This window comes from Panthera tigris, chromosome A1, assembly GCF_018350195.1.
Source record: "Panthera tigris isolate Pti1 chromosome A1, P.tigris_Pti1_mat1.1, whole genome shotgun sequence".
Taxonomy (NCBI): domain Eukaryota; kingdom Metazoa; phylum Chordata; class Mammalia; order Carnivora; family Felidae; genus Panthera; species Panthera tigris.
In genome coordinates, this window is record NC_056660.1 from 36,867,591 (window position 1) to 36,939,679 (window position 72,089).

Consider the following 72,089-nt stretch of genomic DNA (forward strand, 5'->3'; position numbering starts at 1 on the left):
TCAACATTCTCATTTTTATTTAATGGTATATTTTTCATTCTGATTTAAGTTGTAACCCACCCACAAGTTTTAATATGTGCTATTTTCATTAACAAGCATTCAAAATACTTTAAAAAAACTAAATCATAGCTTTTTTCTTTAATCAATGAGTTAAAGTTTCCAAACACATTGAGATTTCTTCATCTTTTCTCATTCATTTCTAGTTTAATTGTGATCAGAGAAATACTTTATACGATTTCCATCTCTTCACCTTAATTGCCAAGAATAGTGAAGTCATATAATAAATGTGCTTTATGTAGAAACAGGTATATTGTAGTTAAAGTAGGGGAAATGGCCTGCATGCACATTCTTATAAGATCAACTTACTAATCTTTTTGTTCAGTATAATATATCAAGTGGTGTGGAAAACTCAAGCCAACTTTCCTGAACCTAATGTGCGTATCTTTTCCCACCTCAGGATTCATGACAGATGTTGGGAGCTTGAAATCTGCTGTGGTGAGAGAATTAACACCACAAATTCAGTAAATATTATAAACCAGGGCTTTTGTTATTGAGAGCCAGTTATTAAACATTTACCAGGACACCATTGACTATATTCTTTTTTTTTTTAAGTTTATTTATTTTTGAGAGAGAGAGAGAGGCAGGGACGGAAAGAGGGGGGACAGAGGATATGAAATGGGCTCTGCACTGTCATCACAGAGCCCAATGTGGGACTTGAACTCAGAAACCATAAGATCATGACCTGAGCCAAAGCCAGCTGCTTAACCAACTGAGCCACCATTGGCTATATTTTTTTGTGTATGTATGTGCATACGCACTACCAGTCACTGAGAATAAGTATGTTAAAATTTCCCACCAAGATCATGTATAGATACTTTCCTATAGGTAGGTTTATCAATTGTTATTTATTTTGAAGCTTACATTATTCTAAATTTAAGATTGTTACATCTGATTGCTGAATTGAACCTTTTATAACAATGAAATGTCCCTCTTTACCTCTAGTGATAATTTTGTACTTTATACTCTACTTTGAAATTAACAGAAGTGTATGAGTTATTTTTATTAGATTTTCCATGGAATATATCTTTACATAATTGAATAATTATGTTTAGATAGGTCTCTTATAAACAATATAAAAGTTTTATTTTTATCCAGTTGACAGTCTTCTCTTATAAATGAAGCATTTAGGTGATTTACATTAAATATTGTTACTCACATGTTTCCTTTAAATCTCCCAATTTATTAAGTGATTTGTCTTTTCTTCATCTGTGCTATGTCTTGCTTCTTTTGGAAGTGATCATGTGCATTTTATTGTTTTATTTTTTTCCTTTCTCCAGCTTAGAAGTATTTTTTAAAATTTGCTTTCAAGTGAATATATGTGTATTCCAAAAATATATAAATATATTTATATATATATTCAGAAAAATAAAAACTAAGGGAATATTGTATATGCCTAAATTCATATAGACAGAAAGAGAGAGGGAGAGAGGTGTATTATAAAATTTATGGAACAGTTAATCTTCAAGCTAGTAAAAAATAAAAATACAACAGAATGCACACAGTCATTCCTGAAAGATATAAGGACAGTGAGAAAAAAAGACAGCATGGATGAAGCAAAGACAAATCACTTAATAAAATGGAAAACTTAGGTAACAATATTAGATGTAAGTAAACTAAACATTCCATTTATTACAGAAGATTGTCATATTGGATGAAATTTTTCAATTTTATTCTATTTATAACAGGTTTTATAGTTTGTTTTTTTTTTAACCTGATGCTAATAACTCTAGTATCTGCAGTGCCCATCTTTCTGTTTCTATTTTCTGTTGTTTCTTTGGGTTTTGTTAATTTGTTTCATTTACTTGAATTTCCAGTTATTTTAGTAGTCTGTGAGATATTGAATTTTCAATACTGTTTATAGAAATATTTGTATAGCTGGCATGATATTATCCCGCTAAGAAGGATTTACGGTTGTTTTTGCCAGGCAGTTGTGGAAAGTAACCATCCAGAATCACAGCAATCAGTTGCGAGTATTAAGTTAGATGGAAGCTGAGTTGAAGTCCTAGTGGTAGTCTGTCATTTCTTGTTCAGATTCATGCCTAAATTTCAGCCTTTGTTGGTTCAGCCAAAGCAAGGAAGTTTATCAAGGACCTTTTGCAGAGTCCTTTGATTCCGGCCCTAGACCCCTGAGCACATTAGTCCATTAAATTCTCTCTCAGCATCTCAGCTTCTCCGTTGTCTTCTCTTCAGTTTTCAGGTGTAATGGATCTCCAGTTTCTTGTCTTACTTCTCTGGGCCTATGTCTTTCTCCTTATCAATTCTGATCAGTTCTTTATCTTCTGATTTTTTTTTAAGTTATCTTAAACGTTTGAGAATTTAAAAATATTTGTCCAGAGAATAGTTGATTCAATTTAAGTAGTCTATCGTTACTGAAAAGAAGCCCTTGATATCATGGGAATTTATTTTAACTGCATGGTGACAAAAATATTTTTTCTTTTAATGCCTTTTCTTTTTGAAGAAGTTCTTCTAGTCTTTATCTTTATGAAATCCTTTTCAAGTAGTTGGGGTATGGAAGGAATTATCTCCAGTTTATACATGCCATAATAAAGACATAGAATATGAGGCATAAAGATGTTAGTTTAATTGTATATCTCACAAACATGGACAGAGTTTTGGATTTGAGTACTTAACTTCTTTCTAAGTAAGTAGCATCAGTAATGTTAAAGGATCCTGGCTCAGCTAAAGTGGGAGAAATGGCCTTATTAAGATTTCACCTTTTTATTCTCCCTACCAAATGGCTAAACTTAAGAATAGCACACCTAGGCTTATGTCTTATTTAGGTGAAAAGTGGTTGTCATGTAGTAATACTCAACAAAATTTTGTTAAGATAGATGTGATTTAGTTTCAGTAGATCTTATTAAAAAATTAATAACCTGTTTCCTTTCTAGTATTGTTCTACTGAAGAGTAAAATTCTTAAGGATTTTTTTTTCCTTTTTGCATGTTAATGATGTCTCCTCTTATCATATTCTCTAAGAAACTGTTGGATTTCTGGTTACATAAAATATACTTTCTATGTGGAACATAAAAATATAAAAGCATCTGTATGTGCATTTATCTATGGCAACACATTTCACTTGGATATATTTGACAGAGAATGATATTTTAATATGGTTGAGGTTAAGATTTATTTTGAAAGATTAAAAACGGAATTTCACAATTTTGTAACCTACCCGTGGGATCCTATTTGGTATATGTTACCCACCCTAGGTCTTTCCTCACTTGTTATAGCTTTGATTCTCAGAGGTGTAGACTAGGGCACTGAGCCTATTTATAGACAGTGTTCATCTGGATGAAATCAGGCAAGAATTTTTGTTTGGAAATTACATAGCGATTAAACCTAATCTGGGGCATTTACAATTTATACATGCAGAAGTATGTGCTACAAATTTATCTCCTCCACTAGGTTTGGTAAAATGAGATGAAAGCCTGTAATAATAAGATCAATTTATGAATTATTATACATGATTAGAGCCATCGGGAGGGAACTGGACATAAATAGATGCGTTCTCTAGTTCTCTTTGCGGGTCATTATCTTCTGGGGCATTACAAAATATGGGTAATGTGATTGGTGGATTCAGTTCATGTGAGTTTTCTCTGTCATAATGAATTTGACAAAATTTTACAATAAAACTAGTCCAGGAAAGACTAGGAAAAATGAGACGTCATCTTGTTTCTTTTCCTCTCTGACCTCTCCCCCACTTTACTCAAAAGGAATTCTGGCAGGGCTGTCAAAGCGATCGGAAAATTACAAGGAGTGGTCCAACAGGAGGAAAAATGTAATAACATACTAGTAATGTAGTATGAATGAAGCAAGAGGTATTGCTACTTTTTGATCTAATTCCATAAAAGAAGGTAATCACTACTTCCCTGTGCTGTGCGATTATAGAAATGTCAGTACAATTTTAAGGTTTTATATAGCCCTTGGGTTTTTAACTTAAATTAGATGCAGCAAGAATAGTAAAGATTTAAAGACAAGCCAGGAAATAGTCATTTAGTGTGGTTATCAAGGAGAATTCTGCTAAAGCTAGAAGTAGTATGGGTAGTATGAAAAATATTTATGTCATTTCCAGTTTAGTGATTAACCAATAATTCACAAAAGGAACCTACTAAATTAGATATTTTCCAAATTTTATGGAGGTTTTTCTGAATAATCTGATCAATGGTTTCTTTTACTGTTCATGCTGCATTTTAGATTCCAAAGGCAGCATTTTAGAGATTTTTATGGGAGGGAGATGGCAATTAGGGACATCTGGATTGCTCTAGGCATGACCCAAACAGTTTTTACTTGTCCCCTCCTCTTTAATGAGAATAATGATATCTAACGATGACTGCCTTGGTGAGAACTTTGCCAACAACAGTAATGAAATTACAAAGTATCTTTTTGCAATTAAAATTTAATATCACTGTGGAAATTTATTTACTATTTATGCAACATGTTGAGAATTTAGAAGATGGGCTTATTTCCTTATAATAACCTAAGCATTTCTTCCAGTGTAGAATTCCTTTAAAAAAATTTTTTTAATGTTTATTTTTGAAGGAGAGAGAGACAGAGTATGAGGGGGTGGGGGGCAGAGAGAGAAGGAGACACAGAATCTGAAGCAGGCTCCAGGCTCTGAGCTGTCAGCACAGAGCCCGACGTGGGGCCGAACCCACAAACCACAAAATCATGACCTGAGCTAAAGTCGGACACTCAATCGACTGAGCCACCCAGGCATCCCCAGAATTCCTTAATCAGGGTCTATGGATTTTGTGGAGATTTATAAATAGGATGGACCTCAGGGATCAGAAGCACAGTATTCTGGAGTTAATGACTTCTTCATATTCTCAAAGGAATCTTTGTTCCTCAAAAGCTAACACTCATTTGGGAGTGTGCTCCTTATATCACTACATGGCATTTTGAAAGAAAGACGTGGGACAAGAACCATATCCTAGGACGACATATTTATAATTAGCACATAAAAGACTTTAATGGTTATTAGGACATTTGAATGCAGATTATGAAAGCACAGCAAAGTGGAAGGGAAGGTTTTAGGTAAATAAAATGCATTGATTGCCTACTACAGGCTTTATGTCTTGTCCACATACAGATTTCATTCTTGTAGAATAAGTTGTATGCTTGTATATTGCTAACTGTGATGACTATTTGGGACACGAATAGTTTTTAATGTCAACATTAATTATGCCTTAATCAAAGTCATTGAATTTGACAGAAGCTAGTGATCTGTGTCCTCAAACTTTGCTCCACATTAGAATTATCCTGGGAATGTTTAAAGCACTCCAGAGCATTGGTCACCCCCAGAACAGCTGTGTCAAAGACTCTAAGGAAGGGTTTGCACACTGACATTTTTGTTGTTATTGTTGTTTTTTTTTAATATCTTCTCAGGTGATTCCATTGTTCAGAGGGTATTAAGAACCACTGCTTAACTATTTAAATGAATAATACCTAATAATATCATTCAAGCAGTACATACATTCAAGTACAATTTTACTTAATTTTTCCTGACAAACTAGCAATTCATTCATTCATTATTCATTAAATATACATTTATAGAATGCCTGCTGACAGGTGAGCACTTGGTAAGATGTTGACAATTAGTGATAAATGTTTGGGTTTTATTTTCAAGGACATTACAAACAACAAAGTAAAAGGATTATTCTTTTGGGGCTTGAATTACCATTGATAGGAAGATGCTCAAGTAGTTTTGAGAGAAAAGCAGTTTAAAAAATTCTTTGTGGTTTTGATATCTTGAGGTTTTTCAAATAGACTTCAGACATATTTTTTTCATCATTTTCATTGTTCATTTCATCCAACTGTCAAAAGATTTAGCACAGTTTTATAATACTTCCTACACAGGCAACTGGACTCAAATGGAGTGAAACACTTTACCTTTTATCTCTAAATTCAAGACTCCAAAATCTTCTTTGAGCATTCAGAAGAGTCCAGCTGTCCTACTTTATTTCCCTGTAAACTGGCTTTTAAATTTTTCTTGCAGGTTAGAAGTAAGAAATGAGTCCAACCATATAGCAAGTTCACGAATCAATATGCAAAAGCAATTCTATTCTATACACTAGCAGTAAACAATATGAAAATGAAAGTAAGAAAACAGTTCCATGTAAAATAGGCTGGAGGAGAGAGGGGTAAAGTGGGCTTGAGTTTGTGAAGTAACGAAAATGTTCTATTGGTTGCAAAATTCTGTTAATATACTAGAAAGCAGTTGAATTGTACACTTAAAATAGTTGACTTTTACGGCGTGTGAGTTATATTTTAATAATTTCATTAATAAATTCCCTTATAGGACTATCACGTGTCATGTCTTCTCCTGACAATACCATCCCTATAGTCCTCATTTTCAGCCTAACTCTGGCCTCTTGTTTCTAAACATACACACATGCACGCACACACACGTGCATGCACACACACACACACACACACACACATGCACAAGCATACAAGAGGAGTAAAAATGCACCCCTTCTTTTCTATCCTCAACCCCATCTCCTGTTGCCTCCTCTGGGTTCTTTGTTGGTGTCTTCTTCCCCCTGGACTCTCTGTATTGGCATTCTGGATTCAGTCCATTGAACTCTAGCTATACCGGATTCCTAGGGGATCACAACCAGTCTCATGGCTTGAATACTGTCTGTATATGAATGAATTCCATGTGTATCTCTAGCATAGTGTTTATCTTAAACTCTCTTCTACCTGCCAACTTGACATCTAAAACTTCATTCCCAGTGCTCAACTCCTTTTTCCACACCTCCCAGACCTTTTTCTTCCTACAAGTTCTTCCCTGCCTCAGCAAATGACAACTTTAGCCTTCTATGTGTTTAGACCCAAATCTGTGGAATGCTTCTTGACTTCTTTCTTTTAGTATATCTTGCTAATGACTTTTTATTTCCTGTGCTATCATACTAGTCTACACCACCATGATGTTATTAAGCCTCATTCTGGTACTCTGGGTATCAAGTGGGGAAAGGGAGCTCGGGATGTTTACATTCAGAATGTATTTTTCAGTTTATGTCCCTGATTTTGGTGCCACGCCTCTAGTCTTAGTGTGGTGTGTATTCCCTATTTTATAATCCCTCTCATGCAGCCACTAGATAGTAATCTTTGACTCATCTGTGTTGGAGTAGGAGTCCTGTATCTGAGCAGAGAGGGAAAGGACATTTTACTATTTTTTAACAATGTTTTATTTATTTTTGAGAGGGAGAGTCAGAGTGTGAGTGTGGAGGGGCAGAGAGAGAGGGACACACAGAATCTAAAGCAGGCTCAGGGTCCAAGCTATCAGCACACAGCCCAACACAGGACTCAAACTCACAAGCTGTGACATCATGACCTGAGCTGAAGTGAGACACTTAACCAACTAAGCTACCCAGGCACCTGGGGAGAGGAAATTTAGGGGTCTATTTGCTTTTCTTTTTTGTTTATTATTATTATTTTAAATTTAAATTCAAGTTAATATATAGTGTAGTATTAGTTTCACGACTAGAACCTAGTGATTCATCACCTGGATATAATACCCAGTGCTCATCCCAACAAGTGCTCTCTTCAATGCCCATCACCCATTTAGCCCATCCCCCCACCCGCCTCCCCTTCAGCCACTCTCAGTTTGTTCTCTGTATTTAAGAGTCTCTTATGATTTGCCTATTTCTGTTTCTTTCTTGTCCTTCTCTTCCGCTATGTTCATCTGTTTTGTCTCTTAAATTCTACCTATGAGTGAAATCATATATTTGTCTTTCTGATTGACTTATGTTGCTTAGCATAATTCATATCTAGTTTCATCCATATTGTTGGAAATGGCAAGATTTCACTTTCCAATCGCCAAGCAATATTCCATTGAATATATATATATATTCACACACACATATATATATATATATACACATATATATACACATATATATATGTATCTCACTACTTCTTTATCCATTCATCAGTCGATGGACATTTGTGCTCTGCCATAATTTGGCTATTGTTGCTAGCACTGCTGTAAACATTGGGGAGCACCTACCCCTGTGAATCAGCATTTTTGTATCCTTTGGATAAATACCTGGTAGTGCAATTGCTGGGTTGTAGGGTAGTTCTATTTTTAATTTTTTGATTGTTATTCAGAATGGTTGCACTGGTTTGCATTCCCACAGTGTAAGAGGGTTCCCTTTTCTCCCCATCCTTAACAATATCTGTTGTTTCCGGAGTTGTTAATTTTAGGCATTCTTTTTGGCAGGTTTGAGGTGGTACCTCATTGTGGTTTTGATTTGTAGTCCTCTGATGATGAGTGATGTTGAGCATCTTTTCAGACACCAGAATGCTGGTGTCTGTTAGCTATATAGATGTCTTCTTTGGAAAAATGTCTGTTCATGTCTTCCGCCCATTTCTTCATGGATTATTTGTTTTTGGGTGTGGAGCTCAGTAAGTTATTTTTTTAATTAAAATTTTTAACGTTTATTTATTTTTGAGAGACAGAGCACAAGCAAGGGAGGGGCAGAGAGAGAGGGAGACACAGAATCCAAGCAGGCTCCAGGCTCTGAGCTAACAGCACAGAGCCCAACATGGGACTTGAACTCATGAGCCGTGATGTGAGATCAAGACCTGAGCCGAAGTCAGGTGCTTAACCCAGCCATCCAGGTACCCTGAGTTTGATAAGTTCTTTATAGATTTTGGATACTAACCCTTTATCAGATATGTCATTTGCAAATATCTTCTCTCATTCCATCAGTTGCCTTTGAGTTTTGTTGATTGTTTCCTTCACTGTGCAGAAGTTTTGTTTTGTTTTGTTTTTTAATCTTGATGAGGTCCCAATAGTTTGTTTTTGCTTTTGTTTCCCTTGCCTCCAGAAACATGTAAAGTAAGAAATTGCTGTGGCTGACGGTTGCTGCCTGTTTTGTCCTCTAGGATTTTGATGGTTTCCTGTCTCACATTTAGGTCTTTCATCCATTTTAAATTTATTTTTGTGTATGGTGTAGGAAAGTGGTCCAGATTCATTCTACTGCATGCAACTGTCCAGTTTTACCAGCACCATTTGCTGAAGAGATTGTCTTTTTGTCATTGGATAGTCTTTCCTGCTTTGTCAAAGATAAGTTGGTCATATGTTTGTGGGTCCATTTCTGGGTTCTCTACTCTGTTCCATTGATCTATGTGTCTGTTTTTCTGCCAGTACCATACTCTCTTGATGATTGCAGCTTTGTAATACATCTTGAAGTCTGGGATTGTGATGCCTCCAGGTTTGGTTTTCTTTTTCAGCATTACTTTGGCTATTCACGGTCTTTTCTGCCTCTATACAAATTATGTCATTGGTTGTTCTAGCTCTATGAAGAATGCTGGTGTTATTTTGATAGTGATTGCATTGAATATGTGGGCTTCTTTGGGTAGTATTGACATTTTAACAATATTTGTTCTTCCAATTAATGAGCATTGACTGTTTCTCCATTTCTTTGTGTCTTTCTAATTTCTTTCATAAGCTTTCTCTAGTTTTGAGCATGCAGATCTTTTACCTCTTTGGTTAGGTTTATTCCTAGGTATCTTATGTTTTTTGGTGCAATTGTAAATGGGATCAATTCCTTGATTTCTTTTTTTGCTTCTTTATTATTGGTGTATAGAAATGTAACCTATTTCTGTACATTGATTTTGTATCCTGTGACTTTGCTGAACTCTTGATTTGGTTCTGGTAGAGTCTTTGGGGTTTTGTGGTGGAGTCTTTGGGGTTTTCCTCAGAGAGTATCATGTCATCTGTGAAGAATGAAAGTTTACTTCTTCCTTGCCAATTTGTATGCCATTTATTTACTTATTTAGTTAGTTAGTTACTTAGTTGTTGCTGTCTAATTGCTGAGGCTAGGACTTCTAGTGCTATGTTGAACAACAGTGGTGAAAATGGACATCCCTCTCATGTTCCTAACCTTAGGATGAAAGCTCTCAGTTTTCCCCACTGAGGATGATATTAGCTGTAGGTCTTTCATATATGGCCTTTATGATGAGGTATATTTCTTCTATCCCTACTTTCTTGAGGCTTTTTATTAAGAAAGGATGCTGTACTTGTTCAATTACTTTTTCTGCATCTATTGAGAGGATCATATGGTTCTTATCCTTTCATTTATTAATGTGGTGTATCACATTGATTGATTTGTGAATACTGAATGAGACCTGCAGCCCAGGAGTAAATCCCACTTGATCATGGTGAATAATTCTTTTAATGTACTATTGGATTCGATTCACTAGTGTCTTGTTAAGAATTTTTGCATCCAGGTTGATCAGGGATATTGGCCTGTAATTCTCCTTTTTAGTGGGGTCTTTCTCTGATTTTGGAATCAAGGTAATGCTGGCTTCATAGAATGAATTTGGAAGTTTTCCTTCCATTTCTATTTTTTGGAACAGTTTGAGAAGAATAGGTACTAACTCTGCTTTAAATGTCTCATAGAATTCCCCTGGGCAGCCATCTGGCCCAGGACTCTTGTTTGTTGGGATATTTTTGATAACTGTTTCAATTTCTTTGCTGGCTATGAGTCTGTTCAAATTTGCTATTTCTTCCTGTTTTAGTTTTGGTAATGCATGGGTTTCTAGGAATTTGTCCATTTTGACCAGATTGCCCAGTTTGCTGGGGTTTCTAGGAATTTGTCCATTTTGACCAGATTGCCCAGTTTGCTGGCATATAATTTTTCATAGTATTCTCTTATAATTATTTGTGTTTCTATGGTGTTGGTTTCATTCGTGATTTTATCTATTTGGGTCCTCTCTTTTCTTTTTGATAAGTATGGCTAGGGGGTTATTAATTTTTTCTATTCTTTCAAATAACCAGTATTTAGTTTCATTAATCTGTTCTGACTTTTTTGTTTGTTTGTTTCTATAACATTTAATTTTGCTCTAATATTTATTATTTCCCTCCTTTTGCTGGCTTTAGGGTTTATTTGCTGCTCCTTTTCTACCTCCTTTCGGTATAAGTTTAGGTTGTGTATTTGGGACCTTTCTTGACAGACCTGAATTACAATGTACTTTCCTCTTAGGTCTGGATTTGCTACATTCCAAAGGGTTTGGACTGTAGGTTTTTTAAAATTTCTTCTATAATTTCATGATTAACCTATCATTCTTTAGTAGGATGTTCTCTAACCTCTATATATTTGAGGGCTTTCCAAATTTTTTTATTGTGGTTTATTTCAAGTTCATAGTGTTATTATCTGAAAATACGCATGGTATGATCTTGATCTTTTGTACCTGTTGAGGGCTGATTTGTGACCCACCGTGTGATCTGTTCTGGAGAATGCTCCACATGCTCTCAAGAAGAATGTATTCTACTGCTTTAGGATGAAATGTTCTGAATATATCTGTTAAGTCCATCTGGTCCAGTGTGTCTTTCAAAGCCATTGTTTCCTTGCGATTTTCTGTTTAGATGATCTGTCCATTTCTCTAAGTGTGGTATTAGGGTCCCCTAGTAATATGGTATTCTTATCAATGAATTTCTTTATGTTTGTTATTAATTTATTTATATATTTGAGTGCTTTCAAGTTGGGGACATAAATAATTATGTTTACTAGATCTTGAGAAATAGACCTCTTAATGATGTTATAATGCCCTTCATCTCTTGTTACAGTCTTTGTTTTCAAATCTAGTTTGTCCTATATAAATATGGTTACTCTGGCTTTCTTTTGTCCTCTATTAGCATGATAAATGCTGCCACGCCTCACTTTCAATCTGCAGTGACTTAGGTCTAAAATAAGAAGTGAGTCTTTTTAGGTAGCATATAGATGGATCTAGTTTTTGTTTTTGTTTTAACCATTGTCATACCCTATATCTTTTGATTGGGGCATTTAGTCCATTTACATTCAGAGTGATTATTGAAAGGTATGAATTTGTCATTGTGTTACCTGTAGAGTTGGTGTTTCTGGTGATGTTCTCTGGTCCTTTGTAGTCTTTGTTGCTTCGGTTAGTTGTTTGTTGTTGTTGGGTTTTTGTTTTTTTTTTTTTTTTCCTCCACTCAAAGGGTCCCACTTAAAATTTCTTGCAGGGCTGGTTTAGTAGTCATGAACTCCTTTAGTTTTTGTTTGTCTGGGAAACTCTTTATCTGTCTGTCTATTTTGAATGACAGCATTGCTGGATAAAGAATTCTATTCTCTCCTCTACATATTTTTCTCACTCAGCACATTGAGTATATCCTGCTTCTCCCTTCTGGCCTGCCAAGTTTCAGTAGTCAGGTCTGCTGCTAACTTTATGTGTCTTCCCTTATAGGTTAAGGATATTTTGTCCCTAGCTGCTTTCAGAATTCTCCCTCTCTCTTTATATTTTACAAGTTGTGGTGTTGACCTATTTTTGTTAATTTTTGAGCAAAGTTCTCTGGGCCTCTTGACTTGAACACCTGTTTCCTTCCCCCAGATTAGGGAAGTTATCAGCTATAATTTGTTCAAATAAACCTTCTGCCCCCTTTTCCTGTTCTTCTTCTTCAGGGACTTCTATGAAATGGATATTATTTCATTTTATGAAATCACTAAGTTCTGTAAGTCTCCCCTCATGATCTAATAATTTACTCTCCTTCTTTTTTTCAGCTTCATTATCTTCCATAATTTTATCTTCTATATCACCTATTCTCAACTCTGCTTCCTCAATCCTCATTGTGACTGTATCCAGTCACTACTGCATCTCAGTTATAACATTTTTTATTTCAACCTGACTAGTTTTTAGGTCTTTGATCTCTGCATAAGGGTTTCTCTGGTGTCTTCTATGCTTTCTTCAAGCCCTGCTATTAGTCTTATGACCTTTACTACAAATTCTTGTACAGATATATTGCTTATATCTGTTTTGAGCAAGTTCCTGGCTGTGATGTCTTTTTGACCTTCTTTTGGGAAGAATTCTTCCATCTTGTCATTTTGGCTAAATTTCTGCCTTTTGCATGTTTTAAAGCTCATTTTGTTTCCCACACCTGAAAGTACTGCTATGTTAAAAAGGGGTCATACTCTAAACCCATATCTTTCAATAATAACAATGAATGTAAATGGACTAAATACTCCAACCAAAAGACACAGGGTATCAGAATGGATAAAAAACAAGACCATTCTATTTGCTGTCTACAAGAGACTCACTTTAGACCTTAGGACACCATCAGATTGAAAGTGAGGGGATGGAGAACTATCTATCATGCTACTGGAAGTCACAAGAGAGCTGGAGTAGCCATACTTATATCAGACAAACTAAACTTTAAATTAAAGGCTGTAACAAGAGATGAAGAAGGGCATTATATAATAATTACAGGGTCTATCCATCAGGAAGAGCTAACAATTATAAATGTCTATGTGCCAAATATGGGAGCCCCCAAATATATAAAACAATCACAAACATAAGCAACCTTATTGATAAGAATGTGATAATTATAGGGGACTTTAATACCCCACTACAACAATGGACAGATCATCTAGACACAAGGTCAATAAAGAAACAAGGGCCCCAAATGATACATTGGATCAGATGGACTTGCAGATATATTTAGAACTCTGCCTCCCAAAGTAACAGAATATACTTTCTTCTCGAGTGCACATGGAACATTCTCCAAGATAGATCACATACTGGGTCACAAAACAGCCCTTCATAAGTATACAAGAATTGAGATCATACCATGCATACTTTCAGACCACAGTGCTATGAAGCTTGAAATCAACCACAGGAAAAAGTCTGGAACACCTCCAAAAGCATGGAGGTAAAAGAACACCCTACTAAAGAATGAATGGGTCAACCAGACAATTAGAGAAGAAATTAAAAAAATATATGGAAACAAATGAAAATGAAAATACAACAATCCAAACACTTTGGGATGCAGCGAAGGCAGTCCTGAGAGGAAAATACATTGCAATCCAGGCCTATCTCAAGAAACAAGAAAAATCCCAAATACAAAATCTAACAGCACACCTAAAGGAAATAGAAGCAGAACAGCAAAGACACCCCCAAAGCCAGCAGAAGAAGAGAAATAATAAGTATCAGAGCAGAAATAAACAATATAGAATCAAAAAAACTGTAGAGCACATCAATGAAACCAAGAGTTGGATTTTGAAAAAATAAAAAAAATTGATAAACCTCTAGCCAGTCTTCTCAAAAAGAAAAGGGAGATGACCCAAATAGATAAAATCATGAATGAAAATGGAATTATTACAACCAATCCCTCAGAAATACAACAATTATGAGGGAATACTATGAAAAATTATATGCCAACAAACTGAACAACCTGGAAGAAATGGACAAATTCCTGAACACCCACACACTTCCAAAACTCAAACAGGAAGAAATAGAAAACTTTAACAGACACTTAACCTTCATAAAATGAAGAAATTGAATCAGTTTTTAAAAATCTCCCAACAAATAAAAATCCAGGACTGGATGGCTTCCCAGGGGAATTCTACCAGACATTTAAAGCAGAGATAATATATATCCTTCTCAAGCTTTTCCAAAAATAGAAGGGAAGGAAAACTTCCAGACTCAATCTATGAAGCCAGCATTACTTTGATTCCTAAGGCAGACAGAGACCCAGGAAAAAAAGAGAACTACAGGCCAATATCCCTGATGAATATGGATGCAAAAATTCTCAACAAGATACTAGCAAATTGAATTCAACAGCTTATAAAAAGAATTATTCACCATGATCAAGTGGGATTCATTCCCAGGCTGCACAGCTGGTTCAACATTTGCAAATCAATCCATGTGATACATCACATTAATAAAAGAAAGGATAAGAACCATATGATCCTGTCAATCGATGCAGAAAAAGCATTTGACAAAATTCAGCATTCTTTCTTAATAAAAACCCTCAAGAAAGTCGGGATAGAAGGAACATACTTAAATATCCTAAAAGCCATTTATGAAAAGCCCACAGCTAATATCATCCTTAACGGGGAAAGACTGAGAGCTTTCCCCCTGAGATCAGGAACACAACAGGGACGTCCACTTTCACCGCTGTTGTTTAACATAGTGTTGGAAGTTCTAGCATCAGCAATCAGACAAAAAAAGGAAATAAAAGCCATCAAAATTAGCAGAGATGAAGTCCAGCTTTCACTTTTTGCAGATGACATGATATTATACATGGAAAATCCGATAGACTCCACCAAAAGTCTGCTAGAACTGATACATGAAGTCACAGGATACAAAATTAACGAACAGAAATCAGTTACATTTTTATACACTAAGAATGAACCAACGGAAAGACAAATAAAGAAACAGATCCCATTCACAATTGCACCAAGAATCATAAAATACCTAGGAATAAACCTAACCAAAGATGTAAAAGATCTGTATGCTGAAAACTATAGAAAGCGTATGAAGGAAATTGAAGAAGATAGAAAGAAATGGAAAAACATTCCATGTTCATGGATTGGAAGAATAAATACTGTTAAAATGTCAATGCTACCCAAAGCTATCTACACATTCAATGCAACCCCAATCAAAATTGCACCAGCATTCTTCTTGAAGCTAGAACAAGCAAACCTAAAATTTGTATGGAACCACAAAAGACCCTGAATAGCCAAAGTAATATTGAAGAAGACCAAAGCAGGGGCATCACAATCCCAGACTTCAGCCTCTACTACAAAGCTTTAATCATCAAGACAGCATGGTATTGGCACAAAAACAGGCACATAGACCAATGGAATAGAATAGAGACTCCAGAATTGGACCCACAAAAGTATGGCCAACTAATCTTTGACAAAGTAGGAAAGAATATCCAATAGAAAAAAGACAGTCTCTTTAACAAATGGTGCTGGGAGAACTGGACAGCAACATGCAGAAGAATGAAACTAGACCACTTTCTCACACCATTCACAAAAATAAACTCAAAATGGTGGAAGGACCTGAATGTGAGACAGGAAGCCATCAAAACCTTAGTGGAGAAAGAAGGCAAAAACCTCTCTGACCTCAGCCACAGCAATTTCTTACTTGACACGTCTCCAAAGACAAGGGAATTAAAAGCAAAAATGAACTATTGGGACCTCATCCAGATAAAAAGCTTCTGCACTGCAACGGAAACAATCAACAAAACTAAAAGGCAACCAACGGAATGGGAAAAGATATTTGCAAATGACATATCAGACAAAGGGCTAGTATCCAAAATATAAAGAACTCACCAAACTCCACACGTGAAAAACAAATAATCCAGTGGAGAAATGGGCAGAAAACATGAATAGACACTTCTCTAAAGAAGATATCCGGATGGCCAACAGGCACATGAAAAGATGCTCAACGTTGCTCCTCATCGGGGAAATACAAATCAAAACCACACTCAGATATCACCTCATGCCAGTCAGAGTGGCCAAAATGAACAAATCAGGAGACTATAGATGGTGGAGAGGATGTGGAGAAACGGGAACCCTCTTGCACTGTTGGTGGGAATGCAAACTGGTGCAGCCACTCTGGAAAACAGTGTGGAGGTTCCTCAAAAAATTAAAAATAGACCTACCCTATGACCCAGCAATAGCACCGCTAGGAATTTACCCAAGGGATACAGGAGTGCTGATGCATAGGGGCACTTGTACCCCAGTGTTTATAGCAGCACTTTCAACAATAGCCAAATTATGGAAAGAGACTAAATGTCCATCAACTGATGAATGGATAAAGAAATTGTGGTTTATATATGGAATACTACGTGGCAATGAGGAAGAATAAAATATGGCCTTTTGTAGCAACGTGGATGGAACTGGAGAGTGTTATGCTAAGTGAAATAAGTCATACAGAAAGACAGATACCATATGTTTTCACTCTTATGTGGATCCTGAGAAACTTAACAGAAGACCATGGGGGAGGGGAGGGGAAGGAAAAAAAAGTTAGGGAGGGAGCCAAACCATAAGAGACTCTTAAAAACTGAGAATAAACTGAAGGTTGATGGGGGTGGGAGAGAGGGGAAAGTGGGTGATGGGCATTGAGGAGGGCAACTGTTGGGATGAGCACTGGGTGTTGTATGGAAACCAATTTGACAATAAATTTCATATTAAAATGATCATACACTGTCTAGGCCCTTGCACTTCAGGCTGTGTTTCTGGTGTATGCTTTGTTCACTCTGTTATTGCATTTGTGCTGCTCTTTTCCACTGGTTGGTTCTCTTCAGTCCATTCAGTCCTTGCTTCCAGTGGGGAGTGTTTGAGCCTTTAACTAGTATGCTTTGTTTGTTTGTTGAAGTAAGCCTGGAAGAAAAGGGGGAAAGAATAGAAAAACCTGATCCCCTAAAAAGAGATGACTAAAGGGAACAAAAAACCCAAAAGAGAATAAAAAAATATATAAGGCTGATTTCAAAGAAAAAGAATGGGAAAAAAATGAAGAAAAGAAAAAATAAAGAGGAATGAAAATAAACCTGATCCAAAAAAAGAGAAAAGGTAAGGGAAAACAAAACAGACAAAAAAAACCAAACAACCCCCCCAAAAAAACAAACATAAAGCAGGAGTCTGCTTCTAAAAGAAGAAAAAAAAAAGGAGGAGGAGGAGGAGGAGGAGGAGGAGGAGGAGGAGGAGGAGGAGGAGGAGAAAACAGAGAAAAAAAATTAAGCCTGGTCCTATTTCCACCAGAACTGAGGGTATCATTTTGAAGCACTTAATTTTCAGTACATTTGCTGCATGGGGTCTGCTGCCTGTGCTGGTATTCTGGGGGAAAGGCCCACTGCATTGGCTCAGAGTTGGTCATGCCCCAGTAAATAAGCAGTTGCCAGGCACAGGAGGGTGGTGTTTGGTGCAAAATTGTCCCACCTCTACTGGGGACCGCTGTGCTGCTTTCTGAACTTCCACTGTGTTGCTATTGGAGGGAAAAATGGTGCCACCCCAATCTCTGGTCCCTGGACCAGGGATTTCAACCCCTGCTATTCAAGCAGCTCTCACAGAGTAGTGAGGCCTTTCAGTGCACCCTGCAACAGAATTCTCCTTTGTTTTTTCTTTGGTGCACTGCTGGGATTCAAAACCTGAAGTCTTAAAGGACTTGGCACTGCACAGATCTGCTCCCGTTCTGTGTGTAGAACCTCTCCAGCCTGTGTCTAAAGTCCTTTGTCCCTAGAAATCAGTCCCATGCCTGCACAGTACACAGAATCTATATGGTGTAGCACCACTAAAGGCAAGAAAGTTTCCCTCTGGGTGTGCCTCTGTCCCCTGCTGATGAAAGGACATTCGCTGCTGCCTGCAGGGTTTTCATCCTTGGGGAGACAATATACCATCATCCAAAAGTGCTCTGGGAAAGGAAATGTTTTCTGCTAGTGCACCCCAAGATTCCTACATCAGCCTATGGACTCCAGGGCCAAAAAATACTCCCTTCTCCCCAGAGAGCGTGCTCTACAGCTCCACTCAGAGAAGATCACACACTTCTAGAACCTCAGAATTTGAGCTCCAAAAGCTCTTTGCAAACAAACAAACAAAAAAAACCCCTGCAACACTCAGTACTTCCTGCTCCACACTGTCGTCCAGAGAGGTTTTCCTCTTGTGTGAACTCAATGTCCCACTTTCTCAACCTCTCTCTTTTTCTCCCGCTTTTGTCTCTCCACAGGAAGTGTTCCCTCCCCTCTGCAGCACCACCATTTTCTCTCCCCTAATTCATTTCCTCATACCTTGTAGCTGTCAGGCTGTCTCTCTCCAACCAAGATCCTTTTGCTACTCCACAGATCGATTTCCTGGCTGTTCCCAGTGATCTGACTTCATACAGCTGTGTTTGAGGGAGGAGGAAAGCCCAGCCTCCCCTTACTGGTCCGCCATCTTAACTCCTCCCCTATTTGCGTTTTATATATTATTTCAACCAATTTCTCTGTACTCAATCCAAAATGTGCAACCACTTTCAAAAACACCTGGTCCTCTTTGGCACTTGCACTGTTTAAGAGTTTTCCCCAGGGTCAGCTGACTTTTCTCTTTTCCCAGATCTGCTCATTCAGTTGCCACTTCAACTTTTTTTCTGTATCTAAAATTTTGTATCTATTATTTCCTCTTGGGCTCTCTCTGTCTTTTGATGTTTTTCTCTTAATAATTTTTGCCCTGTCAGTGGAGTGCAATCTCTGGAGAACGAGCAATAAAAACTTATGTTTGCTCATATACGCATTATCTTTTTAATTCATCCCGATTAAGTTTTCATCTTTACCACTCCACTTATGCTGCTCTTTTCATGGCCCTGCTAATCCAGTGGTCAGCATCCCAGAAAATTTTAACAAAATTGTTTCTTCATTTAGTCTTGAAATACCTTTACCACTTGATTTTCAGAACACCATTTTTCCACTCACTTATGGTTTTTCTTCTACTTCAGGGACACATCCATATTGGTTTTCTTTGCTAATTCCTATTTTTCTTCTAGGTCTTGATGTACTGGTGAACCCTAAGGGTTCTGGTCTTAAACTTCTGTTTTCTGTCTTCATTTTATTTAGATAAATTCACTTATTTATCATGGATTCAGATTTTTTTTAGATGCACAACTCCAAGATTTATATACAGTCCTGACCTCTTCCTTAAGATCCAAAGCTGATCATATTCTTCTCTTATCTGCTTAGTTGTGTGAAAGGCATCCTCATTTCAACATACTCAAAACACATGTCTTGCTTCTTCAACACCCAAACATTACACAAGTTCCCTCTTGTAGCATAGTTAATGACATCACATTCATTAATCATTTGCTTAAATAACTCCTATTGCTTCTCACCATGCTTATAATAAAAACTAAAGTCTTACCATGACTTACTTTTACCTTGTTCATCCAGCCACTCCATTCCTTTTTTTTTTTAAGTTTCTTTATTTATTTTTGAAAGAGAGAATGAGGTAGAGAGAGCAGGAGACAGAGAATCCCAAGAAGGTTCTCCAATGTCAGTGCAGAGCCCAATGCGGGGCTCAGTCCCATGAGCCATGAGATCATAACCTGAGTAGAAATGAAGAGTCAGTTGCTCAACTGACTGAACCACCCAGGCACCACATTCCTTTTTTAATCTCATGCCGTTCTCTTCCCACCTCACCTCACCTTCATTATTTCCTCAGAGACATTCAGTTGAGTGGCCATAGGGCCTTCCCATTTTCTACTCCTTCTATACAGAGTACTTGAATCATGTCATCACCAGTCCTTTATTTTTACTCCTGTGTCAACACAGTACTTCCTTCATAGCACTTCTCTTCATTCTCCATCTTTTTTACCCTTTTGGATTTTTCTCATCTCATACCTCATTTTCTCATATTTGTTATCCATCTCAGGATAGTTTCCTTCATGATCTTCCTTACTCATTTGTTTTCTTTTACAATTTCAGTCTTTTTCCTTATGAATATGTCATACAATGAAGAGAAAAAACATAGCACTTAAGGAGATGGTGTTTGACACTGAGTCACCTTGCCAGAATGGTGTTAACATTAAGATAGTTGCTTAACTTGAGTTTTATTTCCCTCAAAATCCAGCCTATTAAGAAAAAAACACTGATTAATGTTAGTTAATAAGGAGTGATCAGAAGGTTAGTAAATTTGAAAACATGAGGTCATAGGAGTCAGGAAAGAAATTTTCAGGTGGCTGCCTGGGTGGCAGTTAAGCATTAGATTCTTGATTCGGGCTCAGGTCATGATCCCAGGGTCATGAGATGGAGCCCTCCACCGGGCTCTGCACTGAACATGGAGCCTGCTTGGGATTCTCCCTCTCCCTCTGCCCCTCCTCTGCTTGTTTTCATGCACTCTCTTTCAAAGAAAGGAAAAGAAAAAAAAAGAAAAGAGAATAAAAGAGAAATTTTCAAAAGGAGGACGTGTTGCACAAGTGTCAGGTTAAATGTTAAGATGTTAAATTAGGTATTGAGTGAAAAGACCCTCCTGGAGAATGTCAGAGACAAAAGGAGAACTGAGTTTATTGATTTGGGGGAGGATTTTCTTCATGAAAGAATGTAGAAAGATGATGGGAGTTTATCTGTGAGAGGGTAGTGCTCTGACTAATTCATTTGATAGTGGAACAGCAGTCATCATTTAGGGATAGAGAAATAACTGCTTAGTTTCTTCAGTGGGATGAACCTTAGTTGCTTGAATTCCATGATAAACATTATAGAATTATATGATATCTTTCTAATAAATTTTAGGTAGCCTCCGTTTCATATGCTCCAAACCATTTTTTCCATGGTACAAATTCCTTCATTATTTGCTTTCAATTCAATTGTGTCTGCTTTGTATTTATTGGCCAAGCATCCTGCATTTTGGCATTAGGTTGTCCTTTACATTTAGTTTTCTGAGTTACGTACTTTGATAATTTTTCTATATATGTGTAGGCACTTCAGTAGGAAGATTACATAGGTGATTATATTCAGAAGCTACATTAAGGCAAAAGTCTATAAAGACTTTGATAAGGTGTCTTGCATTTTTTGTTCTTGAAGTTCTTCTATTTCAGTTAGAGCATAAAAAATTATGGCATGTATGTTGTCGAATACATGTAATATATAAAGCATTATTAGGTGCTTACAAAAAATACTTTTTCATCCATATTTGTGGAGAGTTGACATAAGAGATATCCATTTCACAATATTTTTGTGCTTTGGCAAAGTATTTGATAAATACATTGGCAAATATGATGCGATCTATTGTACATTAAAACACTGTAACAAGGGAAGAAGATGTTTAATAGGGCTTCAGGAGTGATCCTTTTTTGATCTTACATAAAACATTTCCCACCCAACTAATGCATATTACACTACAGAACAATGCAATCTATTTAGATGAACTATAAACTAAAGAACTTCATGGAGCCCTTTCTCTTACTTGTGTTGATCAATCTATCTCACATCCTATCAGTTAGGAAAAGAAGTATATATCAGAATTGTAAACATAAAGCAATGTATATGTTTCTAAGGTAACTTTTAGCAAAATATATGTTATTCTACCAAGGACTCCACCAAAAAACTATTAGAACTAATAAATGAGTTCAGGAAAGTTGCAGGATATAATCAACATATAAAAATCACTTACATTTCTATATACCAACCCTAAATTATCTGAAAAAAATAAAATAATGCTATTCACAATAGCATCAAAATTAATAAAAGAATAAGTTCAACCAAGCAGATAAAAAGATCTATACACTAAAAAGATTAAGACATTGATGAAAAAATTGAAGAAAACACAATAAAAATGAAATATACTTCATTTTAATGGATTAGCAGAATGACTATTGCTAAAATTGCTCTACTACCCATGGCCATCTGTTGATTCAACACAATCCCTATCAAAATTTTAATGGCAAGGCTTACAGAGATAGAAACAACAATCCCAAAATTTGTATGTAACTACAAACACTCCAAGTAGCCAAAGCAATCCTGAGAATGAAGAGCAAACTAGAGGCATGACATTTCCTGATTTCAAAATCTATTACAAACCAGTAGTAATCAAAACAATATGGCATTGGCATTTAAACAGGCACATAGATAAATAGAACAGAATCAAGAACTCAGAAAGAAATCCTCACATATTTGGTCAATTAATATTTGACAAAAGAGCCAAGAATACTCCGTGAGGACAGGATAGTTTCTTCAATAAATGCTGGTGGGATAACTGGATATTCACATATAAAAGAATGAAACTGAACCCTATCTTAAACCACTCACAAAAATTACTTTGAAATGGATTAGAGATATAAATGTAAGAGCTGATACTATAAAACTCCTAAAAAAAAATAGGGAAAAAATCCTTAACAGTCTTAGCAACAATATTTTTTAAATGACACCAAAAGCACTAACAAAATAAAAAATAAACAAGTGGGACTACATGAAAGTAAAAGCCTTCAGCATAGCAGAGGATATTATCAACAGAATGAAAAGGCAATTAAAGGACTGGAAGAAAGTATTTGCAAACCATAAATATGACAAGAAGTTAATATGCAAAATACATAAGGAATTCATACAACTCAACAGTAAAAAATCCAAGTACTCCAATTAAAAAATGGTCAGAAGATCTAAACATTTTTCCCAAGAAGACCTACAAATTCCCAGCAGGTATATGAAAAGATGGTTGACATCAGTAATCATCTGAGGGGAAAAAATCCAAACCACAATGAGATATCCCCTCACATCTGTCAGAAGGGCAATTATCAAAAAGATAACAGACAACCAATGTTGGCAAGGATGTGATGGAAAAAGAACCCTGGTGCACTGTTGGTGGGAATATAAATTAGTCTAACCACTATGAACACAGTATTGATGTTCCCTAAAAAATTAAGTAGAGAATAACCCTCTGTTTTTAGCAATCCCATTTCTGAGTGTACATCTATAGGAAATGAGATTACTTATCTTGGAGAGAGAATATGCATCACCATATATATTGCAGCATTATTTACAATAGCCAAACATAGGAACAGTTTGAGTGTCCACTAAGAGATGAATGGATAAAGAAAATGTGGTGTGTGTGTGTGTGTGTGTGTGTGTGTGTGTGTGTGTAGTATACAATGAAATATTACTTAGTCATAAAAAGATGAAAATCCTGTCTTTGCTTGAACATGTACTGTCCTTGAGGGCATTTATGCTAGCCCAAATATGTCAGATAGAGAAAGTCAAATACTGTATAATATCACTTATATGTGGAATCTAAAAGAGTCCAATCTGTAGAAATACACTATAGATGGGTGGTTTACAGGGGGTAGGGGTTGAGGGAAATAAGATGTTGGCATAAGTATATAAACTTTCAGTTATAAGATGAATAATTTCTGGAAATCTAATGTATAGTATGATGACTATAGTTAACAATACTGTATTATATATTCCAAAGTTGATAAGTAAGTAGACATTAAATATTCCCACCACACACACTCACATAATTATGTGAGGTGATGGATGTGTTAACTAATCTTATAGCGGTAATCATTTCACAATATGTGCATATATCAAATCATCACAATAGCTTACACAGTAAGTCAATTATATCTCAATAAAGCTGGAAAGAAAGCCAGCCTGTGTTTGTTCTGAAGATGACTTGGAACTTCTTTAGGCAATTCTAAGGATTAAGAAAAAAAACTCAAGTCCATTAAGTCATTACCAAATAGGAAGAAATAAAACTGAAACACCGATTTCAGAAATCATTATAAAAATGGAGCTGTCCAAAGAGCAAAATATCAAAAAGTTAAAGAAGTAGAGGATGGGTTCTTATAAATTTTTTTTAACGTTTATTTATTTTTGAGACAGAGAGAGACAGAGCATGAACAGGGGAGGGGCAGAGAGAGAGGGAGACACAGAATTGGAAGCAGGCCCCAGGCTCTGAGCCATCAGCCCAAAGCCCGACGCGGGGCTTGAACTCACAGACCACGAGATCATGACCTGAGCTGAAGTCGGATGCTTAACCGACTGAGCCACCCAGGCTCCCCGAGGATGGGTTATTATAAATGGTCTAGATTATTGATGGGATCAGAGCTGACAACAGCTCCATGTATCTGGTAGAAGAGTACAAAATATAAATTCAGGGAGGTAATAGTTCAAATAAGCTTGCTCTATATCTATTATGGATAAACCCAATAAGGAAGAAGCAAAACACTGTCTCAGAGAATAAATATTCTAAACCACCAAAATATTAGAAACAAGCCCAATTATTTTACTAAGGTCATAACACAACTGAAGACCTTCTTGAAAGAACTAAATGATTTTTTTTTTTTACTTTGAATAAAAGTACTGCCTCCTTCAAAATTTTTCTTTTCTTCCTTTTTTAGGGAAAATAAGCTCAAATTTTTATATTGAAAATGCCACGTAAACATTTGCCTTATATTGTATTTATTATTTAAAACCATAGCCTCCTTTCTCTTTTCTCAAGTCTGATGACCTGACTTTCTATTAAAATCTAAAGTAAATGACCAGTTACCTTGAGGAGTAAGGGTGACTGACATTCAAATAATTAAGGGCGATTTCTAAAGTGATGTTATTAAATATTAAGCACCATTATAATAATAGTTTAATAAAAAAGCTCCAGTTCTATTTCATGTAAAATTAGAAAAATGATTTATTTTGATGAATAAAAAGGCAAGAAAGAGTATTATTTGAATCTAGATTTCATGTCATTTATTTAATTTATGCAATTATAAATTATAGACACATTTCAAGTGATCTTTTGTGAAAGAAATATTAATGTTCACAAAAAGACAAACTCAAGGGATTGTAGGTAGCGTGCACTATTTGCTATTTGTGAGACATTGTAAAGAAATGCACAATTGCTTTAGTACATTCTAATTCAATTACGAAGAGAGTGACAGGCCCTGGATGAACAGTGGTGGTGGTGCTAAGGACAATTTCCAGGTCTGTCAAGAGTCTCACCACTGGGGCCCCTTTGTGGAACAGAGGCATAGGGACGCTCCATAAACGTGACCCTGACGTGCCTCTATTTTCTGGCTCAAGTGGAAGCCAGATTTCCCAATTGGTCACCTGCCACTGCTGGTCCATCTTTCTCTGTGTGAGGAGTGTTGTGTGTGTGTATGTGTATCTTCTATATAACATTGTCTTTTAATCCACACTGAAGACCTACTGAGAAAAATTTTGTTAGAGAATCACACCAATCTTTCACACAACACAGCCTACTTTCCACATTGCTGTAGTACTGGACAAGCATAGATTTCCTCAAACACACACACACACACACACACACACACACACACACGAGCAACAGAAAGCATATCCTTACAAAAAGATACTGCTGATAAAACTCAGGAGGAAACCAGGTCTCTAGAGATTCAGAGACACTGTCTGCCTTCAAAACAGATTTAAACTTACAAACAGAAAACACCATCAGTTCTGTTCTCCACGTGAATGAAGGAGACATTGTACTTGTAAATAGAATATCTAGGGAGCGTTCTTAGGAACAGTTTGCACATTTTAATTTACTTTTAAAACACTTTTATAGTGTTTATTCTGTGTTCGGTTTTTTGCTTTGTTTGATTTTTGGTTGGTTGGTTTTTATTTTTTATTTTCTTGGTAGTCACGCACGGTTTAATCCTGAAAACAAACCTTGAAAGAAGTTATGATTTCTACCCTATATTACAGATGAGGTGATATAGAGTCTTTGAAAGCAGTTATTGCCGTTGTCATGAGAATACACCCGATACTCTACTGCTATACAGAATGTAATTGAACAAGCGTTCTAGGTGCTGTTCTTTGAAATCCATCATCATGTTTGTGGCAAGGCCGTGCCTCACACAGGCTGCTCTAGGACAGTGACTTAGTTGGCAGGACACATGGCTGTGGCTGCCAGGACTCTTAGATGGCAGACTTTGGCCAAACATTCCTGAGACTGCTCCTTGAATGGCACCAAGACGCTTCCACTCAGCCTTTTCTAAGTGCAGTTCTGCCTAACTGTTCCACAGGATGGTCATGATTTTAGGGCATACCTGGATTGTGAAACTTTTAAAGAATGCGTGAATGAAGAACCCCCCCCCCTCAAAGAAAAGGAAGAAATTAATCGCCATGGTGTTCAGTTTTACTTCCGAATGTAAGTGCAGAATCCTAATTAATATGCCTGAAGATAATTCAACACCATATTCAAGAAAAATCAGAAATGAGTATTAATAGTGTTTTAAAAAATGTGGTGTCAAAACATATTTGCTAATACTCAAAATTTATTCTTCAAAAGAAACTAAATTGGTAGTGTGAGATTACTTTTTTAACATGATAAAAGAAAACGATCTCATATTGTTTTAGGATTTAATGTCTTCTAAGTTCGTAAATGGGACTAATCACTTTTCAAAAGTAACTGTTAAAATTTCCCTATCTGTAAATAAAAGATTTATAAAATTAATGTAAAAGCCAAGGGAAAAGTTGAGTTTTTAAGTTTTTTTAAATTTTTACAAATATTTTTATTTATTTTTGATAGAGAGAAAGAGATTGAGCACAAGCCAGTGCGCAAGTGGGGGAGGGGCAGAGAGAGAGGGAGACACAGAATCAGAAACAGGCTCCAGGCTCTGAGCTGTCAGCACAGATCCCGACGTGGGGCTCAAACTTTGTGAACCATGAGTCATGACCTGAGCCAAAGTCAGGGCTTAACTGACTGAGTCACCCAGGTGCCCCTAAAGTTTTTTATATAAAATTTTCTTACATTTACTTATTTATTTTGAGAGGAGAGGAAGCATGAGCAGGGGAGGGGCAGAGAGAGAAGAGGACCAAGGATCTGAACTGACCTCAGCAGACTAGCCCCATGTGGGACTGAAACTCACAAACTGTGAGATCATGACCTGAGCCAAATTTGGACCCTTAACTGACTGAGCCACCCAGGTACCCTGAGGTTTTAAAGTTTTTAATATAAAGGTATTAAACATTAGCTTAGTTTTCTAAGTGGATAAAAAGACAGTAGATAATCTTTAGCATGCAAAACAATTTGCCCTCGAGTTATCAAAGTCCTAAATTTTAAAAGACCATTATATAAAGGCACCTCACATTATCTGATGAGTTTCTGCAAATTCTAAGTGGTTTTTTCCCCTCTGTTAAGAAAAGAAAACAATCTTTTGAAAACTGATACAAAATTCTGGATTTTTAAAATGATAAAAAGATAAAAGTAACTGTTAAATTACATTATATCATTACAGTTCATACTAGAGTTTGTAAAATGACATGTACAAATATGTAACATTATTTCGTCATTTTATGCTTTTAAAAACTCTCTAAATTTTAGAGTATTTGGGGTAAAATATAGTGCTCATAGTAAAAAAAAGTTATTTAAAGTAAGATTTCAGTGCTGTCAAGGTTTTGTGCATCAGTCAATTAACTCTGACTTAGAGCTGCATTCCAAGCCACATACAGCCTTCTATTCAATTGTCTTCATACTAGATCATAGGTGAGTTGAGTACAAGATCCAAGACTTACTTTGGTATTCCAATCAACAGGGAACCAGATATGAAACTATGGTTTCTTCAATGAAAACCTGTGTAATACATATTTTATTGAAAACTTAGACAGCATTGATTATAACATGTAGCGCTAAGTTAGCAGAAACAGTGCCAATTCCAAGTGTAAAATCCATCTCTGTTTCAGAGGTGATACATGTGCAAAATTTTGCCTCTTAGAATTCATGAGATACGGTACTGCCCCTTTACTATTGCCTCTGGGATCCTCCATGGAGCTTTAAAAGAAATACCCATGATCTTGAGCCTTGGTCCTCTTCCTTAAGCTCTGAAATTCAGCCAAAACATAGTTAGCACCTTTCAAGACTGGTGTAAAAATATTCACAGACTTTGATCCCTTGTGAAACTCATTCTGCAAGTAAATCTTAAGTGTCTCCAGTATTTTCTTCTCCCAAGTTCCCATTTTCCATTCCCCATGGGACCATCAGGAGTTCTTTTGTTCACCTTAAACCCACCATTTTGTATTTTCATGGTCTATATTCTAGATGCAAGCCTCTTCAGCCATCTATTCAACTCATATTGTCCTTTCTTTTGTGCCAGAGTTCCACTCCATCTGTCTCCTAGTTTTTTAACTTGCCTGACCCAAACACTATTGTGTTTGTAGTAGGTACATATTTTACTGTTTATATCCTCATGTGTATAGAATGTAACTGTATTTTTCTATCTCAATTTAACTTTTATTTTAAACTTCTTTCCATTGAATAATGGAAAACTTAATCTTGCCAATTCAAAGTAAATTCAGTCAAACTTGTTATATCTGTTTAATATGGGTTTATAATCCAATCATGTTAAGATTCAAATGTACTTCTGAGGTTTTCTCCTTGTCCGTCCATAATGAGGTTAATTAAATTATAAGTCCTGCTAGGCACACCTGTTACTAAAGGGTCCTTGTGGAGATAGGAATCTCTAGGTTCTTCAGGATATAAAATAGAGCTGAGGTCATATGCTTGGGCATAAGAATGGTGAGCTGAATGGAATTAAAGTATATTATTCCATTTCAATTTTGCCTTCTGCTACCAATGACCCACTAATACATGAGCTATATCTTCACAAAATTTCCAGTGGAGATGGCCCAGACTGTACTGGGAAAACCATCTCATGTCAGCCCCAATAGGTTTCTTGCAGTGACCTTCTGTATCTTATTTGGAGACAAGGAGAGCTTTCAGATTCTACCCCACTCTGCAGACCCAGACAGTGTGAGTGATCACTAGGCATCAGAAGCCTTCAAATGCCACACATTTCCATAATGAAATTTCTTCTCTCCGGCACCAGGTTTTCTCTTTCTGCCTCCACTGAACTCAGATATAGAAGCGCAAGTTATCCCTACTCTTGAACTCCAAAGTGGAAGGTAGATTCCAGACTGACAAGTGGACGCAGTGATTTTACACCATCACCTGCACACCCTCTTTAACCTCCCATCCTCGGCCACACACACAAATTGCTTCTAACATGTTAAATTTTTTCCCCCAAAACTTTTTTTCCTTCTTTACAAATCCTGAGTTTTCTAGTTCAGAGATTTGAGGGAAGAACTTCTTTGGCCAGTACATGTGGACTTTCTCCCTCACATCTGAATCCTAGGCTTTTGCTCCTAGCAATGAAAATGTGGTGTCTTTTCTCCCTGGCTTTAATCCATCTACTGGCTGCAATGAATGGTGCTGGCTCCTGCACTCTGAATTTCAGTGATTATGGGCAGCAGAAAAAAGATTCTACAGTTTATGTCTCAGATTAGTATTCTGCCACACTCAGTTATTAATTTCATACTCTAATTTTTTTTCTTTCCTTTTCTGATCTGAGCAGAAACATGTTTTTTTTCAGAGGGTGCTACTGCCCTAAAGCCCACCTATTTCTCTATTTCCCCACACCTCATGCGGCTCAGGGTCAAGAGAGGCCATGCATCCTCTTTACTCTCTGACCCTGGGAATGACTTTCGTCACTCCAGTCTCCTGTGGGCACTGCTCTCGTGGGCAGTCACAAAAAAATTCATATGATGGAATTTTAAAATGGACACTGATCTAATGAGATACAATTAACATCACTTTTTAAACCATGATAACAAAGGTGAGAATTTTCAGTTTTGATAAAACCGGTTGTGTGACTTTTTAAAGTATTTTTTTATTTGTGAAGGAGAGAGAGCATGTGCACACACAAACCCACATGAACAGGGGAGGGGCAGAAGGAGAGGGAGAGAGAGAAGTTTAGGTAGGCTTAGATAGTGCAGAACCCAAAGTTGGTGCTTGATTTCACAACCCTGGGATCATGACCTGACCTGAAATCAAGAGTCAGACACTCAGCTGACTGAGCCATAACCCAGGCATCCCTAAAACTGGTTATGTGACCTTCAGTCTCCATTCAATTTAAGCATATAGAAGGGTTGAGAGTGAGAAGATGAATGAAAGGGATTTGGGGGTGAAATAGGGTTTGATATTTAGAGTTAGTGTGTTTTTTTTTTTTAATTTTTAAGTCAAAAAATAATTTAGGATACATCAGAGAAGTCATAAGGCCTGTGTGACTTTTCATTTGGGGCAGTGAGTAAATGAGTAAATGCTGAGGAACAGTGGGGGAAAAACCAAAGCTTTTTGTTTCATGCCACAAATAGTGTTTTAGAATCAAACATTTACATCCTGCTCTACTATTTTTCTTGGTCATTGCCAACCCCAAAGTTCATTGTCTTCCCACTTATGCACTGAAGATACAGCATATCCCTCATAGTGGCGTCTACTCCCTTAAGTCCTGACACTCTGGGTTACTTTATCATCCATGTAATTGATCCATGCATATTGTGTTATTTCTTTGCCTTATATCCAGTGACCCTCCTACATGCACTGAGTAAGCCTCCTTCCCCCCCCCCCCATTCCCACCTCCCGTCACACTTTGGATCATGCAGTTGGCCAGAATGGCTCCACTTGTAGAATAATAAATACATTGTCGTATCTGGCCACGACCCTCTAACCTACTCCTTTAATTTAAATAACTCAATTCCTCCCCATTATATATTCTTAACCTACGGAGTCCCCTGCTTTCTCCACAGCAGCTCTCTCATCAGAATTTTTTACGTCTTTCTTAAGTTTTAATGTTACGTCTCTTTTGACCACCCTTTTCCCAGGATCTTCGTTACCTTCACCCCATTATCTTTTCATCACTCCTGTCTTGCAAAATCTACCTGGTTGAGATTCATAGGTCCCCTTTCTCCATACTGGCATCCATGTACATGAAGAGTGACTTAGAAGAATACAAAATCATGCAAATTCAGGTTGAAGGCATCCACTGGTTCTTTCCATAATTAGCTCCTTTTCCCTGTCCCAAACCCAGTTATTTCAAACATCCTCTGCTGTCCACAAATTTCTGACTCTCCCTTCTGCCATTAATTCTGGACAGATAATTTCATCTTTCTACTTCTTTGGACTTCACAGACAGAGCAGGTAATTACTCCTTTAAGTTTCTTCAACCAACTTATTATACCATTCTACAATCTCATCCATCTTTGGCCTCTACCTCTTCTCTGGATAACGTGCTGTCCTGAATTGTCTTCAACTTGAGCCACTGATTCTTCTTGATTTTCTCCTTCTAAATCTCCTTTCATATGAATTCCACTGCATCCAATGTTTTTCACAGGAGGCAGGAGTAAAGAAAACGTCCTCCAACCATACACCCTTCTTCTACTTTGCCCTATATTTCCCCTCTCTCTCAAAGCCAAATTTCTTGAAGAGAATTGGCTGCCCCTATTTGCTTTCCGATGACTCTGAATTCTACTGCAATTTCGCCTTCACTCACATCACACATTGAAACCTCTCTTGTCAAGGCCACAGTGACCTCTGCTGCTAAATCAAATCTAGCATTTGAGACTACACAAATTATTTTCATCCACCTGCTTTTCTTTTAGTATCATTTAGACCTCGTAGTATTATCTACATTTTCTGAATAAGAAACTGATATTCTGAAAGCTAATTTGGTCAGTATCACCAACATAACTATAGCTGGTAAAAGCTGATCTCGAATCAAGGCCTTCTGACTCAGGATCCTATGTTTTGCCACGGTAAAGTAAGGTGAATCAATTATACTTCTATTCATTATTCCATGATTCACCATTTATTTTTTACTTAATTCTATATATTTCCATGGCCCACATTGATAGCAGATGCCACAGCATCTGAGGCTATTAATAATTTAAGATGACCCAGAAATTTCTGGGGAAAGGGGAAGCTAATGAGAACAGTTTTGTCTCATGAATTTCTGAGCAAACATGAAGACACTGAACGTGTTAGAAACACACTATTTTTCTTGTGTAATGTAAATGGACTCAAGTGAAATTCTTAAAAAAAAAAACAGCAAAAGAGTAAAATCTTACCCATTGTTAGGAATTAGCTTCTGGATTGGGCTTAAAAACCAAATATTGAATGATAGATCTCTGATCTGATTTGGAAAAAAATCCATTTTTTTTCTCTTTGTCTTTATAAATCTCTTTCCGTTGAGAAACTTCTATTTTGGTGGTAAGAAACTCATGGAGAATAGTTATCCACAAGAATTTTCAGTTCACTGCTATGGTATAGGTATGTGCAAAGCGCCCTGAAAGCAGAAGAAAATAAGCTCTAGAGAGCAGGCTTTCCAGAATAAATGGCACTTGAGCGAAGACTTAATGGATTGTAGATGTTTTTCAAGTGAAGTGGGCAAGAGAGGAAAGGCATCTAAGCTGAGGGACCAACATATGCAAAATGCAGAGACATAGATACCCTGGTGTGTTTAGAGAAGTGCAACCAGTTGTTCCAATGGAATATTAGTCAAGTCTCTCAAAAATCTAATTACCAGGGTGACAATTCAAAGTAGTTTGGAGAACTAAAATCAGCAGAGTGGATTTATTGTTCACACAGTGGAAAATCTCCAGAGTGGCTGGTTTCAAGCACAGATGGATGGGAGGATTTAAAAGATGCCATTAGTTTTCTGTTTTGTTTTCCTCTCCTGTTTTTCTCTCCCTTTCCTTCTCTACCCACCTCCCTCTTTTCTCTTTTTCCTTCTCTGTTAGCCCCATCCCCATGCAGGATCTTACCACGGAGAAATCAAAATAGCTACCAGCAGTGCTAAGCTAAACTCGTCCCCATATTCCTGGATCACAAACTGTGTATTTTCTACCCATATTTCAGTTATACACGTGCCAGGTTAAGAAACCCTGTTCTAGCTGAATGGGGAGCCTTTGTCAGGAGTGTGATAATTCATATGTAAGAAAAACAGGGTAACTCTAGTACTTTTAGAGATAATTCAGGGAAACAAAAAAATTTTATGGTGTTTTTCATGATTCAGACATATGTTGTCTTAACTATGTGTCATAATTTATATCACCCATTTTATGTTGATGCAAATATATGTTTTTTCATTACTGTTAAGCCCTGCAAAAAGTAAGTCTTCACACACAAGTTTGAAGCTCTGTACAAAGCGCAAAGGGAAAAAAAATGCACATTTTGCAGTGTATACATAACTGGCCAATAGCCTTCCATAAAATAAATCCCAGTTTTTACTTGCATCAGAAATCTACCTGTTTGAATTTTCCAGCATGGACTCCTTGAAATTATGTAGCTTTGTAATTGTCAATATGATAATACAATTCGATTAGAAGAGAAGTCTTTGTGTGTATTTTCGCAAAGCGGGATCTAATAGTGTCCTTCTATTGTCCATTTGCGGTTTGGTTAGTAAAGAGCGAGAGAGATTGTTGTCTTAGCACTTTTACTGTTTGGCAACTTAGTTTTTAATCATAAATGTATCAGTGTGTCCACCTCAAGCAGTATGACAGGTGTGAAAAGGAATTGATGAATCCAGCATTTTCACCAAAACAATAGGGTGGCAGTGTAGACTAGAAAGAAAGGAGCCAAATGAAGATGGCCTATATTACTGGCATCATGTCTCAGATGGAAGGGCCAGGAAAACAAATGAGAGAACCATTTGGATGTAATTAGGAAGCAGGAGGCAGGAAAAAGGAAGAAAAGTCTGTAAACTAAGGAGCAGATGATGCCTGTGTAGCCCACACTCCCCAAACCTTTCAGCTTGCCTTTCCTGCTTGTTCTGCTGTAACAGTGTATGTGGACACTCACTGAAATGTACTCAGCCTTGAGATTATTAATAATTTTGAAACTGAAGCCAGCTGCATACAAAATACTGTAGACTGAATGCTTCAAATGATTCTCCTGGCTTTATGCATCCCCTATTAAGACATTTATCTCATTAAATTGCAGTTTTATTTTCGGTGTCCTTAACTAAACCCTGAGCTCCAAAGCGTAGTTCCAATAGCACATTTGAAAAGCATCTCTGTACATGCCACATGCTAGACACGTAATGAGAATTTTTAATAAATTAATTTATGAATCAATTTTCACATGTCTTCATGGGTTTCCCTCCCACCCCCCATTCGAAGCAACTGAAACCCAGAATAATACCCACCATCTTTTTTTAATTATTATTATTATTTGTCCATTTAACAAATATTTAGTGCTAGGCCCTGAGGATTCAAAAATTGGCCTTGGAAATTTCTATGCCCTTGATGTGTCATACTTTAAATAAGGTGGGGCAGGTGAAAGAGAAGTAAACCGTTGACTGCCATGTACAAGGCATAGTGTTCCCCACTTGCATGCATTATCTTCAATGCTCAGAACAACCCCAGGGTCATCTTGTTGTGTGCATTTGGAGAAAATGAGGCTCAAAGACACTTATGAAATTTCCCTAAGATTTTAATACCAGTTGTTGGAAAATCCAGGATATAAACACCATGTTTTTTACCTTGTTGAATGTTGCCAGTTCTTTTTTTCTTCATGGAGCTAGGTAGTAGTTTTCTATTTCTTTTCAGTCATGTAAAATGGGAGGATAGGGGCACCTGGGTGGCTCAGTTGGTTAAGCGTCTGACTCTTGATTTCTGCTCAGGCCATGATCTCACGGTTGGTGAGTTCGAGCCCCTCATCTGGCTCTGTGCTGACAGTGCAGAGCCTGCTTGGGATTCGCTCTCTCTATTTTTCTCTCTGCCCCTCCCTTGCTCATTTGCTCTCTTTCTCTAAAAAAAAAAAATATAATTTTATACAAGTACATAAAATGGGAGGATAAATAGTGATATTGACATCAGCACCTTTTTCATTCCTACCAGTTAAAATTTATACTAATCCTGTTTTTGTCTCCTTCATATTTTCATACCTAAAATATATTTTCAATCCTTTTCTTCCATCGTTCTTCCTTACTAAACACTTCTCATATTGGTGGTTGAAATAGGGTTTCCAGATAATGGAGAAGACAGCCTCCTGAATAATTATATCTTTTGCCCCAGTGGCCATACATGATACTTCTGTTACCCACTCCCTCATTTTTGCATGAATTAGAACATAAGGTCTATATGATGATGGGGTAGATCATACCTGTTCTCACTGCAGAACTTCCTTAGAGTAGCACTCCCAGGTTTAGCTCTAAGTCTCTGCTAAATTGCCTTTTATAGTCAAGATATAACAGTTTTCTTCTAAAGTGCATAATTATTCCAATTTGTGTGTTAGGACTACCTGCCATTCGTGCTTTCATTCATTCCACGAATATTTGTATAAGCCTCTACTATGTAGAAGACATTATTAGGTTTTAGAGCTACAGCTTTTTATTTTTTTTATTTAATTAAAAAAACTTTTTTAGTGTTTATTTATCTTTGAGAGAGACAGGGAGACAGAGAGACAGAAACAGAGCACGAGCAGGGGAGGAGCAGAGAGAAAGGGAGACACAGAATCCGAAGCAGGCTCCAGGTTCCAAGCTATAAGCACAGAGCCCAACGCGGGGCTCGAACACATGAACCCTGAGATCATGACCTGAGCATAAGTCAGACACTTAACCCACTGAGCCACCCAGGTGCTCTGGCAGCCTTTTATTTTTAAGACAAAGTCGCTGTGCACATCAGGCTTATATTTCAATAACTGTCCCGGACTAAAATTTCCAGAAGGGATGAATAGACATGCTATATACCTTTCTAGTGAATGGTGTCTGCTTTTGATGATGTTGATGATAACAACATTCTGATGAAAAAAGACCTGACTCATGCCAATTTATGAGTTTCATCTTTAAGTATTGTTGGAAATTGTGTCCTATTTTATAGCAGGTTTGGAGGGGATGCCAGTGGTGAAATGAATCCCTAATAGGCTGGACGTTAGAATATGAAGTAACAATGGCAAATTACAGAAATAACGGAATTCAAACCTGGTGATTCTCAAACTTCGTTTCATATTCAAATCACCTGGGGAGCTTTTAAAAAATCTTGATTACCCTCTTATACCCCAAAGTCATTGAATCAGAAAGTCAATAGGTGGGACCTAGGTATCAGGTGTTTGTTGTTGTTGTTGTTGGTGGTCGTGTGTGTGTGTGTGTGTGTGTGTGTGTGTGTGTGTGTGTTTAACTCCCTGGGTTATTTCGACATGCAGACAAGCTTGAGAGCCAGTGATCCAAACACATTTTATCAACCTTTAATGTACATGCAAATTGACTGGGGATCTTATTAAATACAGATTCTGGTTTAATAGATCTGGGGTGGGTCCTAGATGCTCCATGTCCCATGAGCAACCAGATGCTGCTACTGCTGATCTGTGTGCCACACATCAAGTGGCAAGGCTCCAAACAACACTTCTCAGCTACATGACTGGAAGAGCTCTGTAGCTAGCTACTTAGCCCTTTTCTGGGCACCGGTTACTTCAAACCCCATTCATGTCAGTGTTCCGTGACAAGGACTGTTAAAAAGCATTCAGGGAAGAGACTGCAATGTCATAGGTTTTCTGACAAGTTTGAAAACCTTCCCATCCCAACCCAAGCCTGAGCAGGAATGCTGGAACACACATCTGCACGCACTGATCTCTTCCAAGGTCTTCAAGAAGTACCATCATCGGTACTTGGCTCATGTTTACCCAATGGCCAAACCTCCGGAAGAGAAGAAAAGGCCAGGCTTGGCATCTCCATGTGACACAGCGGTGCTGTAGCTTCTGCATATTCTAACTGTGTTTCCTAAGTGATTAACCCTAGTATAAACTGTTCCACAACCTAGTGCGTTAGACAGATGTTAAGAAAGACCTGTTCCTTTTGGTGTATGAAAGTATAGCTTAGAATTGGGCAACACTTAGAAATGAGATATTTAGCCCCAGAAGTGATCACCCCAGTTTCTTACAAAAATGTATTCTAAATGATCACAGAAGAAGATCCCTTTGTGCTGTCTCCACAGGTGAACCACAAAACAGAATATTAATTATATAGAACAAACTGAGGATCGATGGAGGGGAGGTGGGCACAGACATGGAGTAAATGGGTGATGGGTATTAGGACAGCACTTGTCATGAGCACTGGGTGTTGTATGTGATGAATCACAAAGTTCTACTACAGAAACTAATAATACACTATATGTTAACTAACTGGAATTTAAAGACAAACTAAAAAAATGAAAACAAAATCCCGTGTCTCCACCCCAATTCTTTTTTCTTAACTATGAAAATTCTATTCTTGTAATCTATTTTAAAATGTTTCAATGTTTGAATTTCAAATGTACTTGAACCATTGTCCCCACGTTTTTCTTAGATTAGAAGTTAGAACAAAATGCCTATAATCATCAAAAATGGCTGACATACAAAGTGAAAGAGAAATGTACACGTTTAAGAAAGAGAAATTTTTGCCAACTGAGGAATAATAGGACTTTGTATTTTAACCTTTCAGTCACAGGAGTTCTGATATGAATCCAAAATATTTGACTGCACTGAAAAATTATAGCATTTTACCAGCACAAAATGTATTCTATAATCTGGTCCTATTGGGCTATTATGTATTGGTTATGCCAATAATAAATGCCCAATAAAAGTCAGTGTATACTAAGTCAATGATTCTAATGAACTTCATCTTCTACAGTGAATTTATTTTACAGTAGCTTTTGAATGGGAAGTGGAGTTGGTAGAAAAGTAGAGTAAGAATGTGTTTAAAAAGAAAAATTCCCCAAAGTGCTTATTTTCAAAGAATTAAACATTACAAATCACTTCAAATGATCCATGGATTGGAGAGACTTCCCCATTAGAACGGCTCCTTTGTCTGCAGTAACAAAAGAAAGATACATTTTAACATGCATCTTTTTTTTTTTTAAATCATAGCAACCTTTTACAAATGCAATCATAACACATCTACCCGTGGTATATCTCAATTACAAATATCAGCCGTTCCGTTCATCTCATCCCAAATTGTGTCTGAGATGAATTCAGCAATTCAGCACTGTTATTCCAGCTTTAGTCAACCGAGAAAATCCTTTATGGAAATAAAAATACCTCTGGTTTTCTGTTTATTTCTGTGACCTAGTAAAAATAAAGTGAACACAGAGTTTAACTGGCATGGTTACACTGCCTGGAACACAGTACATTCACAATACATGATTTTATGTTCTGTATACATTTATGTGGATTATTCTAAGATTTGTTTTTTTTCTTCACTTAGAAAATTGTAATTATATATGAACTTAACACTCTTGTAAAGAAAAATGTGAACATCTATTGTAAAAGTTGCCCAAAATTCAAAAGGATTTGGTTATAACGAGTCAACCAAACTCGGCCTTTAATGGATGTGTAATATATTTTTCAGGATACTGTCGTAGTTTTCAATTATTGCTTTAACAGATTACCACAAAATTAGCAGCTTAAAATAACACCCATTTATTAACTCTTCTTCCCCTCCTCAGAAGTCTGAGTACCGAGCAGCTCAGCTGGTCCTCTCCTGGGTGGTTTACAATGCAGCAATGAAGGTATCAGCAGGGTTGTACTGCTTTCTGGAAGCTCTGTGGATGAGTGCACTTCTAAGCTCATTCAGATTGTTTGTGAATTCAGTTCTGTATGGTTACAGGACTGAAGCCCCGTTTTCTTGCTGACTGTGCATTAGGAGTCTATTTCCTTAAGTCTGGGTATCTCCCTATTTTAAGGGCTATAATGTCAATTACATATGCAAACGCCTTTTGCCATGTTACATAACATATTCAAATTTCCCTGAAGTAAGGCATGGACGTCTTTGGGGCACTATTCTCCCTGCAGATAGGCTAAGAGATGGATTCTGAGATATTGAGCTTTCCTTATGAAACACCAATAGGATGCTTGAGTAGGATCAAGGAAGCTCAAAGGGGAAGAAAACATTGATGTCTGAAGATGCCTCCTGGCTCAATGAGACAGATATTTTGTAACTTTTCATAGATATTTTACATCTTCCAATATGCACCTTCATTACTAAGGTCTTTGAGAAATCATCTCCAATTGGGCTAATTGACAATCCCCACCAAACAGTTTGATTGAGAATGTTGGTATGTTACGACCCTTCCAACTGTGTGTCCTGAGTCAAGCATAAAGCACAAAAAAGAAATTCATTTGATTCACTTAAATTGTATTAAATCTCTTATTTCAAAGAATCTTACCAGGCAACTTCTACTCAGTAATTCTTCACAGAAATCTGCATGCTAAATTGCTAAATACATCTGTAAATGAAACGGAGAAGATGGTATGTTCTATAGTGCTTTTTGTAGGATGAAGTCTTTTGTGGACTAGATGGAGAGATCAGACATATGCAGGATAGTTGGCTTTGCTAAATTTGAATGCTTAGATGACTCAGTGTAAGCATTTTAAAGATAAGCTAAATACCTGTTACTGAAATTCCTCCCCTTGCATTGAATGTTAACTGCTATTTACAAAAAATTCTGTAAATAAAATGAATTTTTTTTTTTACTGTTGGAACATGAAAGGATCATAAATCGAAAGCTGTCTCAAAGCAATAGTGTTTTTAGCACCTGGTTTATGGTCAGCATTGCCCACACTCATCTGGACTTCAAAAATGTTTAGGATTTTATAACAGCTACAACAAATGTGAAGGAAACTGGTTTCCCAAGTTAATAAGGCAGTGGGGCTGTGTGGTGAGGAGGGAAGTTAGGTGGATGATGCTTTTCAAAAGGAAAAAAAAACCTTTTAAGCTATTTAATTTTTTAGAATTTCAAAATTGTTCACTTAATTTTTTTTTCCCCTACTCATCCCACTCTACCTTTAACGTACAATGTTTTTTTCCCCATGAATTTTCTAGAGTTACCTTCCCTGGAGTATTTCTTCTTCATAATGAAGTAGAGAATTCAGAATGTATGTGCAGTACTTTTTTATACATTAAAATTAAAATATCATCTCGTCATCCATTTTGCCATATCTCATAACTTCCAAAATTACCGTTCCATAGTATTATTTGAAAGGTTTACACAACCATTCCGAAAGTACATTTTACGCTCCTATTAAATCAAGACCTCATATTGCCAAGGTGGCACCTTAAGAAAGTTTATTAACACAAAACCATGACTTTGCAATGACTTAAAGTTGATTTGCAAAATAGAAATCAGGGCTGTTTGTGAAATATAGAGGCAGAGTTGCTTGTACATATGTAGAGTCCATGAATATCATATTTATGTTTTAAGTATTCTAAAATATAAATTTATGATCTTTCTGAGGGGAGTAAGTGGTTTACAGTGCCTAGTGAATTTACTCTAATGTTTTAAGTGACAGTTTCCTTTGAGAGTCAGGGAATTCCAATTTTCAAAATGAGGAAAAGAAATATATGTTGTAAAGTCTTTCAATTTGCTCATTCTATCCACAGAAAATATTCAATTCCTATTTACTAATTCGTATACATTGCAAAGATGATATTCCCCCGGTAATTTTGATCGTTTCCTCATTAGCTTCCAGTATATACTACAGATCTCTGGGTAGTGCTTTGATCTGCTATCATGACCCTTGTCTCTCTGGTAGAGGTACACACGTAAGAGGAACAGGTGAGGAGTAGAGGGGAGAAGCAGCATATTCATTTCTATATTTGTGTGGTTTATATAAGTTTCTCCAAACAGGGGAGTAATCTTTTTGCAGATGGAAAAAAACTTACCATTGTGCCTAGCACAATGTCTTGCATGTATTAGGCATGGCCTAGTCATGTTTATGAAATGTATCTAGTGAATAAATAGTTAATGATAGTAGTTTTTATCTTTGTTGAAGCTTCAGGAAATTGTCTCCAAAACTGTAAGGAAAAGGACAATAATACAAAGTTCCTTTGAAGTTGTAAAGTTTGTGATTTAATGAGTTCTTAACATTCAGCCATTCTGGTTTACCCTCGTTTACCCTACTATATATGTAAGCCTGGTCATCTTCATTTTACAATCAGTCATATCCCGGGGTGGCTGGGTGGCTCAGTCGGTTGGGCGTCTGACTTCGGCTCAGGTCGTGATCTCGCGGTCTGTGAGTTTGAGCCCCGCGTCGGGCTCTGTGCTGACAGCTCAGAGCCTGGAGCCTCTTTCAGATTCTGTGTCTCCCTCTCTCTCTGACCTTCCCCCATTCATGCTCTGTCTCTCTGTCTCAAAAACAAATAAATGTTAAAAAAATTTTTTTAAATCAGTCATATCCCTTGTATCCACACTTGGACTTACATTTTCTATAATATATACAGGAATTTTGCATAAGTAAACATTTATTCCCATATTTTAAATAACTTGTATTCCTTCTATATTTCTGTAGGGCTCATAAAATTGTCCTTGATTATTCTTTCCTTTTCTCTAACCTCTTAACATTTTATGTTTTCTTACTATTTTCTTGCAAATATTACATTTGTCAGATATATAATTTTATAACTTTCCATATTTTTCTCTTTATGAGGAGTAACTTTATCTTTTTTAAAAAAATTTTAATGTTAATAACTTTATCTTTAAACTTCTGTCTGTTTTTTCACCTAGTGCATGCAGGGAAGACGCATGATTCTTAATAATTCAAATGAATAATTAGTTTTGATTGACCTCATTGTTAGATGAGATTTCATCTCAGAGAATTTTTTTGTTCTGTTTTTTGTTTTTTGTTGTTGTTGTTTTTGTTTTATTTTTTTACTTTTGGTATTGTCTCTGTAAGTATAACACTTTGGTTAAACTTTCTGATGAAGGTAAAATTGAAGTACATGTTTTAAGGGAAATAGTTGAAGAAAAAGAAAGTAACTACTTTTCTAAATAGGATTTTGAATATTTTTTACATTCATGATTTCTGGTTTTTCTTCTAACTCCTTAAGTTGTCAAAAATTTTTTCTTGATATTCTGTCTTAATTTTTTCAACTGTAAAATCAGAGGGTTGAACAAAAGTATCTCTAAAGTTCCATGGTCTGACCATTTAAATCAAAGCCCTGGTCCCTCATGAGATTTCCAAATGAAAAAGAACATATGAACTCATTGTAAGATAAAAAGGGGAAAAAAGTCAGAGGGCTTAAGAAATGGATAAGTATAGTAGATTCCTTTGAGCATATGGGCCTTCAATCTAAAACATTATCAATTTTATGGATTTTTGTTGTAAAATAAAAATGCTGATTCAATGAATCCAATGGAAGAATGAGTAGACAAACTGCTAAGACAACTTCACGACACATTAGTTAATTCCAATAGCAATAATAACAGTTACTTTTTGAGGAGCACTTCACTTGTGTGAAATATTTTACACAAATTCATTTATTTTCAAAATTTCACTATGAGATAGAGCAAGTTCATAATTTCCATGCCGACAAGTCTTAGGAGGACAACTTTTTGGAAGAGAGGACAGTGACTTTTCTTGAATCTAGGACTGCATACAATACTGTTTTAACATCTGCTCTGTGTTATTGAGCCAGGGTTTGAAACCCCCACCAGTGAACACTAGATACTAGTAAATTAATCACTTACACAAGATAAACTGAGGCATAAGATATGTCATATGACTTCTTTCATCCAAAAATGATGTTAAACCTCAAGACCTATGTACTTCTTGACCCTAGGTACCCATTTCACAGGCTCATTGTTTCTGGATCTTGCTCAGAATTGCCTGCAAGAGACATTTCACTGTTTCTTGATAGGCACACAACACATGCAATTATATTTGCATCTTATTTGTCCATTTGACATTTTGTTGTCTTTTTCCATAAATTTTTAACATGACTCTTCCGCCTCTGGAGATGTTTAGGGCAACTACAAGCAAATAGATAAAATATTCGTCATGAGGTCAGCTTCTTGTTGGGATATCTACCACATGGGCCCACGATGTTTGTTAAATTGAATAGAACTGACAGTCGTAAATACGAAATAAACTGGGTATAGTAGTGCCTTTATAATTCCATCTGTGTCATAAAACCCAACATTAGAAAGGGGGTTATAGCTCCAGTGCTTTCATTGCTCATTTAAGGGTTAGTGAATGAGTTCCCTCTCCTTTTCAAATTTGTAAAATAGGCCTGAAAACCAATTATGAAAATTGTGAATTTTCTGGTCTCTCACATGTGTATTTCCATTTCTATTGGTATCACAAGTTTATAGCTGTAGTTTATAGCTTTATCAGCTATAAATTACTTACCTGCTGTATTCCATACTATAGAATATCTCTTTTATATTCCCTGATTGAAGGCCTGATCTTTCCCTTAAATTGTCAGTACCTCTTGTAGTGAATCTCTAGAATCTTCTTCAACACAAGCTTTATACATGGCCAAATGATCTTTTTATAAAGTTTATTTATTTATTTTGAGAGAGAGAGAGTGCACACAAGAGGGGAAGGGGCACAGAGAGAGAATCCCAAGCAGGCTCTGCATTGTCGGAACACAGCCTGTTGTGGGGCTTGAACTCACAAAACTATGACATCATGTCCGGAGCCAAAGCCAATAGTTGGATGCTTAACCGACTGAGTCACCCAGGTGCCCCAAAATGATCTTTTTAAAACATAAATTCCTTGACCAAAATCTTCAAAGTTCCCTTTGGGATACCCAAGGATACCTTTGGGATCAAATTGCAAGCTCCAAGTGTGACACAGAGGCCCCCTTCATTACCTGCGGCACACCGACAGCTCCAAGCTCAGGGTTGATTCTCTTCATCCCTTCAACCACAAATACTAGAAGTCTTCAATCATGACATGCTCACTTTTGCCTGTGTGCCTGTACATTATTCCCCCTTCCTTGAATACCCTTCTCTCTGTTTCTGCCAACTTCCCCTGGCTACAGTTTTAAATTAGATATCACCTCCTTTGAGAAGCTACAAATTAGAAACCTGCCTCCTTTGGGAAGCCAGTACTTTCTAAGATTGGGGTAGGTGCTGTCCATTTGGCATCCTGGGGGTAGGCATTTATCCCACACGTTGTTTTGGGATTGATTGTTTTCTTAATGGGCTTCTGCATTGTAATCTAAAGTTATCAAGGGTCGAAGACTCTGTCTTGTTCTCAGTTAAATCCCTAGTAATTAAAAGCACAATGAGATACCACCTCACACCTGTCAGAATGGCTAAAGTGAACAACTCAGGAAGCAATGGATGTTGGCAAGGATGCAAAGGGGAACCCATTTACACGGCTGGTGAGAATGCAAACTGGTACAGCCACTTTGGAGAACAGTATGGAGGTTCCTCAAAAAATTAAAAATAGAACTGCCCTACGACCCAGCAATTGCACTACTAGTTATTTATCCAAAGGACACAAAATTGCTGATTTGAAGGGGCACATGCACCCCGATGTTTATAGCAGTGCTATTGCAATAGCCCAATTGTGGAAAGAGCCCAAATGCCCAGTGACTGATGAATGGGTAAAGAAGATATGGTATAAGGAATATTACTTGGCAATTAAGAAGAATTAAATCTTGCCATTTGCAACAACATGGATGGAAGTAGAATGTATTAGGCTAAGTGAAATAAATCTGGGAAAGACAAATATCATATGATTTCACTCATATGTGGAATTTAAGAAACAAAACAGATGAACATAGGGGAAGAGAAGGAAAAATAAGATAAAAACAGAGAAGGAGGCAAACCATAAGACTGAAGGTTGCTAGAGGGGTGTTAGGTGGGGGGATGGGCTGCATGGGTGATGGGCATTAAAGAGAGCACTTGTTGGGATAAGCACTGGGTGTTGTATGTAAGTGATGAATCACTAAATTCTGTTCCTGAAATCATTATTACACTACATGTTAACTATCTTGGATTGAAATAAAATGAAATGAAAGAACTAAAATAAATATAAATGGAATGAATGCCTGATTTTTTTTTTTAATCATTGCAGTATTCTTACCTTTTGACATTAGTGGGCTAAGTCTTAAAAGTTCATCCAGTTTTGTCCTACACCCTTAAAGGAATACATTCCCAATCTGGGGGTTTATCGGAGAAAAAAATGCTACCATTTTAAATGCTACCATTTTAAAAACAACTTTGTACAATGACTGACATTTGAAAAATTATTATGGACTGTGTGCATGTATGTATATATTGATCTGAAAAATATGTACGATTTTTTCTTATCAGATACAGAAGCAACTAGAAAAGACATTACAGTGGGTCTTTTTCCTCAGGTCTAACTCTCCTCAGGCGTTACCAGTTTTTTTAATTCATGTTTTTCCTGCTTTAAGTCTATTTGCATGACTGTCAATTTTCTACATTTTAATAAATATCTATTTACAACTCACACTGTAAAGCCACATTGCTAGGTAGAGATTGCACAAGTCAGCAAAATGGTATTTTGCAGCAATTGGCTGCATTCTTGGAGTGAGTGTGAAAGTACTTTAGACAGAAGGGAAGGCTCAGATATCTATTTATCTGGCCTCTGTGAGCTGAGGCTGCCCAATGTTGAGTTAAAAAGCGCCATATGTTCAGTACTGTCTTTCCTCACATTCTCTATTGTCTTTCAAAGGTCAGGACCCCACAGAATCTTCCCTGCTTCAAGGAGAGATTGGAACCCGAGTCTCCATAGACTCAGGAGAGGATTGCATATAGTTCCTCCTTTTATGGTTGTTAACTGAAACATTTTCTGGGAGTACAAATTAGAAGCCTTATGAACTATCTTACTGAAATCAAGGCAACTTCATACTGTGTCTAATACGGCTTCGGTGGTATAATTTCATAGCAAGATCATGCTTGTTGTTTTCATAAAACACATGCAGAACACCCAAAATACAAAGGATTTGGATTTTGTTTTTAATACACTCATACTACAAAATTATTTTAAAAGAAGGATCTATTTTTCTTTATTCCTTTGTAACCACCATTGATAGAAGTGTTACTGCCAGGAAAACTTTTTTTTTTTTTTTTTTTTTTAATAGGGTCAGGGAATGACTCTAAACATTCAAGTAACGGAAATTGTTTTTTTCCCCTGTAGCTGAAATTGCTACGTTGGTTTTAAGTTTCCCAATCCAAATTAATGAACAATTTTCTCAGTAGTCTAAGAATGGATTTGGCAGTGCAAAGATCAGAGCAATCTCTTCTTCATTAAATTGGGCAAAGAGGACTCACTGGTTCTCAAACTGTTAAATGGATATTAGGGTTTTTAATGAATGGAACATTTATTTTTGTGCCAGCTCAACTAGCAACATTGACATGATTAGCATACATTTTGGCAACTGTGCTAGCACAAGGTGTTAGTAAAAAGGGGCTTTTATCTTTGAGCTTAATTTGCTTTAACTTCCCTTGTTATAAATATTTTTAATGTGAAGGAGATGGTTTTGTAAAGGAAATCCTGGCACAAGACGTTATTCAGAAATATGTCTTTTTATTAATGTTACAGGCATCTCTCATGCTAGAGATGAAGTCTATACCCTGAAACACAAAAACAGTCTTCAAATTTAGAAATAAATAAAATATTTTGTTACTTATACTCCTGTTGACACCACTGCACTCTGGATGGTTTTTTAAAATTAATATCACCACTTGTTTCATACATAGTTCCTTCCTTTAAAAAAGAGAAATAAGGTATAAAAATGGTAGAGGATGGATTCCTCCATTGCTGTAGATCTGTTAGGAATGAAAAGTTTTGGGGGTTAAATGATCTTAGTTTCTTAGCTCAGGTGCCTCTCATACAAAAGGAATTTTCAATAAAAATATATTTCCTTTTTTTTTTTAACAAACAGTACTGCCTCCTATACTTATTCAAATTGTCAAACTGAAGAAAACAAGAAAAATGAGTTAATACAAATTCAAAAGATCTTGGGTGTTTGCATTCAGTTTTTTTTGCAATGTATTTTTAAAATGTATCGAAAGCTATTGTAACACAGCTAACAGAGGATTTGTTATAAGTATGTAGTAAGATGAATGTTTATAGCTGATACTAAATCAAAAATTAATATGCATGTGCACATGCGTGGGTATAAATTCTCATGTGAACTTCTGTGAAACATATAGGCATACCCTCTATTTTATATATATATGTGTATATATATATATATACACATATATATATACACACACACACATATACACACACACACACACACACACACACATATATACACACACACACACATACACACACACACACACATATTCAATGCTTTACCCAATGTTTAATTGAGTAATGAATTAGTTTAATATAAACTCTAGCAAACAGAATATTTATACTGTACCCACATTTATCTCTAAAAGCAAACAAATGCCAATAACAGGCACTTCAGTGAAAGTACAAGCCTGTGTTCAAATATAAAATGGTAAAAATGAGAAAGAAATTATGAAAATATATACCTTTAATTTGCAGACATATAAACACGTTTGGTACAGTACAGACACATGATGCCAAAAAGTAGAATGGTCCAGCTTAAGCTAACACATTCCTTGTTTACACAGATATTTTGCTATAGCTCTCCTATAAAATAAAATTCCCAGCTCACACAATGAAGTGAAAGAGATCAATCACCGAGGAACCAGCCTGCTTCATTGCAAAGGATTCAGTAAAAGCTAAGTTATCAAAGCAATCTGCTGCTGGGCTTACAAATAAACTCTTGGACCTAATCCAAAGCCAAAGGAAGGAAGCCAGAAATGGTGGCCAACAAACCTAAAGGACAACAAAAAAAGAAGTATAACTTTTATATAAGGGGCCCAACTAAAACAACCAGTAGTGCTCACTAGCATCTAGAATAATTCCGTTTTAATATGATTTTTACTTACTCAGGTGATAAATGAGTCCAAGAACATAAAAACCTAATATATAACCCAAGCATAAAGTATACCTGACAAGTTGTCAAAGCACCAAAATGTCGTGAACACCTACAAAGCAACTAAAGATTGAAACATTTCTTTGCTCCTGGCTGTTTTCCTTGGACACAATTTCCAGTTACAATGTTTGGAAGGGAGAATATATACATTTCCCATGTAGTAATAGCAAGTGCAGTGGTAAAGCAAACAGAAAGCAATCTGAGTACATGGAAAGTGAAATACTCTTCAGCAGGTCAAATCCTTAACACGTGGCCTTGTTTTCACCCTTGCTAAAGAGGAATTGCGCTTCTTTGTTAATGCCTTCTCTTTCAAACTATACAAGATGTACTTGTGAGGTAATAAACATTCTGCTTACAAATGCATTTCTTTTCTTTCTTATCATACATTTAAGTGCAGTGAAATTCAATTTATTTCAATGTCATATTTCTTAAATGTTAAAAACAATATATTTAAAATATACTCTTTCATTAATTTCATGTACAACAACTGTCATGTACAATACCTCAAAACAGTTCCCTGCAAAGGAGTAGTTGATGCCCTCTTGTGGCTAAAGGACTTTTTAGACAAAAAAATGCAATGTACCATTTTCTTACCTTATTCCCAGGTTCTACCAATCTGCTTGGTGAATGAAAGCTGCAAATCAGTCCAAGCTTTTTTTTTTTTTTAATAACAGTTCTCTATAGCTGTTAGTACTAATTTTCATTAGAAAATGCTGTACACATTTTATAACCTCTGATTTTGAATTTAAAAACCTGTAAACAGCTTATTTACAATATAGTACAAGTTATAAATTAGTTGTCCTCCATTGGAACTGCCATCTACACACTCTTGTTTAGGTGATGAGACTACCCCAAGTCAGTGAAAACATCTCTGGGTTATTCCACAATGAAATGTCAAATATTAGAAATAGCCACTGGTTTCCTCTCTCTCATATGCAAGTCGATTTTTCCTTTGAGTGGAATTTGTACTTCCAAATTTTCGTCTTCCCTGTGATGCTTTTTCCCTCTCCTTAAACAGATGTATATGCCCATCCCTGTAACAAGTGTGATAGAACCCAAGCTTATTACAGACAGAGCTACTAAGGTAGGCACACAGGACACAGACTCGACTTTCCTGTGAGTTGGTTCTATGGAGATCTGTGGTTCTTTCTCCTCTATGTTAATTTCTGGTTCCTTTCTTAAAAGACTCTCAATGTAGCTCTCATTACTGACAGTATCGTTGACAAATAGATTCACCATGACGGTGGAGTGGAGAGGTTCGGGATAACCATGATCGCTCACTTTCACCAGTAAACGATGGAGTCCATAATCTGTCTGCAGCAATGCCTCTTCCAAAGTAATGTTGCCGGTTTTAGGGTCAATCCTAAAGGACTCGGGCCTAGGACCTCTTCTTCCTATGATGCTGTAAGCTATGACAGCGTTCATGCCCGTGTCTTTGTCAACAGCATAGACCTCTGTGACTGGGGAGCCGGGCAGAGTAGAAGGCAGTACCAACAGGTAGGACATGTTAGATTGAGGGAACAGAACAAGAGGAGGGTTGTCATTGATATCTAGAAGGAGAATTGTGATTTTTGCAGTTGAAGAGAGGGCAGGCTGGCCCCCGTCAACAGCTTCGACCCACAAAGTATAGGAGCTCTGCTGCTCTCTGTCCAAAGACACTTTGGCTCTCAGCATGCCCTTTCCTGTGTCTATGACAAAAATATCACTCTGGTTCACCACCGAGAGGGCGACCCATCCATTTCGTCCGGCATCAGCATCTGTTACACTAATTACCCCAATTTCACCATATCCTGGAAAGTTTTCTGGCACAAAAAAGCTGAAGTCCTTGTTGATGAACCTAGGGCTGTTGTCATTTTTATCCAACACTGTGAGAGCCACAGTGGCTACTGATTCTCTGGGTGGCTTCCCAGAGTCAACAGCTCTGACTGTGTACCTGTACTTTTCTTTCTCTTCTCGGTCCAGCTGAGTAGAAACTGTCAGAATTCCTGTGACACTGTCTAAGGAAAAATACGATGGGGCATCAGGTCCCAGAAAATAGGAAACCTGGCCTCTCTCTCCACTGTCAGCATCTGTAGCATATAGCTTAGTCAAAAAGGCATTGGGTGCATTGTTTTCCTCAATAGTTAGTTCCAGCAAGGGTTGCAGGAAAATAGGGGCATTGTCATTGTCATCTAAAAGTTGCACTTTAATAATTTTTTTGACATGAAATCCCTCAGAGTTCCAGGCCACCACCGCTATTTCGTAGAACTGCTGTAGCTCATAGTCCATAAGTTTTGTGGTTTCCAGCAAATATTCATTACTGTATGGTTTGTAAGGTGATAACCGAAATGGTCCTTCACCGTCCAGGTAGCAGTTCACCTTGTATTTACCTTCTGGATCTCTTATGGTGAAGAATGCAATTGGAGTGTTAATAGGCTCCAGTTCTTTCAGGTAAACAACACCATCCACCTCATTTGCTATATAACGAGGCACAATTTCAGGTGGTCTGAAAATGACTTTGATAATGGTCACCAGGGCCGTGGTCACAGCGGGGATGCAGCCTGGCCCGTTGGCAAGGATGGTGAGCTTGTGCGTTTGCAGAACACTCCCCCCGATCTTACTGAAAAGTTTAATGACTCCGGTGGTTTCATCCAGATGGAATAAATCCTTGGATGCCTGTGGAACTTTCTGGCTGTACGAGTAAGTGATCTGAGCATTGGTTCCCAAGTCTCTATCCACAGCCTGGACAGCTGCAACCGGTGTGCCCACTGTAGCATTCCCAAACACAGTGACATTGATTTGTGAGTCTGCGAAGAGAGGGCAATTGTCATTAATGTCAGTTATGCCAATGGTGAGGGTGGCGCTGCCCAGCAGTGGTGGGGACCCACCATCCTCTGCTATGATGATGCTCACATACTGGTCCTGGGTCTCCCTGTCCAGTAGTCCCATGACAATTAGATAGGGAGTGCGCTCCCCATTCTCATTCTCCTCCACATCCAGGGTGAACATGCGATGGTAGTCCAGCAAACGGTAGGTCTGCACCCCATTCGTGCCTATATCTGGGTCCATGGCAGGGTGCTCTATGGCCAGCCGGGTGTTTACAGGTGCGTTTTCTGGCACCCAAACTGAGATTTGGGAAACGGGGAACTGCGGGGCATTGTCATTAATGTCCCGGATTGCGATTTTCACCTTCACAAACCGAAAGTACTCCTGAGGCAGGACCAGTACGTCCAGAAGCAAAAGACAAGAGTCAGAGGAAGGGGAGGAGGAGATGGAAATGCTGCCGCCCCAGGCACCTCCTCCACCTCCTTCTAGACACAGGGCCTCCCGGTCGATCTCCTGGTCAGAAGTGTGCAGCTCCCCGGAGCGGTTGTCTAGGGTCACGTACTGGCCACTCAGTCCCCGGGAAGCCAGGCTGAAGGAGAGAGGGGGGTTCCGCTCAGCCAGGGTGCGCTCAGGCAGCTGCGGCAGCTGGTTCTGCCTCCCGGCGGCTCGGGGCACCAGCCGCAGGTCCTCGGCCAGGCTGCCGATGAGCACCCCCGCCGGCAGTCCCTCGTTCAGGCTGTACAGAAGCTCCGTGGCCCGGCTGTAACTTGCGAGGCAGTTGAAGGGTCCCACGAAGAGGAAAAACAGAAAGAGATGCTGAAAGTGGGGGGAGGGGAGAAGGCTCGTTACACACACGCGGGAACACGGAGATTGGAGTCAGAAACCAGTGTCACGGGGTCCTATTTGCCCCCATCCCCGTTCCCAAAGGCAAACCCTCTAGTCGGAGAGGGATGGAGAGGAAACTTGCTGTAAAGGAGATCTTTGGGGCAACATTGTCGCCAAAACTTAATGTTTCTGTTCAGTTTCTGCACCCCCCCCCCCTTTTCCCCCCCACTCTCCATCAGCACCCTCATTGAGTTAATAATCGGAATCCCAAGCCATAAAGCATCCCTGGAAACACGCGGCCGAGTGGAGAGGACTCCGCTCAGGGACTGCGCAACGCCGCAGGGAAACCACCGGGGTAGGCTATGGGGAGGGAGAAGGTTGGTAGTGGAGAGGAATGAGCGATGATGGGCGATTCATCAATTTATTTCCCATTGAAATGTTTCTACCACTAAGGTCCCCGGAACGCGAAATGTGCTACATCCCTTTTTGTGAGACCACCGCTGCCAACAACAATATCAATAATAATAATACGGGAAACAGTGACACGTTTCCTTCGGACCCCCCCTCCCCCATTAAATAAACACTTTGGGTCAGAGAAGTGATTTTCATTTTAGCTCTCATCTATCAAACCGAAAGGACCTGGATCGCCACCTACTATTAAGCCCTCACTAATCCCCCTCCCCTGAGGGAAGAGTAGGAGAGGCGGAAAATGCTTACGCAAAAACAATTTGTCAATTACAGCGGCCAGTGCTAGCAGGTGCCGGCAGCAGGACATAATCTCCGCACCCCTGTGTCTCAAGCCGATAACCCCCTCCCCCCACCTCATCTGCCTACATTCCTATTTCAGAAACTTCCTCTCCCGACCCAAGGACTAGCCGATTCCTCGCTAAAATGAAGACACCTTATCCCAAACTCCCTTTCCCTCCCCCAACCTTCCCGTGAAGTTTGGATTGAGGTAAAAGGTTCGAAAAACCGTCAAGGAGTAGGAACTGCCTCACAGCACCGCAACTTGTCTGGACCCCAACCCTTACCGGCAGGCTTCTGTGGCTGGTGCTGCTCCTGGGACGACTTAGACGCCCCATATCCAGGCGCGGGTGCCAGGTCGCCGGGCGCCAGCTCACTGCCAGGGCCCGCGAGCTGCGCGCATTCCCTCGGCCGCGCATTCCCAGGGAGGCTGCAGTCAGCGCGCTCCTGACGGGAGGGCGGCAGAAGACACTCCCTCTCTGTTCATGCAAATCGCTGGGGAACTTCAGCCAATAGTCACTGGCTCGTCAATTAAGGATGGGCGCGAAAGGGGGGCGGAAAGGCGCGGGGCTAAAGGGCACGGTCATGGTTTCCTTCCCAGGACGTGGGTGAGTCCGGACCCCGCCGGAGGAGCCGGAACGGGGGGACTTGCCTCTCAAGACTGCGACGTGGCGCCACCCGGTCTGGCCCCGGAGCGCGTGCCCACCAGATCTCCCTCCTCGCCGCACCAGTCACAGCTCAAGTCCACAGGTTGCGAGCACGACAGGGCGAATTAGCATAAATAAATAAATAAGCCTGCTTCTGTATATCTGAATAGAGAGAGCGAGGAAGTCGGCGCTACCGAGCAGCCACAGGCGCGAGCCCCAAACGCTTGCTCCTGCCACCAGTTCTTCGGAGAGACTTGGATCAGGCGGTGTTTGCAACAGAGAGAGAAAACCCGCTCTTCTCTGCGGAGGGAAGGAATCCCAAACTCTTCCTAAGGTGGTCTGAGCCCGAAAAGCAAACCTATGAATTCGGTGAGGGATTTGACCTGCTCTAATTTTGAAGCTTCGCCGTTGGTGGCCAGTTTCCTAGTTGTACGCGCCAGGGTCTCTGGGTGTCTTCCTTGTGGTCCTACTTTAGAGGCAGTTGTGGCTTCTGGCCAGGGGAAGAGCCAAGGGGGGGGAGTGGAAACAATTGTGTGGTAACACAAGTACTTCTGCCTGTAAGTAATTTGAACATACTTCTCTCCGGGTGAATTTTCTTTTTTCACTCACTGAAGCTTAGGTAAAAAAAAAAAAAATTGGTTACTTTTCAAATTATCACTCCCCCCCCCCCATCCCCCTTGGAATACTTCTTGGGAAAGCAGGCCTTTAGAAAGGAATCCTGGAGGAGTGTGGTGCAAAAATGCTTGGACATTTCCTTGGGCTCTCACACTCAAGGGCCATGTGACCTGTTTCTTCATTTATAAAATCAGGGCTGGTGAGAGACTCCAACGCATTAAGTCTCTGAAACACTTTTTGATCTGCAGGGTGCCATATAAATAATGGAAAAGACCATTGGTCTTTCCCTGCGTAGACATTTCTCTTCATCACTGGGTTTCCAGATAGCCTGTGCACTGCCCTGAACATAAAATCCTCCCCACTGAATATTTAGTGACTGAGCCCAGAATACAAAAATCTTCCTCCTGGGTCAGAGAAAGATCTAACATCCCTGTACTTTCCATGGGCACCACTTTAATCTTCCTATTCTCCCTTATACTAACTAGAATATAAATTGGTTGGCTGAACTGATTGTTTTGCTCTTTCCTCTTTTCTCTTCATCCCGACTAATTCTAGAGACACGGAGTCCTAAATATTGACAACACACTACATCAAAACACCTGGTGTATGTAAGTTTCTTATTGAGCAATAGGACCATACACAGAGTGCACAAACAGAATCCCTTATAATACATATCTGGCATATGCTAGGGATCTGGTTTACAAAATTAGCTCCCTGAAGCTCTTTAGAATGAAAATTGAGCGGGAGTAAAGTGGTGAACACACGGGAATGTGTTCAGGTGGGTGTGAGGCCACTATACAGCTGATAAACAAAGTACCGTCAGAGAAGTATGATTTGTCTGTCCTTACCTCTTCAGCTGCTAATTCTGCCCTACCGCTGACCTTTTACCATAATTGGTAAATATTTACTCACGGATCTGTAGTTGAAACATGTCCGATTCCAAAAATCAGTACCAAGCTGCTTCTGAAATGTGTTTAATTTACGTCTTCACACCTTACCCACAGCTTCCGGAAGTTTGGGGCACATGGCTAGAATCAGGCAATATGTCAGCCGTCAGAGTACATGTAGGCTGGACCCACAGTCTGAATTAATTTTACATCTGTACAGATGGCAACAGTGGTAGACTGTGTATCCCCCTTACAGTTCATGCCCTCTCCAACAGGTTAAAATCACTCACCTTTTTTTTTTTTTTTTTTTTTGGTGAAAATATGGGAATCTCTTTCCTTAATTTGTCCCTTGTTTACAATGACACCACACGGGAGCTGTAGTTTATGAAGATAATTCTATGGAAGGGACACTGCCTCTTTGTATTTATTTTGTTGACTGTCTTTAAGCTCCTTGGACTCTGTGGACTCTTAAACTCTTTCTTTTTCTACAGTGGATAGTTTTGGCACAGATGCACCATTTTCAAGTGTCCCCCACACCACATCACGGCAGAATTTTGGTCTCCTGACTATACCATCCAGCTGCTCTCTATGGAAAAGGTTAGTGCGTCTCTTCTGCTTCATTAAGTAGGCAAGAAATTAAATCTGTGTATTCTATAATACATAGATTTAGCAATAATTTTGCTAGAGTGTTTCTACAAAGCATGACCAAATGAACTATAATGTAAGTTGAAACAGAAGTTAAACATTCTGGAGATAACGTTTGGAATGTCAGTAATAACCCCCATTGCTTTGTGATTGCAAAGTCCCTGGATGGAAGTTTGTCATCAAAACTGGAAGACCTGGGCACAATTTGAGGTAAAACTTTCCTGTCACAGTCCCAGCTGTTAACTGAGCTACTTGTTATTGTGTCTCCTTTTTGAAGATCTAAGCAGAGGTTTCATGCAGTTTTACACTGAATGAAAGAAGACCAAATACCCCTCTTTCTTCTCCTGTACCTTCATCCTGGGTACAGTGAAAGCATTCCCACCCTCCTGTTCCTTATGAGGCCAGCCCTGTGACCTACCATCTGGTGTCACATATTTCTTTCTAAAGATGACTTAGGGAGCTTATGCTATTACTCCCTTGAAAAATAATACTTATGAACTTCTCAGATGTCTCAATTGCTCTGGGCCTGCTTCCCAGGTGTTTTGTAAAAATTGATCTAGAAGAATAGTTAGATTATATGCCTCCTGAGCCTATTTTTTTCTATAGACAAGGAAAACAATTTGATACAATAGATGGCATACTGAGCAGAGCCAGGAAATTTGGATTCCATTTTCTGGGTTGTTGCTAGGTTACTGTGTGACTTTAGGTAAGTTATCACACTTCTCTGTTTCAATTTCCTATAAATACACCCCTATACACTACATTGACTAATAAGCATTAAATGGATTACCTAATATCTGTCATTAATAGACACTGAATAATGATGCACAGGTCAATTTGATTATTACTTACTGTGTTTGCAATGTTTAATTATTGATTAATATTCATAATTAATAATAAATAATATTACAAGTAATATAATTAATAATTACTATAATAAATAAGTGTAATAATTAATATAATGATAATTAGTAAAATGATAAATAAATGTTAATTAATATGAATAATAATTTCCATTTACTGCAAGGCTTCTCCCATTGCAGTCTGATCTCTTTATAAGGGGTGAGAATGCTTATAGGTGTCTCTCAGGATACCATCTTCAAACTTTGTACATCTATCAAACATACTCTAAACTTTAAAAATATTTGGAGTGTTTTGTTTTCCAGGTAGCTTTTATATCGAACCATTTAACGTATTTTAATAACAGTATAGTATTCACAAAGGTTCATGGAATTAATATATACACTGATATTTAAACCTATTTTGAACCATAGTCCTATAAATGTTCTAATTAATTCAGGATTGTAAATAAGTATAAATTTAGAATATGACCTTATTTTAAGAATATTACATTTTTGCTTATTAATATATGAAATGAGAAGTCCCTTTAGATGATTTAGATATATGCATGTAAACATATAATGTATAGATTACATATATGTAAATGTAAATAGTGTAAAATATAGGACATATAGTATAAATATGGTATAATATAAAATAATTACAATATGTATTTATAATTAAATATAATTATAATAATTAAATATATTTATATAATGTTTTTAAATTAAGTATGTATTTATATAATATATATTTTAAAATCTATTATTTTATAAATATAAATTATATATTTATACACATTACATAATATGTATAAATGGAATGTATGTGTATACAGACACACATTCTTTTTCTAATGAACAATCAAGATTGAGATATGATCACATTTATAAAGCCAATACAATATTTGAAAAATAATAAAATTGACCAACTACTGAGGTTCAGTTATGTTTTGAACATGCTATCTATTTGGTTGCTCCTGACAACAGTTTTTAAATGTAGGTATTATTAGTTCAGTTTTACAGCAATAAATTACATGTCTATCAATATCTATGGCTCCAATCTGTGGCCTCCAAAGCAAATGGTCTTTCTACTCTGGTATGCCCTCCTCACCAGAATGAATGGATCTAGGCCCTGTATATATTTAAATGTATTGCAAGGAGTGCTTGGGTGCCTCAATTGGTTAAGTGTCTGGCTCTTAATTTTGGTTCAGGTCATGGTTTCACAGTCTGGGATGCAGCCCCCAACCCCAACCCCCCCATGTTGGGCTCTGCACTGACATTGTGGAGTCTGCTTAGGATTCTCTCTTTCCCTCTCTTTCTGCCCCTCCCTCTACTCTCTCTCTCTTTCACTCACTCTCAAAATAAATAAATAAATAAATAAATAAATAAATAAATAAATAAATAAATGTTTTTCAAGCCAACAAATGTTTATCACTGATCTACAGTAAGAAAAACACCGTCAGCCTAGATTGGCTATATGATGCCTTTATGAAGTAAAAACTTCTTTAGTCAGTTGCTATGTCCTAAACAGATATTCATACAGAAACACAAATTCCTCTGTGTCTGGCCAGCTTCACTCTTAAGATTTGTAGACTTAGAATATATTATGTGAGTATATTTATTGTGTATACTTGAAAGTCCTGCAAAGTTCCAAGTAATGATATTACTTAGATGCATTGCCTAGTTAACCCTCATTTTATATATTAGTTGAGAGCAAGAGAGATGGTGCATAACTAATTCAAAGTTTAGAAGTACTCCTATTTCATGGAATAGTAGATTTTGGCCTCAGGAGTGTATCTGATATTAGAGGCTAACTATGACAAAAAGCAGTTATTTTCATACCTTCTATGCCTTCCTAAAACTTTAATCTCAAACATTGCCATCAATACCAGTTAGTTACTTCATATTATTTTATTTTTCAAATTCACAAGTATTTTTAAGAATCAGTACTACAGTAGTTCCCCCTTATCTTCAGGGCATAATGTTCTAAGACCTCCAGTGGATGCCTAAAACCACACATAGTGCGGAACACTGTTTTTCCTATACATATATACCAATGTTAAAACTTAATTATTTTGAAGTTTACTTATTTTTGGAGAGAGAGAGAGACAGAGAGAGAGCAGAACAGGGAGAGAGGGAAACAGAGAATCCCAAGCAGGCTCCGCACAGTCAGCACAGAGCCCAGTGCAGGGCTAGAACCCATGAACTGTGAACTTGAGACCTGAGCCAAAATCAAGAGTCAGGTACTTAACTGACTGAGCCACTCAGGCGCCCTGAAAGCTTAATTTATAAATTAGGTTATGTAATAAAAGTTATGTGAATGTGGCTTTCCTGTCTCCCTCTCTCAAAATATCTTACCGTATTGTACTCATCCTTCTTGTGATGATGTGAGATAATAAAATGCCTGCGTGATGAGATGAAGGGAGGGGAATGATGTAGACACTGTGACCAGCATTAGGCTACTATCGTCTTTCTGACAGCATTGCGGAAGGAGAATCATCTGCTTCCGGATTACAGTTTCCCCGGGGGGTAACTAAAACCCCTGGAAGGAAAACAGAGGAAAAGGAGGGGATGACTGTAATTTAGGTAGATTGTTGGTCAAGTATATCAAACAAACTTAAAAAAAGAAAGAGCCTACATTGCATTTTCCCTACACAACTCAGAGATTAATTGTGTGGCTAATAGGAAATGAGCATATTGGTTCTTTTGCTTAAAAAGCTGTATAATTGCTTTAGTAAATAAATATGCATGTATACTCTGTGTATACAAGGATGCACATAAGATAAGTTACTATAATACAAACTTGTATTCTAAAACATTGAACATGGGAATGTGCAGTGTATGTGACTCCTGAAAGCATTTGTCTATACTAATGAGTACTTTCTTTTTGTTTTAGAAAACTTCGTGTAAATGGGTTTTACATTTCTCCTCTTTCCCCACATATTGCAAGAGGAAGGTTGGAGTGGGGTAGAACAGTCAAGGTAGGGTAGAGCAGTTCTTTTATTTTCAGAGCTTAATTAGCATCACTTTAACAGGGGTAAGTATAGCAAGGCAAAGTCATCAGAAAACCCCAGGCCTAATTTTAGCTCACACTTTCGACTTTCTCTCCTTATCCTCCAAATAAATCTTAAAAGCCATTTCCCACTCATTTAAATTTCACGTTCTTTCTTCTCACTTCTGATAGAGGTGATAATGAGCAGTGAAATCATCAAAAGAAAGGTAGTAGGATTGAGGAGGAGACAAAAATGAAAGGCATGGAAAATCCACAAAGTAGATCAACTGAATCGTGAACAGTTAACTGCATGCATGCAGCTTATTGATGACACGTATGCCTTACTTCCCTGAGTCAGTCCCTGGGAGACGTGAAGGAAGGGAGAGGTATGGGCTGTGAGAGGATAAAGTAATCATAAGCCCTATAAATTAGCACAGAAATTAGGTCAGGGGCAAAAGAAATCCATGGAAGGAGAGACACCATTGCGAATTTCATTTGAGGGCACTGATCCCCCCCATCCTATATCCTGTGTTCTTCAGATGCCACTTCTTCCTTCACAAACTGAAATGTTACATTTGGAAAAGCTTAATGAAAATTTGTGCTCGGGTAATGTTTTTACATGGATCGACAGATCTTTTGCCTGGCTTTATAAAATCTCTTCATCTAATTCTTTGAATCTAAGGTAGTTTGGATGAAACCTGCATGACTGTTCTGATCTCTCTGTGTGGGGTATAAAAAAGCACCCAACTAGTACTGTAGGGTCAAGGAAAGCTTTTTTCTGTGACGTAAAAAGTCAACATTTTCATGGTGGTGAAAGCTGTCATCATTAGCCTCTTCTTTTGGGATATCCTTTTAGGAAGAGGGTAGAGATTGCTGACCTCAATTTCATTTACTGGTAACATCTACCAATTACTGAGCACGTAACTTTTGCCAGGTGAATGGTGAACCGTAGCTCTAATCTTCACAAGGACGCTGCAAGTTAATGATGACCCCATTTTAAAGATAAAGAATCTGAGACTTTAAGAGGGCGAGTGGGTTGTTCCAGGTCACACAGCTGGGAAGTGGCCAAGTTAGGATTGAACAAGAAAAATTTGAGGTAGTTTATTTTAATGTTGGTGAATCTTTGCCCTACATATTCACTGAAATAAGCACATATATTGAGTATTGAATACGTGCACATTATAAACAATGCAAAGAATGCGACAGCAACAGAATCATTTAAAAACTACCAAACTTGTAGAAAAATTAAATAATAATTGACAAAAGGTAAATGTCATATTTATGAAATAACAAATATTTTTTTCTTTATTTGGATTATCAAGAAAAGGAAGGAGATTTTTTAAATTAATTTTCATTAATGGTTTGGAATTATATGCCAATAAGACATCAGTTGGTGAAAGTAATATGCTTCTTGATAATGAAACCATAAATATCCCAAAGGCCATCTAATTCTTAATTATAGATAATGTTCAAATCTGGTCAAGTTGATATCAACTTTATTTAAAATACATTAATAATAATTATAGGGTTTTTTTCCTCCCTATGGATAAATTCTTAACTAGATTTTAGTGAAACAGCACTAATAATAACTAGCTATTAAAGACAAAGTTGTATTACTAACTTTATTTAGATATTTGTATGTTCCTTTAGGATTTAAAATAAGTCAGACAAACGTAGATGGGTGACTATTACTAGATTAATGTTTCTCATTACCCAGAATTTAGATTTTGTGTGATATAACACTCATAGACAAAGGAGAAAAGAAAGCTATAAAGAAAAAAAAAAAAGATTGATTTATGTGGGAAGCAAACTTTTTGTATGGTATTTTTCTCTAAATGGAAAGGATTAAAAATTCCTTGAATGTGCCATAAGCATGACGTATATTCTCTATAAAAGGGATTTTTAAAATTCTAAATGTGGAAATATATGGCATGGTTTCTTGAAACAACAACCAAAAAAATCCCCACTTCCATAGTCCAGTACATTTTAAAGAAGATCTAAATCTATTAAAGTCCTGTCAGAGCTTGTTAAACTATTAAGTAATGATCATAAAAGGCATTTTACACACAGCATATAGTAGGCATAAAGCTGAGAAATCTAAGATATCCTTGCTAGCTGCAAGTGTGAATATTTTAGCATTTTTGTGGTATTTCTGGATCAAAATTGATTCCAGGTGCCATCTCCACATATCCATATATATGTAAGATAAGCTCTTTAAAAACTTTTTTTAAGTTTATTTATTTATTTTGAGAGAGACAGAGACCACATGAGTGGGGGAGGAGTAGATAGAGAGGAAGAGAGAGAGAAAATCTCAAGGAGGCTCTGCACCGTCAATGTAGAGCCCCACATGCAGCTCGAACTCACAGAAACTGTGAGATCATGACCTGAAACTGAAAGTTTAACCAACTGAGCCACCCAGGCACCCTGTAAGAGAAGCTCTTTAGGCTAGACGGATCCTTTGAATCTGCATCATTGCCAGTGGCTCTCTGAAGTTACCCCACAGCCTATAGTTTACCTCCTTCATACTGTAATCAAACCAGCAGTGACCTTTTTTGGGGGGGTAAAAGGATAGGTTTTCACTTCTACTTACTGTTAATAAAAAAATATTAGAAGTCTTGAGTCACCTTTATATTTTTTCCTTCAACAGATTTTGGCAAGTAGACAGCATATTCCTTAGACTTTATTAGAGGCTAAAGAATGGCAGATACAACATAGAAGGTGCTAGACTCTTTATTGTTGTTGCTTTTGCATATTTATAGCCCACTTTCCTTGACTTTGCATGTTCATAGTCTACTTTTCCTGAATGTCTGATGCTACACTTAAGTATGTTTTGTATCCACTACCTATGACCTTTATTGATTTGGTTGGATTTCCTCTTCTCACTTTGTAGCTATAGGTTTCTCCAAAGATTCTGTTTTCTGGTCACTTACTGGGGAGCCCTTTCATTACAATTCTAGTCATCTCTTTCTATAGTTAGGCTTCCCAATACCATTTCTAAAGTCCCCAAATTCTACACATTTAAAAATTTTCCTGTCACTAGAAGTCATCTACACTTGAAAATGTATTTCTCCTAGGTGACACCAAAGTCCCTCCTTAAGGATACTTGCTCCTTCTTCAAAATGGCCTGTTCTCAGTCAAATAACCTAACCTATGACAGTGCTTCTAGCATAGAGCTTAAAAACATACTAATTACTGAAGGGTAGTTCATAAATATTGTGAAGCCAATAGCTGCTATTGCCATTTTTTGAGGGAAGGCAGAACTGAGGTGCATGGTTTTGTTTTCACCATATTGATAACATAAATAACGACTGTTCCTAGAAAATAGCACATACAGAAGTTTGAAGAAATCACATAGCAGTACAGAGCACTGTTGCCTGAGAAAAGTCAGCAACCTACCTCACAAGAGGCTCCAGAGAGTTGAATTAGAGTAGTAAGAAAATAATAACAGCCACAGAGTTTTGAGCATTCACTGGACTAAGATACACAGTTGACCCTTGATCAACACAGGGGTTAAGGGGTTGACCATCCACGCAATCAAAAAGCCACACATAACGTTTGACTCACCCCGAACTTAACTACTAATGGCCTTACCAATAAGCATAACAAGTCAATTCACACATATTTTGTGTATGTATCATATACTATATCCTTACAATAAAGTAAGCTGGAGAAAATAAAATGTTATTAAGAAAATCATAAGGAAGAGAAAATACATTTATACCACTGTCCTGTATTTATTGAAAAAAAAAAAAAAAAAACAAACCTGCATGTAAGTGGACCTCTGCATATCAAACCCATGTTGTTCAGGGATCATTGTATATGCATATATGCGTATTCACACATATAGATTTGTGTGTATCTTACATCTATATGTCATACATGTCTATATGTGTGTGTGTGTGTGTCATACATAAATTCTCACAATAGCCCTATCAGTAGGAATTACTGCTTCCAATTTAAGAATGGGGACATTCCAGTTTAAAGCATTATGTACATTATCCAAGATCACACAACCACCCTGAAAGAATTTTTTTTCTTTAAATTTTAAGTCATCTCTATACCCAACAAGGAGCTCAGAACTTAAAACCCTGAGGTCAAGAATTGCATGCTCTACTGACTGAGCCAGCCAGGCGCCCCCACACAGCCATATTTAAAACCTTCCAAACATTACCTTAATTCAGACACTATATATTACTGAGCTATATAGCACAAACTGAAAATTCTAATTTGGGGAAGGAGGGGAGACTACATTTTAAAATCTCAAGCTTAACTCATATTGACCTAACCTGACTGTATGTCCCAGTTTCTTAAGTCTGTTTTAGCCTGTTGTCCCAGGGCATACCCTCTTTCACTCTTAAAATACTGTGGTTGAGATAATGAAATATAAGACCAACTTAAGTGAACTGTATTTACAAGATTGGTGCAGAAACTCAATGTGCAATGAAAATATAACTGTTACAAAGGCTTTCATACTTCTGTGGCATGGTCAGTGCATTCTTTTCTGAAGACAGATCTAAGTGGGAAGCAAAAGAACGAGGAGGGTCAAACTGTAAAGTGAATCAAATGTTTATTCATAGCAGACTAAGCTTTGGACTTTGCAGCCAATGGAAATGGGATCCTTAAAGCCATTTGGATTCAGTTCCAGGTCACTGCTCAGTGCTTCCATGCACACATCCTTTAGGATGCTCCTTTTTTTATTTCCAAAGCTGGTTGGTCTCTGTGGTGATGAACACCTGCTTTAAAAAACAAACAAACAAACAAGCAAACAAACAAAAACCCTTTCTCAGGGTCGGACAAGAAGCTGATATCTGGGAACCATTCCTTTTCACTGAAGAGCAATTTCATGCTTCTGCTCTGATTGCGTGATCAGGGAAGAGGATGTTTTCCTTATTGTCAAGGTGTGGAAGGGCATTCCACTGTAGCTTGTAGGTAGGGACAAGGAGACAGTCAGCATTGTGCCCATGAGGCTAGGCTTTGTGGTCAGACAGACCTGGCTTCAATTCCCCATTCTTCAAGTTACTGATGGTGTTCCCTTGAATTTTACTTAGAACTTTGAAGACTCAATTTTTCCATTTGATAAAAAATGGTTTAAAATTTTCAGTACTTACCATTTGCCAGACACTGTCATAGGAGCATTACCTATATTAAATCACTTAATTTTTATAACAATTATATAAGCTAGATACTGTCAACTATTGTTATTTTAATATGAGGTATAACGAGGCTCAGTAACTTGCCCCAGATCATACAGCCAGGAGTGGAGGAGCTGAGATTGGAAATGAGGGAGTGTGCTTCCAGAACCTATACTTACCGGCTCCCCTGTACTTTGTCCTACAAAACAGGATTGAGAGTACTTACTACTAGTGCTACATATTTAAATAAGAGAGTGAATTTAAAGCATGTCACAGTCATTAGCACAGAGTAAGTAAGGTTCTATAAGTGCTAGCTGTAAAAATAGTAGTTCCATTCACTCCTTCCCCTCTCCTTCCCATTCTTCATTTTCACTTAAATTAGACCGTGGTTGTTTTTGTTTCCCATACTCCGTAATTATTGCTGTTTCCAAACCTTTTTCCTCAATTTGGAAATCCCGTGTTCTCTGCTGAGCTTTTTCAAAAACATGCTTATTCTTCACAGTTCAGGGTATGGGACGTTTCTCATTCTGCTTTTGTGGTGCCTTCACATCAGTTTTCATCCCTGTGAGTTTTATTGTTAATTCGAACATTGGAATAAGTTATGATCATTTTTGCCTGTCTCCACATTTTCTTCTATATCATTTTTGGACAGAATAGAATATACTCATGCAGGTTTGCCATGTGGATGTAAACATTTTACTTATTTCAATGTTTCATATAAATATCTTCCTAATGAAGGGTCCTTTATCCACAACTTTTCGTTTATGGAAACAATTATAACAATTATATAAGCTAGATACTGTCAACTAGTGTTATTTTAATATGAGGTATAATGATTATTTAGTGTGTTACTAAATATTGGATATGTGTTTAAAATGGGATGTAAAAATTTAAGGCTTTTCAGTGTGTTTCAGTAAATATATCTTGATAATTTTTTGGTAGTTTGTAATAGCACTTGCAGTGTATGAAGATAGTCATTTGTCTACATTGATATCATTACCTGATAATAGATATATTTTTAATTTATTTTCTATATTATGGTTCCAAATAGCACTTATTATTGTTTTCATTGGAATAGTAATAATTTCAAAAAATGGATTTCTTTTATGTTTTTCATTTTTGGGGGGAATTGGTGGTTTTTCTTACCGCTTTATAAAGCTCATTATACAGTAGGGCACACAGTGCCATTTTATTTCTTTCAGATGTTTGGTAAATTTCTCATTTGTTCTGTCTTGACTTGTATTTCCCCTATTAAGTAACAAGCTGTGTATATATCATGGTTAACATGGACTGGGCAAATAGTTAATGCTCAACTAATAATTAAAAAAATTTTTTTTAATGTTTATTTATTTTTGAGAGAGAGAGAGAGTCAGAGAGTGAGTGGCGAAGGGGCAGAGAGAGAGGGAGACATAGAATCTGAAGCAGGCTCCAGGCTCTGAGCTATTAGCACAGAGCCCGATGCAGGGCTCGAACTCACGAACCGTGAGATCATGATTTGAGCCAAAGTCAGATGCTCAACTGACTGAGCCACCCAGGTGCCCTGCTCAACTAATAATGTTTAAATAGTTAAAACACTAATCTCTTAGATTTTAATTATTTATTAGATATTCTATATGTCTTTAAGTTTCATTAGCAGCACAGATAATAAATTTCTAAACACAGGAGACTCTGCCTGTTTATACAGTACTTGCATAGCACTATTTATTTAATTTTAATGAATATAATAATGTGTGTTAACATTAAGGTACTTTGACTATAATATGTATTAAGGTAGTACTCTACTGTGAACATACACAGTATAATTAACATTCCAGAGTTAAAGTATAATGTGGCTAACTTTGTTTATTGAAGAAATATGAAATTCTTTCTTTTCAAATTCAATATAGGAAATGTTATGTTCTCATTTTCATCTCTGCTGGATGGACCTCCTAGCATCCAGAGACGGTTGGTCCCATGAGATCTTCTAATCCATTTGTTCCTTTTCTTGGTCAATAATTTCTTCCCTAGAGTTCAGCAAAATGACAATCATGTAAAGATACTTTGCTCCTCCAGGGAAAATGTTTCCTTTTTTCTTTGCTTTGATAAACTGTTCTTTTCATTTTTAGCTCCAGTTTAAAACATGAGGGAGAGCAATAAGTGAACAACTGAATGAAAATGAAAACAGAGTTGCTTCTCCAATAGAGTAAATGCCTTTGGGTGAGGAGTGACTCTCTTTTACTCTTCCCAGGTCTCTGGTATATTTTTCTTATCTGCAAAGTACAGGAAATAAGACCTTTCTCTGATGTCATGTGGATTAACTAAAAGTGTGTCAGTAAAGAGCTTACATTTCTGAAGAAAAAAAAAAACGTTCTTTTTTCACTCTTGGGGTTCAAGTGGTCTTCAATCCCAAATCTTGATAAAGCTGTAGCCAGAGCATTACAGAAGAATCCTGCAGTAATCTTTGTACTGCAATGTCTATTACTCTTCACCATTGTCTCTCTCTACCCTCTCCCCACTTCTCCCTTTTATCCAGTTTCTACTTCCTTCTGTATAATAGAAAAAATATGTTTTTAAAAATCAAAGGTAGTAAGTAAGACAGTTACTGGGATATTTCTGTCAACATACATATATTTCACTTCACAAAAATATTATATGTCTTAGTAGAGCTACTTTATATTAAAGCAGAATTTGAGACTTTGATTTTTAATTTGAGAGGATAGGCATTGCAGAAATGTGAACCCGTTGCTGGCTAAATCTGGACTTAATGACAGATAATATACTTGAAAATCTATTCAGTAAGGGTGTATAAAAGTACGCTTTTAATAGGAATTACAAAACTACATTGATCTTGTGCTTCAGTAAGTCTAGCTGACAACCATAAAAATAATTAGATGCTGTTATTATGCCAGTTAGAGATGAGGAAACTGAGGCACGGTGAGTATATTAGCCATATTAGGCAACGTTATGCTACACTAACAAATTAATTCCAAACTCTTAGCAGCTTAACACAACCATAGTTTATTTCTTGCTTATATTACATGTCCACTGTTGGTCTCCTTGTACTGTCAATCAGGATCAGGTTGAAGGAGTTTCCTTTTCTTGTGACCCTTTCATCCTATTTCTTTCTTTCTTTTTCTTTCTTTCTTTTAATGTTTATTTATTTATTTCTGACAGAGAGAGAGAGAGAGAGAGGAGGAGCAGAGACAGGGACAGAGAGAATCCCAACCAGGCTCTTTCCACGCTCAGTGCAGAGCCTGACCCGGGGCTGGATCTCATGAACCAGGAGATCATGGCCTGAGTGGAGTCAAGAGTCCATTGCTTAACTGACTAAGCCACCCAGGTGCCCTGGTTCATCCCATTTCTTAACTTTCGGGGACACTACATTGGGAAGGAGAAAACATGGAGATCTCATACTGATCTCTACCTCATTATGCACATATCTTTTCCACTCATAGCTCAGTAGCGAGAACTCATCACATCTCTTGCTTGTTTGTAAGAGATAGAGAAATATAGTCCTCCCTTGTGCTTAGGAAGGAAAGGAGAATCAGATTTAAGCCCTCAGAATAATTTCAACAGATAGTTTAGGTAGCTTGTCCAAGGTCCAATAACTGGTAAACAGTGAAACTGCGATTAAAATCGACAAACACTGGCTCCAGACCCTGTACTCTTAACAGCTTCACTATTGTTAATATCTGATAATGCCTGATGTCATTTTATGACCTCTGTCTTGCTCCAAGTTATACTCTTCTTGACTTATTTGGTAATCATTTATTTCAAATATCCATTGATTTAAAGAACAAAATAGTGGCTTCTTAAAAATACATAGAGTGGCTCAGTCTTTTAAGCATCTGATTCTTGGTTTCCGCTCAGGTTGTGATCTCACGGTTTGTGAATAGGGCTCAAACTCACTGATGGTGTGGAGCCTGTTTGGGATAGTCTCTTTTCCTTTCTCTCTGGCCCTCGCCCCCCTTGTGCTTTATCTCTCTTTCTCTCTCTCTCTCACTCAAAAAATAAATAAATAAACTTAAAAATTCATAGATTTACTCTTATCTAATATACATCCACAGGTGAGTACAGCTATTGAGCATGTTCTTAAATATTATATATATATGTATATATATATATATATATATATATGTAAATCTTATGTATAAGTATCATACCTATAACTAGCATATAAATATGCATGATATTTCCAACAAACAACAATAACTGAGATTGTTCCAATGTCTGTGTGGTTTACCTGATATTTTAAAAAAGTGTACCTTAGTTGCTCATTCTCTTCAGACTCTTAAGTATCACACTCTATCTGTTACTTTATAAGGTTACTAGTCAAGAAGGAGGACAAAGCATTCAGGACAATTGACTCATATCCCGGGGCTATCGAAATTCTTTTTTCTCAGTCTACAAAGAAAACAATATTTTAGTAGAAGCATGGGCAAACTCTGCCTAATGTCCTAAGTAAACAGCAGGTTAATTTCAGATTTTCTATATTATAATTTACATCCACTCTGCAAAAGCTATAAATGATAAAATTTGATTTTCCTACCCATTACTCTATTTCCTTTAGCCTAGTCAAGGAAAACAAAACTTAACCACACATTAGATTTCAGGATACCTTCTTGTTATTGCCTGCTCAACAGTAAATAATATGAGGATCATAAAGTCTTGAAGAAGATGCTGAATTTCTTGTGGGAATGGAAAAAAAAAAGCTCCCTGGTGTGTTAAGCTCATTCTGAAGAGTGCTTACTGGGGAAAGAAAGACATTTTATTGCCAAAGGAATTTAGGTGTACATAAGGTTACAAATTTGTATGGGTCTGCTAGAAAGAGTATATGTAATAATGAAATAAAGAATTTAGGATATCGAATGTCCTGATTTTTTGTGCCTAGGGATTTGTGTCTTTCTTTTGATTTGGGTTCAATTTTAACTACTTTTAATCAGTTATTTTGTTACTGTGTAAGAAAACATTGAAATCATTGACAACAGTATAAAACCTTAAATGAAGAATTTGATAAAAACTCGTCTAATAATACAAAATGGAATAAACGTAGGTAAATTCAGACTTGGTTGTCTTGCACAATTTGAAAAATTAGAATTATCTGGTATATTTTTATACATTTAGCTTAAGAAGATGCCTTAGGGCCCAATCCACATTATAAAGTTCTCACTTTATAGATGGGGAAACTAGGCTCAGAAATGTGTAGGTGATGCCACTAAATTTGCCACTAATGGCAAGGTAGAACATGTGAATTCCATTTATAGTTACCTTCTAATGATACATGTCTCTCTTTTATCTTTCACTGAGTTACAGTTCTGAAAAATTTTCAGTTGTGGATATTATGATCTGTTATATAGATGAAGATGCCTACTACAGATTCCTTAGATTTCATAGAATAAGCAACAACAGCATTGAGGCAACGCAGAAGTGACCTCTCAGTGGCATGTAATGAATTAGGCACCGATTAACCTGACATCGTAGTGAATTTAGTTGTGACTTTAGAAGGCTCACTGGTTTCTTGTCTTCTTATTTCATGTAAGGATATTACATATTACATATTCTTTCTTATTTCACATCCTCTTTCAATACCACTTTAGTCATCTCAAAGAAGAAATCCTATTTTCTTATAGAGTCTATGAGATTATGATATGAATAGTTACAGAAAATAAAACTTTTTATTGTGTATATAGTGTAATGAGAAGCTTTTACTTTTTTTTGTATTGAAGCAATTTTTAAATTTTATTTATTTATTTAAGTTTATTTATTTTTGAGAGACAGAGAGTGCACAGCAGGAGAGGGGCACAGAGAAAGAGGAAGAAAGAGAGAATCTCAAGCAGACTCAGCACGGTCAGCACTGTCAGCACTTGAACCACAAACTGTGAGATCATGACCTGACCCAAAATCAAAAGTCAAATGCCCAATCGACTGAGCTATCCAGGCGCCCTGGAAACTCACCCTGCGTAGCAAGAAGCAACAAGCAGAAAATATTAGTTCTTATTTTAATCAAAGGGCCAACAAAGAAATAGAATTAGCTTCATTAGTAATCAGAGAAGTTAAAATTAAGACTATTGAGATGGCATGCTTATATTTGCTAAATTGGTGACATTTAAGAAGTGTGACCAAACCAAGTGTGGGTGAACATGACAATCAGTAGGAATACTCATATACTCCTAGTCTGTTGGTAGAGCAACCCCCCACCTCCCTTAGGAAACAATTTAGCACTGTTTAAGGATACTTTTATATGTAAAAGAACTGTATTTTTTTGGTTTTTGTTTTTTTAAGAAGGAAATTATGAGTATACAACTCAGACTAGTAGCTGTATCTGAGAACAAGACAGGGGATGGCATAGAAAAGAAACAAAGATTCAAGAATTGTGGGTTTTGGTCTAGTTCTTAAGTTGGGTGGTGGGTTAATTTATTGTCTTTAGTCAGAATTTATTTATATGTGACATATTATTTTGTTTGTATCAAGTATTATGCAATGTAAACATTAACTAGTAATTATAGCAAATATGTACTTTTATAAATTGAATCTCAATGTTTTACTAAAATTATTTTCGGGAACTATAAGAAACGTTATGTAACAGTGAGCTTTTTTTTTCCCCAAGGGAAAAAATTGTTACTAGGGTATAAATTAATATTCAATGAATTGGTATCAAAGAACTTCAAGATCTAGTTGTATACAAAAGTGAATAATATTTAGACTTCTGGAAGCAGAGGGACATGAAATGATTATAATATTCTATCACACGAAGAGCACTTGCAAAGTGTTAATGGAAGCACATAAAAGAAATCCCCGATGATTCCTAGGGAATCAATGGCATTTAAAGTTAAAAATATTACAAAAGGAAAATCATTACAAAAAAGAAAAAGAAAGAGCAAGCAGCATGGTCACAGATGCTCAGGAATACTTAAGCAAAACATTTTGGGAAGATCAAGTTGCCCAGTGAGTGTGACATTTTGAGGCCATGAAGTAGAGTTGTAGGGGTATGTTAACAGAGGAGAGAAGAAAATCAAGATATGAGGAGTGTGCCCTCCATATTAATATAATTGGGTGGCAATTGGTAAGGAATTGAAAAATTTCTGGATGACTATGATTTATTTCTTTGCTAACTGGGACCATATTTAATGGGAAAGGTGACAATCTATTACACTTGTTAGGTTTCATATTCCTTATTTGATAAAGAATGATAAGCAAGATTATTTGGACGTGCAGGCCAATTTCTGGGGAAAGGTGAGACTTGGAGATGTTAATTATATTTTAAAAACATCAGCTTAGAAGTGACAGGTGAACCAGGGACTCAATAAAAACATCTAGGGATAATGGTGAGGGAAATGAGAGAATGAGTCAAAGGCAGAAATCTGGATTGTAATAATCAAGAGGCTGCCATAAGAGGCTGAGAAAGAGAAATCAGATTGGGAAGGCTGACAAAAGAGGTAATCATGTCAGTAGGGAATAAAGGATACTCTTAATAGAGTGCTTAGATGTTAGACACTTTACTGAGACCTTCACACTCTTTATTTCATGCCGTCCTCCCCATAGGCTCTGAAGTAATATGTTATGTTCCTAATTTTAAAAATGAGTTGAATGAAGCAGAGAACAGTTAAATTTGCTTAATGCCACACATATCTAGTAACCGTGAGAGATGAAGTTCAAACTCTGTTCTGTCTGACCGCAGCTCTCACTCTTAAATGCCCCTCTGTACCAGAATAAATTGAGAGTTGATAATGCCCAAAGCCAGAAAGTAATCAAATGGAAATTAATTAGAGAATGAAATCAAGATTGAAAGAGAGGTCATTAGCTTTAGTAGTTAGTAAGAGCAAGTTTGGTGTATTAGTAGGAATCAATTAAACCTTGGGGAATTCATGGAAAAATATTTTTTAAAATGTAACTTGGAAGTAAGAAGGTTACCAAGGAATTTATAAGACAAAGATGATAGGCAGCAATGATGTCTATAGTTAGAGAAACTGAACAGTAATGGACAAGTTACTTAATAGTGTCAGTTTTCTCCCCTCTGAAATGTAAACAATCCTCAATTTGTTTTGGATGGATAAATTGAGCAACATACATACAATCTGTCAGTATGAGCAGTGGATAATAGAAGTTGAGAAGGGTAGAAACCAGACTGCAGTATGCCAGGGAGCAGATGGGAATACGGTAGTGGAGATA

General features: G+C 37.3%; 1 protein-coding gene across 1 annotated transcript; it reads right to left on the minus strand.

Annotated features, from left to right (window-relative positions):
* Positions 1-47,161: 47,161 nt before the first annotated feature.
* PCDH20 (protocadherin 20) lies at positions 47,162-52,630 on the minus strand. Its single transcript, XM_007080448.3, has 2 exons — positions 52,469-52,630; positions 47,162-51,428 (listed from the first exon to the last, which is right to left on the minus strand). The coding sequence occupies exons 1-2, from the start codon at positions 52,598-52,600 to the stop codon at positions 48,702-48,704; spliced, it is 2,859 nt and encodes a 952-aa protein (XP_007080510.2). The 5' UTR covers positions 52,601-52,630; the 3' UTR covers positions 47,162-48,701.
* Between the last annotated feature and the right edge of the window lie 19,459 nt (positions 52,631-72,089).

Bases quoted from the DNA above. Each gene is read 5' to 3' on its own strand.
- PCDH20 (XM_007080448.3), bottom strand. From the start codon at position 52,600: ATGCGCGGCCGAGGGAATGCGCGCAGCTCGCGGGCCCTGGCAGTGAGC. The intron at 51,429-52,468 runs GTAAGGGTTGGG...CCCCACTTTCAG, and splicing joins CCAGCCACAGAAGCCTGCCG to CATCTCTTTCTGTTTTTCCT.